At 46.1% G+C, this 58474-nt stretch overlaps 3 protein-coding genes across 5 annotated transcripts; all 3 read left to right on the forward strand.

Moving 5' to 3' along the window:
• Positions 1-3040: 3040 nt before the first annotated feature.
• LOC311494586 (helicase ARIP4-like) lies at positions 3041-35456 on the forward strand. Of its 2 annotated transcripts, none has more exons than XM_084553695.1 (22): positions 3041-3227; positions 19433-19682; positions 20123-20256; positions 20337-20528; positions 23827-24047; positions 24178-24360; positions 24957-25090; positions 25633-25829; positions 25923-26126; positions 26219-26357; positions 26434-26611; positions 26708-26926; positions 27468-27586; positions 27671-27795; positions 28645-28744; positions 28840-29045; positions 30487-30662; positions 30790-30986; positions 31085-31284; positions 31372-31461; positions 31554-31649; positions 31916-35456. In XM_084553695.1, the coding sequence occupies exons 1-22, from the start codon at positions 3224-3226 to the stop codon at positions 33004-33006; spliced, it is 4455 nt and encodes a 1484-aa protein (XP_084409821.1). In that variant the 5' UTR covers positions 3041-3223; the 3' UTR covers positions 33007-35456. The 2 variants fall into 2 exon arrangements, with proteins under 2 accessions (XP_084409821.1, XP_084409820.1); XM_084553694.1 differs by lacking the exon at positions 3041-3227 and adding an exon at positions 5273-5467.
• A 1968-nt stretch (positions 35457-37424) lies between these two features.
• tmem115 (transmembrane protein 115) lies at positions 37425-45756 on the forward strand. 2 transcript variants are annotated; one of them, XM_084552641.1, is made up of 5 exons: positions 37425-37592; positions 37664-37825; positions 39735-40346; positions 41203-41567; positions 41951-45756. In XM_084552641.1, exons 3-5 carry the CDS (start codon positions 39855-39857, stop codon positions 42282-42284), a joined length of 1191 nt encoding a protein of 396 aa, XP_084408767.1. In that variant the 5' UTR covers positions 37425-37592; positions 37664-37825; positions 39735-39854; the 3' UTR covers positions 42285-45756. The 2 variants fall into 2 exon arrangements, with proteins under 2 accessions (XP_084408767.1, XP_084408768.1); XM_084552642.1 differs by lacking the exon at positions 37664-37825 and having other exon boundaries at positions 37425-37629.
• A 1010-nt stretch (positions 45757-46766) lies between these two features.
• Positions 46767-57589, forward strand: rhoab (ras homolog gene family, member Ab). The gene is made up of 5 exons (XM_084553882.1): positions 46767-46883; positions 53317-53474; positions 56109-56229; positions 57129-57259; positions 57354-57589. Exons 2-5 carry the CDS (start codon positions 53319-53321, stop codon positions 57525-57527), a joined length of 582 nt encoding a protein of 193 aa, XP_084410008.1. The 5' UTR covers positions 46767-46883; positions 53317-53318; the 3' UTR covers positions 57528-57589.
• Positions 57590-58474: the final 885 nt, after the last annotated feature.

Below are 58474 nucleotides of genomic sequence, written 5' to 3' on the forward strand. Positions count from 1 at the left end.
TCCAGGTCTCTCTGGTCCAGGAAGTATTCTCCATGGTGACCACTGGTCCAGGTCTCTAAAACCAAACTATAGAGAGACAATGAAGCTAGGAGAGCTACTGTTAGCTAAGAAGGCCTCAAATCTAGGAGGAGCTACTGTTAGCTCTGAGGCTAAGAAGCTATGAAGCACTATTGTTAGCTGGGAGGCTATGATGCTAAGATGTGTTGCATGTTTTATCCCACTGTGGGATAAATTAAAAGATTATCTTATCTTAAATAAAACTGTTATTGTTAAGTTTGTTGAAGAAAAAGACAAAAACAAGACCTTTCATAACATGGTGGTTGTGTGACCTGATTAGAGGCTGCACAGAGCCAAGAGTAGGAGGTGATACAGTAACACCAGCTGGTCCACATACTGACACACCAGACGGCCAGAGCGCACTGAGCGCGTGCGTCGGAGGGAAACAGCCGAGGTTTTTATTTATTTATTTTTTTTAGATCAGGTGACGGGTCGGCCTGATGTCAGACGGGTCGTGAGTTAGAACAAGTCATCAGAACAAAAACACAACACCTGCCATCTGTGTTAAGCATCAACTCCGATTGGTTGTTATTTTTCAGCTTTAGTCGCAATGATCACCCATAATCAGCCATAACATTATGACCACTGACAGGTGAATTATCATGGCTCAGCTCAGGGTTCAGCTCTCTCTACGTCCGTCAGTCAGCAGCAAGTCTGTCTAAAATAAATGTATTAAGCGTCCAGGGACTCCATTGTCCCCGTATGTCTGCGCAGAATCCCATACCTGGGTCCAGGTCAGGTTAAGGGATTAATTATTGGTTTAAGATATTTAAAGTAAGAGCTGGACGTTCTGACAAAAACATGAAATTAATGTCAATAAATTCAGGACTGTAGAGAAGGTATAAAATGCTAAATGCTAACAGCAACATGCTAACAATTACTAAGACATCTTAAAATCTCAAGTTAATTTATTGTCGCCGGTTATATGTATACCGTTCAGTACAATGTAGTTAATGTGTACAAAGCTTGCCACTTCATTAGGTACACTACAGAAAACATTCTAATATAATTTAACAGTCCTGCACTAAACCTTAGGAGGCTCTTCCTAGAAATAGCTGTTATTAGCTAGGAAGCTAGGAAATGCTACTATTAGCCTGTAAAACGTTCTAATATAACAGTCCTGCACTAGATCTGGTCTTCATGAAGGTTCTGGTGTTCAGCATTAGTTTAAAATAACTGATACAGATGTGGTTTCATTTTGTAGTACTATTAAATTAACATGTGTTCCTATTATTTTGGCAACCCTTATTTCAGTCCAGTTAAACAGAACCACAAACTACATCATCCAGGTGAATCACCGCCTTTCTTCTTCTACATCAGCTGAACATTAGGTCAGAATGCGTTCACTAGTGTACCTAATGAACTGGCCAGTGAGTGACACACATGCCGGTATTTATTGCCGTAGCGTAGCTCTGTGACTTTAACTAGAGGATGCCCCTTTTCCGTCCATAAATTCCAAACAGTCCACTCATGTCTGGCTCCCATTGGTCCGTCCAGGTTATGTAAACAGTGAAATGTGAGCTTCCTGGTTGAGGGAGGGGGGGCGTGGCCACTGACCAGATCTGTGGTAGTGTGGCAAAGGTGACTGTGTTGTGTGCTCAGTCGTCAGCGCCTCCCCCCCACCTCCCCGCTCAGAGCGCTGACCCTCCCCCAGGCCTCCTGACAATGTGGGTTAGTGTGTAAAGTGATGTGTGGAGGATAATCCCACCAGCGTGGCCCCAGAACGAGGGTCCTTGAGTTCACAGCTCGTTCCTTCACATTCCTGCTGCCTTTAGTTGACGTCTGTCTCCTCCATCCTTCTGTCTTGTCGCTTCCTCTTCACCTCCCTGGGTTTACTTTTTCTTTCTTTGTTTACATCGCATTTATTTGCATTTATGACGTGTGATCGCCAGTTTTCCAGAACCACATGATTTTAATTCTTTCTTCCTTCTTCTCTTTATTACACTTTTAATACATTTATTCTCGTCTCTACTTTGTCCTGCCTCCCTGCCTCCTCTCTCTGCTCCATAGAAACGGTTTTGTAATCACAGACTCTCAATGGCCAAAACATTAGGTACACATGTGAAAAGAAAAATCCCAATACAACAGTCCTGCATTAAATAACTGATCTAATGTTGAGCTGATGTAGAAACGGACTCAGAGAACTGACTGAATTAAACCCTAAAGTATTTCTGTTATTTATTTATTATATTTTATATTTTGGTACGACACAGCACCGTTCAATAGTTCTACTAAATGAAAAGCTCTCTCAGTTATTAGACACTGATACTGAACACCAGAACTTTCACGTAGACAAGAGTTGCTGTTTTCACTAGTGTACCTAATGAAGTGGCCAGTGAGTGTAAGTTTTTGGTGATGTGGAGGGTTGTTCAAGTTTAGTTTCAGTGAGTCCTGAGTGTTTCTGCATTTTAACCTCCTAAATATGTAATTTAGTAAACTACTTTCCTTGTTATTATTATTACGAACATATTCTTTGCATTTCTTTATTAGATGCGCTCATTAGTGTACCTAATAAACTGGCAGAGGAGCTCACGGTTTAATCTCCCAGTTAGAGGCAAATAAAAATCTCTTTTTCATTATTAATAAGCAAAGACAAGCGTTCATTATTTATCAGACTGTTTTTACTAGTGTACCTAATGAAGTGGCAAGCATGTGTTAATATTGAACGCTATTCCTCGGTCCGTGTGTTTATTTATTTTTCCTTCTCTATCGTTCTTTAAAACATAAACTATAATTACTTCTCTTTCTTCTCCTCCATCACTTCCTGGTTGAACCCGTTAGCCTTGTTACCTAAGGCAGCTTCTCAGGAGTGGGCGTGGCCTGTTGACATCAGTTGAGGAGGAGGAGGAGGAGGAGGAGGTAGACAAGAAAGGCAGCACTAGAGGAGGGAGGAGGGAGGAGGAAGAGTGGGGGCGGGGGGCTCCTACATGCAACGGGCCGGGGCAGCTTTCAGCGACCTCATTGTTTTGTAATTGTCCCGGCGGCCGGCCCTCCGTCCTCTCTGGAGTTAAAGCGGTGAGACGAGGCCGAGCGTGGGGACAGACGCTCTCTCACAGGAAGTGATTTACATGGATGTGGACTGAACTGACGCCAGGTGGAGTTAAGTTTGAAATGAAAGTGTCAGGAGGAGGCATGGAGTAGAAAAACACACTTAAAGCCACATGACATGGGTGAGTACCTGAGGGGCTCATATCTCTTCTTCTGTGTTTCCGTTGCGTTTCTATAACACTGACCTATATGTGCTGCTTGGCCAAGTCTGGAGCCGGCCACTCACTCAGAGCTGCTTTCATAAGGCATGTTATGAAATAGTCACAGAGAGTTGTCCTTGTTCCCAAAGAAAACTAAAGTCTCTCCTCACTTCATGTTTTTGTTGATAAATCTTCATCAGGACAATAAACAACTTTAAAACCATTTATATCTATGAACACTTTGAATTAATCCACGTTTAAGTAACTAACAGGAAACTCTTCATCCTTAAGTGAACCCTCAAAGATTTTAAACTTTTATTCATAAAAATGGTTTCATAATCACATTATATATATATTTACATAACAGGCCTGCTCTGGTGTTCAGAGTTGGTTTAAAGATGTTGATTCAACTGGGTTTCATTTTGTCGTTCTATTAAACTGTCTTGTCTTATACCGGCACATGTTCCTATTGTTTTGGCGACTGCCTTCACTGTCAGTTTAACAGCACCACACACCACAAGCTAATGGTTGCTCTTCCTAGCTGCCTAGCTATTTGTAGCTCTTCATAACTAACAGTAGCTTTTACTAGCTCCCTAGCCTCCGAGCTAATAATAACTCTTCCTAACTTCCCAGCTAACAGTAGCTCTTCCTAGCTTATTAGCTAATAGTAGCTCTTCCTAGCTTCCCAGCTAACAGTAGCTCTTCCTAGCTTATTAGCTAATAGTAGCTCTTCCTAGTGTCCTAGCCTCCCAAATAAAAGTCACTTTCTAGCTAATTGTAGCTCTTCCTAGCTAATAGTAACTCTTACTGCCTTCCTAGCCTCCCAGCTAATAGTAGCGCTTCCTAACTTCTTAGCTAATACTACCTCTCCCTAGCCTCCCAGCTAATAGCAGTGCTTCCTAGCTTCTTAGCTAATAGTAGCTCTTCCTAGCCTCCCAGCTAATGGTAGCTCTTCCTAGCTTCTTAGCTAATAGTAGCTCTTCCTAGCCTCCCAGCTAATAGTACCTCTTCCTAATTTTTTAGCTAATACTAGCTCTTCCTAGCCTCCCAGCTAATAGTTGCGCTTCCTAACGTCTTAGCTAATAGTAGCTCTTCCTAGCCTCCCAGCTAATAGGAGCTCTTCCTAACTTCTTACCTAATAGTAGCTCTTCCTAGCCTCCCAGCTAATAGTAGCTCTTCCTAGCCTCCCAGCTAATAGGAGCTCTTCCTAACTTCTTAGCTAATAGTAGCTCTTCCTAGCCTCCCAGCTAATTGTACCTCTTCCTAATTGTTTAGCTAATACTAGCTCTTCCTAGCCTTCCAGCTAATACTAGCACTTCTTAACTTCTTATCTAATGGTAGCTCTTCCTCACATCTTAGTTAATGGTAGCTCTTCCTAGCTTCTTAGCTAATAGTAGCTCCTCCTAGCCTCCCAGTTAATTTAATTAGAACAGTCATACAGAAGGATTTAAAGCAGGTCTGTCATATTAATTATATTCACCAGTGTACCTAATGTTTTGGCCAGTGATTACAAAACCAAAATGTGGAAGCAGCTTGTACAAACTGAAAGTGTTTATGGAAATAAATGGATTTAAAGTTTATTCTTGTTTTCCTTCAGCTTTGAAGAGAGAAACAGCAAAAGATTAAAAATCTGTTTTATTTGAGTCAACGACCTTTAGACACTTTCATCAGAGGGACCTTGACACGTTCTGTGGATTCCTCTGCAGACGTCAGGGTTCAGATCTCTCTCTCTCTCTCTCTCTCTCTCTCTCTCTCCGTCTGTCGGTCGTGTTTAACTTCCGTTCATGCTCTGTTGTTCCTGAGTGTCAAATGTGGGCGGGGTTTTTTTTTTTTTTTTTGCTGTTTTTGGGTAAAACGGGGGGAGGAGTAAAGGAAGGAGGAGTGATCGGCCGTTGGAGTCCCCCCCTCTTGGTGGGGGCCCGGCTCCAGCGTGAAGGGTTATGTAAGTTTTCAGCTGCTGGCCCTCCCCCCTCCTCCCTCCTCCCTCCTGCCTCACATTCACTCTGTTATTGAGCAGGAAGCAGCGCTCGGAGCCGCTAGTGGTTCAGAGTCAGTCAGTGGATCAGAGAGTCTAGAACCAGGCTGAGAGGAGGACACATTCACCTCCTCCTCCTCCTCTTCCTCCTCACGTCTCTTGTCATTTAAACTAAACTAACTCCTGATCCTGAAAGAGGAGGCGATTTTAATCATGCTGCTCCTGGACGAGTCCGAGTCCTTCACAGGTAGGCGACACCTTCAGCCTTTTATCGTCCTGTTTTGACGAATGCATGGACCTCTGACCTCTGACCTCTGAGGGGGAACTGGGTTGAAAGTTTAGCGTCAAAAAACTAGAAATAAACGACGAGTTGCAGAAGATTCTTTGTTGTTTTTGCAGCAGCAGCAGAAGTTATTTAAGGTGGTTGTGTAACAGCAGATCCAGACGTCTCTGTCCTTCTCTCTAGTTCATCTTCACCTCATCTCTTGTTCCTTCTCTTCCTCCTTTCTCTTCTTGTTTTTTTATTTTTTATTTTCTAACCCCCTGCTTCCATCTCTCTCTCTCTCTATCAGCCGCTCTCGGTTTTTGCCGCCCTCCCATTGGCTGTTTCTAGGGTTACCTAAAACCAATGCCGCCGCGTGATTGGTGGACGCGGGTCAGGATGTGGGCCACGCTGGAAAAGTGTGGAGCGTGTGGAGGCAGAAAAATATGGTTCATCAGACCAGTGGGTTAGGGGGGTACACGGGGGTCCTGCAGATAAAACGTCTCTGAACATGTTTATTTACATGATGGTTTAAATAAACATGTTAAAAATATAAAAAGTTGAGTTTATTTAACAGATGAACTTTTACATTTTGCATGTTCTTCTGGTCATTTTAGTTTTTTGGTCTGACTTTAATCTTAATTTGTTTGCACCAAACTCAGATTTTCTGATAAGAGTCGTTCTTCATTTGAAATATCTGACATCGATTTACAGAATCCCGTGATAGTTTTTAGTTTTCTCCTGCGTCTCGCTGCACAGATTAGTCGTCATGTGATGGAGATCCTTCAGACCTGACGGCTGATTGGATTTAAAGAGTAAAACATGAAGCATCAAGTGTTTCTGTTGCATTTTTCATCATGACTGTAAAGCAAATATGTCATTTAACAAACAAGCTACAAGTTCTTCTGTTTAAGAGTCTGTTCAGCTGCTGACTTTGAGTCTTAATCTTAATTTATGATTGTTTGGAGCCTCTTTAGACAAACGCTGGCATTTGTGTCCAGGCTTAGACCAGAAAATAAACGCTGAGTCAGTCGCAAGTTGAGAAGAGCGACCCAGTTTGGTCCTAAAAGGTCACCTCGTTGGTTTATCGTCGGTACTGTGGACGTAGCGGACGTCAAAGAAAAGAAGGAGATGTTTAGTTTGGTTTATCCTCCTGATTGTTTATCGGCTCATCAAACATGTCCCATTTCCTGCATCCTCTCGTTAGAAATCTTACGGGGCGACGAGATTAGTCCAAAGAACTGTGAGAGCAGCGTCAGGACGATGGAAGAGATGGAGGAGACACCACAGACCTCTGGAACCAACGAGAACGTTTAGATTTAGTTTGTTTAGAAACTGAAATGAACTGATATCAGATTCAAGATTTCTTTATTGTCAATTTCCCAATACGTTCACAGCATATAGACAAATCGTTCCTCTCTCTTAAATAAGAATAAAGATGAAAACGGTTATAAAATAAGCATTCTGGATGTAGAAAGATATAGGAAATAACTAGAACTCCTGTGTACAACAGTACAATCAAGTTTAATCGATATGTGTCGGCATCGTTCTGTCCTTACGCCGCTAAAACTCTGGTCTGGATGCAACTTGGAGCTGAGCCACTTATGTTGGAGTTAAAGTTGATAAATGAGGATCAACGGTTGGTTTTCGTGAACCCAGAGATGACGTCTGATGGTTCACAGGAGGTCGAACTGAGAGAGGACTTTCTGTGCTTTTACGTTTGTAGGGAGGGGATGCAGTATGGAAGTCATTAAGGATCTGATCTGAAGGAAGAAGCTGTGTCACTGTTGCTCTGCTGTGAAACCACGTCTCCTTTATTCAGACATAAATCAGGTCTAAATGCTCCTAATCGTTGGGATCGTTCTGGGTGTTTGGCTCGACGCTGCAGGTCTGACGGTGATAAAGGCTGAAAGAACACGGTGTTCCCCCTCACGCCCATCGTGTATGTGGGTTCCTGTGAGTACAGTCTGTCCACCAGTGATGAGTTAGAGGAGAAAAAATAATAAAAAACCAGCCTTTCAGCTTTCAGCAGCTCCTCTGTGCTACAATAAAAACCAGAGGGAGGGAGCTGCAGCTGTGTTGAGCCTCGGCACGCCGGCCGGGAACAGCTCGTCCTGTTCAGCGCCGGCGTCCAGGCCAAACACCGGGACCACGTGGAGCTTTCGTAACACATTGGCCGCATGGCTCCAATTTCACTAATGCCGTCTTTGTTGAAACATCTTTTGATCCGTGGGCTTCCTCCCGTCGGATCGTGTTGTGGATTTCTTTCAATTAGTGTAACATTTCTCCCCCTTTATTCTCAGTAAGAGCAGCTTTCCTCTCTGGCTTGGTTGGTTTTTATTCCTCTGTCGCTCTTATAAGCTCCTGTTGTTTTTGTTTTTCTTCTTGCACACTCTTCTTTTCTCCCTCTATGCTCTGTACGATGTTAGAATCAGTTATTAATCGATTACAGTCGGCAAGAAAATCAAAGCTTCAGTATAAAACTAGACGCATGTTTCTCTGTCTGTCTCAACCTCTTATCTCTGAGCAGAAAGGTTTTATGAGTAACTTGCATAAAAAACATCTAAATGCCTCCAAGTTGACCCTTTGGTTTGGCTTCTGATTGGTCACTCCAACCATGGCGACCGTTGCTTCCAATGAGACAAACTTCCCTGGAGGGGTTTGTTATTCCTTCCCCTACAAACTGAAAGTAAACATTGACACGTCCCTTGAGATGTTTTGTGGAGGACAGTTGTTCTGGAGTCTCTCCGTTGAGAACTGATGGTGCTCCTGCAGAGATCTGAGGGCCAATCAGGAGTTGAGTTAGTTTACTGCTAAAAGTCTCTGATTGGTTGGAGGTCTGTTCAGTTGATGCAGAGCTTATTTTCTTATTTCTCTGTATCTACAATCATGTGCTGCTGGTTTCTGGTCAGATGCTCGGGTCGGAAAAAAACTCTGGTTTGGCTTCAGGGGACAGAATCACACGTCGTAAACGCCAATAAACACGTCGTTAACACGAGAACAACCAAAGGATTTCGCATTTTAAATGAAATAATAAAATAAAAAGAAAATGTCTTGGAAGAAACTTATTACGTCTCCTGTACAATCTGCCTGAAACACCCAAGAATAGAAAATAAAAAGAAACACAGATGGACTGGAACGTCCAATTCATGGACTCGAGTGCTAATATGAATGAAAACAGAATCAACTAATACTCAATACTTTCATGGAGACGATATTTACTGCAGGACTCTTATAGTATATTGTTTTTACTAGCTAATAACAGCTCTTCCTAGCCTCCCAGCTAATAGTGGTGTTCCTAGACTCCTAGCTTATAATAGCTATACCTAGCATCCTAGATGATGATAGTTATTCCTAGCCTCACAGCTAATAGTAGGCCTTTGTAGCCTCCTCGCTAATGGTAGCTTTTCCTGTCCTTGTAGCTAATAGCAGCTCTTCTTAGCCTCCAAGCTAATAATAGCTCCCCCTAGCCTTCTAGCTAATAGCAGCTCTTCCTAGCCTCCAAGCTAATAATAGCACCCCCTAGCCTTCCAGCTAATAATAGCTCTAATTAGGATCCTAGCTAAAAGTAGGTCTTTCTGGCCTCCTGGCTAATAGCTCTTTCTAAGCTCCTAGCTGATAGTAGCTATACCTAGCATCCTAGCTAATAGTAGGTCTTCCTAACCTCCAAGCTAATGGTAGCACTTCCTAGCTTCCTAGCTAACAGTAGCACTTCCTAGCCTCCTAGCTAACAGTAGCACTTCCTAGCCTCCTAGCTAATAATAGCTCTCCCTAGCCTCCTAGCTAACAGTAGCTCTTCCTAGCCTCCTAGCTAATAATAGCTCTCCCTAGCCTCCCAGCTAACAGTAGCTCTTTCTAAGCTCCTAGCTGATAGTAGCTATTCCTAGCATCCTAGCTAATAGTAGCTCTTCCTAGCCTTCCAGCTAATGCTAGCTCTTTGTGTCGCCCTCTTTTAAATGAAGACTAAAAACTGCTGCCACCTGCTGGCAGGAAGTTTTCCTGTCACATCATCAGCTGTAGTCTCTGTGGTGCGTTCAACTTTTGAGTCCAGACTCAGGTCATTGTGTTGGGGAACAGTTTGATTTCACTGATTCCTTCTTTTGTTGTGTTGTAAATCTAGATTAAATCTAAGACAGACTTAAATTACATTTCAAAATCACACTTTTTACGTTTTAATTCTACTCTCTCACCAACCTCAGGCCGGTAACTGTTATTCTGATTATTCATATTAGTCAGAAAAAGTACAGTTTGACTAATTTAAATGGTATGTTATAGTTTATTTCACTACTGACCTCAAGGAAAGACAAGTGAGTGTGTGTTATGTCATGACACACATTTGTCAGAGCGGTTTCTCAGAGGTTGTTCTGGAGCTGAAAGAACACGCTGAGTCCTGAACGCTGCCAGCGAGGCTTACGTAACCGGCTCTAGTGTGACCAGCGCTCTGATAACAGGTAGCACCATCCAGACATGTGTGTCCTCGCTCTTCATCCTCCTCCTCCTCCTCCTCCTCCTCCTCCTCCTCCTCTTCACCAGCACTGACACACTGGCCTACAAACAGTCTGTTCCTCCCTCGCCTCACCCATCTCTCTCTCTCTCTCTCTCTCTCTCTCTCTCTCTCTCTCTCTCTCTCTCTCTCTCTCTCTCTCTCTCTCTCTCTCTCTCTCTCTGTCATTCTCTCTCTACCGTATAAAACCAAACAGGTTATAAAAACAAATTAATAAAAAGATCACAATGTCCCCACAATGTCAGCATTTCATTTAAAATTGGGCCACCCCCCCACGCGCACACACTGCCAGCGGTAGGGTTTCATAACTCACCTGCCTCGCTCTAATAAAGCAGCTTTAATAACTCAGAGTGCTTACATAACAGAGGTGTGTTCATCGTTTGGAGAATTTATTTATTTTTTTCTCACGCAGCTCCCAGAAAATCTTCACTGCCTCCACATCTGAAGATTAACTTGGCATTTGTAGCTCCTCCCAACCTATCAGTTAACAGAAGCTCCTCGTAGCCTCCCAGCTAACAGTAGCTCCCCCTAGCCTCCCAGCTAGCAGTAGCTCCCCCTAGCCTCCCAGCTAACAGTAGCTCCCCCTAGCCTCCCAGCTAACAGTACCTCTTCCTAGCCTCTTGGCTAGCAGTAGCTCCTCCTATCCTCCCACCTAACAATAGCGCCGCCTAACCTCCCTGCTAGCAGTAACTCCTCCTAACCTCCCTGCTAGAAGTACCTTTTCCTAGCCTCCCAGCCAATAGTGGCTCCTTCTAACCTCCCAGCTAACAGTAGCTCCACCTAGCCTCCCAGCTAACAGTAGCTCCTCCTAACCTCCCAGCTAACAGTAGCTCCTCCCAGCCTCCCAGCTAACAGTACCTCTTTCTTGCCTCCTAGCTAGCAGTAGCTCTCCTTAGCTCTACATCTGGTCTTCCTTTCTGGCACTCAGTATTAGTTTCTTATATCTGAGAAAGCTGTTAATTCAACTGTGTTTACATTGTGGAGGCTGTTCCTATTATTTTGACCACCCAAGTTTAACAACGCCACCAAACTCCATCCTCTATAATGATAATCTAGGTGAATCACCACCTTTCTGACTCTGTCATGGAGGAGGATTAAGACTAGAATGCATTGACTTGTGTACCTAACGATGTGGCCAGAATGAAGATTTTCCAACTCTTTGTTTACTTCAAATCATTCGTAAAAGCTCCATAAAAGTGAGAGAGCATAGTAGCAGTCACTGAACAGACGTCAGATGTGATTATTTGTGCGTCGTCTAAACGTCACTGGTCGTCCGCCGGCTCCTGTGAGTGCGTTGGTTGTGACGTGGTGCGTTTGTGTGCTCAGGATGTGAGGTTCTTGTGCTGGTTGTGTAACAGCCCGAGGCAGCGGTTACATAAGCGTCCCTTCTCGTTCGACCGGCCTCGGCGGCGGTGGCCTGTCTGTTAGGAAGCAACTTTCTCCTCTGAGTGAGAGAGAGAGAGAGAGAGAGGAAGCTGGAGATGAAACAGGGTCACAGTCGTCTGGACCTCCAGGTGGAAGTAAAGTCCTGGACTCAACCTACTGACCCCGTTAACGCGTTCACACTTGACTCGTCTCTTTTGACCTCTTTACACTCAAACACCTAGTTGAAGCTGCTGGTTACTGCCAGATTAAATCAGGTTTCCTGTTTTCAAACTGGAGGCTGTGCAGGCACTCAGCATACTATACATAATCTACATGATGTTTACAAGAGAAATGAAATGATTGAATATTAACAAAAAGGGGCTGCTACAAAAAATGTATGTAACAGAAGTGTCCAGATTGATTGAGTCTAATTAGGAAAGTTATTTTTTATTATATTCCATCATTAATTAGCAAATGTAGTGACTTTTATTTCAGCCTAATGGATTAGAACCCACCCTCTGCTAAAGGTTGTTTCCACTTAAAACATGCCACTAGCGTCACAGATAGCCTCGCCATTAGCATCGTCATTAAGCTTGCCATTTGAACCAGTACTAGTAATGCAAATGGGAAAGCTAGGACGCTAGGAAGAGCATTTATTAGCTAGGAAGCTAGGAAGAGCATTTATTAGCTAGGAAGCTAGAAGAGCATTTATTAGCTAGGAAGCTGGAAGAGCATTTATTAGCTAGGAAGCTAGGAAGAGCATTTATTAGCTAGGAAGCTAGAAGAGCATTTATTAGCTAGGAAGCTAGAAGAGCATTTATTAGCTAGGAAGCTAGAAGAGCATTTATTAGCTAGGAAGCTAGAAGAGCATTTATTAGCTAGGAGGAGGCTAGGAAGAGTATTAATAAATGCTCTTAGCTAGGAAGCTAGGAAGAGCATTTATTAGCTAGGAGGCTAGGAAGAGCATTTATTAGCTACGAGGCTAGAAGAGCATTTATTAGCTTGGAGGCTATCAGGGCAACTATTAGCTAGGAGGCTAGAAAGCTAGAAAACCACAGAGTTTGTGTAAATTACTTCCCATTAGCCTGGAAGCCAGACCAACTTCTCCTGTCCACTAATTCTTTGTGTCAGACGGTTGTTCTGGAGTCTCTCTGTTGGGAACTGATTCAGCTGCAGCATAGATCTGATGGGCCAATCAGATCATTTGGGGGCGGGGCTTAATGTGGTGATGAACAGAAGAGTAGCAGTAGTCATGCATGTCATCTGAGACACGTCTAGTTGAGTACTTTCCCTCTTGAAGTGACAACAAAAAACTCCAAACCTCAAGTCAGACGGCAACCATGAGTTTGTTGCCGATGGCGTCGCATTCTTTAGAGGCGCGTGTTGTTTAGTTTACGTGAACAGTCTCAAAGCTGGAGGGAGTCGTCCAAGCCAACAAATGAATGGCTCAGAAAATGTGATGCTTTACTGAGTGGTGATGATTCAGCTAATTAAAAATAGATATAGTATAGATATAGTAGCGCATGTTCAAACGAGAACTATTAGGAGAGTTTAAACAATTACTCACTGCAGTAGTTTTTGTTTTCTTAAGAAGAATTAGGTGATAATCTGTTTTAACGAGCGCTACTTAATGAACAGCTGAATCATCACCGCTGCCCTCACACTCAAAAGTCAGACGTTACACAATTCCCATATTTAATCTGTTTTTCCAAAACACGTTAGATAATGGAAATGTTCATAGAAATATTTATTTCTTAGTAAAAGGAGGGGCGGTGGGGGGGGATTATTTGTCTCATTGGAAATGCGTCTCTTGGATTCTATGAATTAGTTAGATTTCTGGTCCAACTCCTGGAATCTCCTCCATGTGTCGGTGTTGAATAACCCGACAGTTTGTTTCTCGGCTGCTGTTCGTAGTAAACATCTGTCGTCATCTGTAATCCTCCTCCTCCTCCTCAGTTTCACGTGATCAGATTATTTCGGTCTGGGAAGAGGCAGAAGGATCTGATGTCAACTACCTAAGACTTTATATTTCCTCTGGACGTTTGTATTTGTCTGAATTCATGATTTATAGATGTAAATAAATCTGCAATCATCAAGTATGCGGCTAAAAGTTGTGTTTAGGCTTCGGCTCATTGTTTCTTCACAAATTCTGTCAAAAGTTTAAAAGAAATCTGTTTTCCGTTTCAAATCTTGATTCAAAGATCTGACATCGATTCCTAAAACTCTTTTTTAATAAATATCTTTTATTTCCTTCTTCCTCTTGTTAGAAATCAAAAGCAAACACACAAGACTGCAGAGATACCACAAATCTCTGGAACAAACAACATTAGTTCCATGAGAAACTCTTTCATAACTAAGAAAAACAGTTTCATAACTGAAACACCAACTCTAAATAAATCTAATTGGCTCAGGAAATTAGCGGTGCCACCGTGACATTGATCTCTTCTGTTTCTTTCTACGAAAAAAAGCAAACCACAGATTACAGTCTGAGCCGTCAGTCAGCTGTTCTCATCACTTTGTATCGCCGCAGTTTTACTAGAACCAAGACGATCCGGTTTGACTCGGTCCTTTGAGGGTTTAAAGAGAAACTGAATTCAAAGAACGACCGACTTGTGACGTGTCCTCATGTGTCCCGGACCAAACAGTTGAACTTGAATGCACTTCAAAGGATGATTAAGAAGCTAGGAAGAACTACTATTAGCAATTAGCAGGGTGCTAGGAAGCTAGGAGGAGCTACTATTAGCGGGGTGCTAGGAAGCTAGGAGGAGCTACTATTAGTGGGTAGCTAGGAAGCTAGGAGGAGCTTCTATTAGCGGGATGCTAGAAAAGCTAGGAGGAGCTTCTATTAGCGGGGTGCTAGGAAGCTAGGAGGAGCTACTATTAGCGGGATGCTAGGAAACTAGGAGGAGCTTCTATTAGCGGGATGCTAGGAAGCTAGGAGGAGCTTCTATTAGCGGGGTGCTAGGAAGCTAGGAGGAGCTTCTATTAGCGGGGTGCTAGGAAGCTAGGAGGAGCTACTATTAGTGGGTAGCTAGGAAGCTAGGAGGAGCTTCTATTAGCGGGATGTTAGAAAGCTAGGAGGAGCTACTATTAGTGGGTAGCTATGATGCTAGGAGGAGCTACTATTATCTGGGAGACTAGGAAGAGCTACTCCTAGCTGAAATGCTAGGACGCTAGAAAGAGCAACTATTCGCAGGGCGCTATGAAGCTAGGAGGAAAGTTCTACTATTAGCGTGGAGGCTAGGAAGCTAGAAACACAAAGATTTTGTGTAAATGACTTAGCGACACGACTTCCCCTGCCCGCTAATTTTTTCTGCAGTAAAGTTGGAGTCTCTACTTTTGAGAATTGATTCTGCTCCGGCAACGATTTGCTGGGCCAATCACATCGTTTGGGGGCGGGGCTTTGTGTGGTGATGGACAGAAGACTAACAGCAGTCATAGACGTCATCTGAGCAACATAAAGTTGAGTTAGTTACAACAAATGGCCGATGTTTGAGAAGCAGACAGTTTATAGGTCACTACCTTGTTAAAGTTGTTGTAAAAGATTCTGACAGGATTTATTTATTATTCTCTGGTCTTGTTAGATCTATTGTCTGAGTACTTTCTCTCTTGAAGTGACAACAAAAACCTCCAAACCTCGAGTCAGACGCCAACCATGAGTTTGTTGCCGATGGCGTCGCATTCTTTAGAGGCGCGTGTTGTTTAGTTTAGGTGAACAGTCTCAAAGCTGGAGGGAGTCGTCCAAGCCAACAAATGAATGGCTCAGAAAATGTGCTGCTTTACTGAGTGGTGATGATTCAGCTGTTCATCAAGAGGCTTCATCACATGTTTGTTTGTGACGATAGAGGCTTGTAGAGCTCGGTCGTATTTCACCTGAGAAGAGTCTGAGAATGAGTCAAAGAGGTTTTCCTGGATCCTCAGCGGGGCGTCGCTTATGTAACTGTGCAGGAGTGTTGTATAACCTCTCAGGTCATAATGTGGGGAAGCTCTCCCAGAGGTCAGAATCTGAATAGGCTGTGACTGTATCTGAGTGTGAGAGCCACTTCACCGTATCAGCTTCCAGACGGCTTTATGAAACACAAACTCACATCTGCTCTCAACGTTCTCACGGCTCGTCTTTAATCCTGCGAGCACCTGGAAAGACGACGCGCAGATGTAATCGTGACGGGATGAGAGGGTTTAGAAAATAGATAAAAAAAGATTCCTCAGGTTTGTCCGTGGCTGCGCTTCCTTTAAAAGTTATCTTAATACTGTGATTTGGCTGAACGCCTTCGTGAGTCGTGTCGTCGCACTGCTGTCAGTTTGCAGCCTCGGTTTAGGTTTCTAATATTTTATAGTCTTGACAAGTTGTTGTCGTCAGCAGTAACTGACCCACCGCCGTGGTTTGACTTTTATTCTGTGCTTGTCCAGACTGTGAAGGTTCTCAGTCGTCCAGGTCGTGATATATCCAAAGAACAAAGCTGAAACAAAGACAACTGTTGAGTTTCTTGACATGTTTCCTCTAAATGACTGTTGGGGGGTTGGGGGTTTTATCAGGAACATCTTTGGGTGTTGTCCAGCTGTAATGACCAGATATTCACCAAGAACTTAAACTGCTGCTGCTTAGGCCTTTTGTTGACTGGCTCTGATGGGTAGATGTTCATCTGTGAGGCCATTTCTGGACATCAGGGAGCTGGACCTTAGACCCTTTGACATTCTCACATTGGTGACGTATCTCCAATCTTATCAACTCTATTCAATAAACGTGTGGAACCAGCTTTCTATTAACTGGTAGTATCTGTGTTCCAGGTCGTAGTCGGACACATTAGCTCAGCTCAACATAAAGCAGCTTTCAGCCTTTCAGACGGATGCTGAGTGCGTCTCCTCTTCCATTTAGAGCAGATTCTCTGAAAACACCATTTAAAATGTCTGGAATTATTATTCCTCCGCTTCACTTCATTCTCATGACGTAGGCCTGATAAATAAACTTAAAATAAAAACCAACATACGGGATGTGACTCAGTTTTGGGACAAGGAACCAATCAAACTTTAAATATTTGATATATTCAGGTGGTGAATGTGATTCTAGCTACTAATAAACTATATTTCATAACTTCTCTCTCTCTCTGTGGTAAATAATTCTCAGAATCAGGAAACTTGTTTGTGTGTTTTCTATCCTGTCTTACTCTGAAGTGCGTCTCTTTCTCTTTGAATGACGACCTCGCTCTCATCTCTCATCTCTCTCCTCAGCGTCTCTTTAGTGTTATTCTGTGTGTGCTCTTGTTTTTATTACGTTTTATTATTAATTCTTTCCCAGGAACATGAAGCTACTGGGAACATTTAGTCCTTGTTAGACTTGTTCAGAGTTACAACCTGTTTGGTTTTAGGTTTATCGTTGGGTTATGGTTTGAGTTCAGGGCTGAGGGAAGTCGTCAGGTCCTCACACTGATAGAAACACATGTGTTTGTGCCTTTCAGGAACTGTTATATAACTGTTCTGAGAGGTAGAGTTGGAGGAAGAGGGACTAGTGGGGTAGACGGCTCAGATCCAGAGAAATGTCAAGAAACATGTTTTTTACTGCATCTCTCGTACGATGATATGTTTTATTACGAACACGAGGTTCAGCCGAGCAGGTCGACCGCACCAGTCAAGAGTAGATGAATACGGAAAACATGATGGAGCTATGGAGTAGACAGACAAAGAGTTGGACCAGATTATGTTTTAGATTCTTCTTCATTAGAGAGTCACCTGGAGAGGTGTGTCTTGTGAAGTTTCTTTCCTTCTTCATTGTGTCTGACGCCATCAGTTGTGTTGTCTGAAGGTAGAGTCGGTCCACAGTTCTTCATATTAAACCAATCAACTAAGGAGGAGGTCCAGCGTTCCTTTAAGACGTAAAGATCGGTCAAATGTTTCCTCAAGTGCAGTCATTAGATTAGAGCCCAAACATCTCAACATCAGCTGTTACCACTGGACGTGTAGAGTATTTGAGAAGACGTTTCACCACTCATCATCCAAATAGCTTCTTCATTTCTAGGGGACTGGTGGGACGTTTGAGGTTTTTTGGATATACCATGACCTGGATGACTGAGATCCACCGTTCAAGCAGCTTCTTCAGTTCTGAACTAAAGAAGCTGCTGAGATGAAACGTCTTCAAGAAACTCTACAAGTCCAGTTGCTCATATTTCAGCTTGTCTCTCAAATCCTTCCACTTGAAAATTTTTCCTGCTTCTGACATCAAGTCACCTGTCATAATGTTATGGCCGATCAGATCAAAGCACTGGAAAATGTCTAAAGATGGAATCTCCCCACCCAACCAACAATGTAGATAAATATTTAAACTAATAATAAACCTGAATCAAACCCGTTGAAAACCTTTAGTTTAACGATTTAATCTTTGTAAACGAGACGAGCCTCTGAGGAGGAGATCGAGTCCTTCTGCTGATTTAATTACCTTTAGTTTGTTCCCCTTTCTCAGCCGTTAACTAATTTCTCGTCTGAGTTAAATCGCTCGTCTCAGTCTCGCTGCTGGAGACGAGCTGGTGTCATTAGCAGTAAGAAGTTTAGTTATCTCCTGGACGGGCTGAAGGGGCGTTTTATGTAAGTTGTTTTTCAGCTTGGCGGTGAGCTCATCTGCAGCCTCCACGCTCCATTATGTCACGGATGGATGTGTGTTTGCGTTCCTCATGCCGGGTGTCACGCACCCATCACGCTTTCTTTTTTTTCTTTTCTTTTTTTTTTTGTCCAGTCATCCCCGTCTGATTCTTTTTAGTTTTTATGTTCTGATTAATATTCCTGCGAGAGCGAGCGTCTTCTGGAATGTGTTTATCAGTGTTTGTGTCCTGTCTCGTGTTTCATAAGCCGTCCACATTTATGATCCAGCTCTTACATAAGCCTCAGATCTGGTTCAGTGTGTTTCTGAGGGAAAGGGAAAGAAGAAGGTGAAAGTGAAACGAGGTCAAGAGGTGTCGTGTTACTGTTGTTTGCTGCAGTTTTGCAAATGTAGTTTAGTTAAATCTCAATTTGAATACATTTGAAAATGTAAATCCTCGGTGTTAACAGTTGAATGGAAGTTTATTTCACCTTGTATTATGCTTAGAATAATTTGCAAAAATGAACTCTCAAATGTCAAAGTGAAAACAGATTTCTACAAAGTCTTGTGAATTAATTAAAAATATATTATTCACCCCGTTCAAGTCGGTATTAAGTAGATTATTTGGTAAATTTCTTGTAATTCAATTTATAAAAGCAATAAAAGGTGAAAACATTTCTGAATAACGATTATGAATAAAATCATGTGTGAACGAGATGGAGAGGTGATACTGAACTGTGAACTGATGATAATTAACAAATGATTCAGGTCTGATCCAGTAACCGTGGATCTGTTGGACAGTGACAGTTTATTTCACCTGAGCCTCAATGAGACCTGGTGTCCTCGATGCTTGTTGTGTTTTTACCGTTTTGCTCCACTTTCCATGAATCATGAAATATTACAACACACTCTGTTATAAAAGCCGTTCAGACGTCATGAGTTTGTTCTTAAATAAACTGTGGCTTTATGCTCCTGACGCTGAACCGACGAGATCTGAAGAATGTTTGTAGAAGACGTCTCATCCAAGTCTTCAGCTCTAAATGACTGGTGGGAGGGGCTGAGGTTTAATTAGGACACCTGTGGGTGGTGTCCACCTGAAAATCACATGACATAGAGTCTGTTTACGACCAGATACTCTCCTGTGTTTGGAGGAGTCTGTTTTCCATCCCCAGTGAATCATTAACCCGTTATTGATTGGTGAAACATCTCAGGGCTTTGGGACGGTGTCTCCAGGTACCTTCACGTTCTTGTCCTGAAGCCGTTTGACAAAACTCTGGGACCATCTTTAGGATCTTGGTCCATTCAGAAGATTCTGACCAAGCTTTAATTTCCAGGTTTTTGTTTTGAGACGTTGCTTCAATAAAACCTGTATGATGAAACTCTCTGCTCCAAAGATCTCTGTAGTTTCACCACTTTATTAATTCCTAGTGTCTCCAGTCGCTGACCTTTGCCCTTTCATCCTTCCTGTCTCTGACCTTTGAACTAACCGCCGCCGTTGTGTTTCCCGTTCCAGACCAGACCCACAGCGCCCCCTTCAGCTCCGAGAATGAGGCTCAGGGCGGCGACCCGGCTGTGTGGCAGTGCACCCCTGCCCCGCCTACCTCACCCTCGGCGGAGACGCCGGCCCACCACCCTCCCTCCTCCCAGCCCGGGTCCAGACCCCACGCCAGGCCACCGCCAAGCCAAAGCCCCTCCCCTCCCGCCGCTCTGACAGGAAACAAGAAGAGGAACTCCAAACCTGCACACATGCGACGCAACATCAGGTACCGAACCCAACGCCTTGATGCACATCGATTATTCAGCAGGAATCATGTTAGAGAATCTATAAACATTAATCCACCAACCAGATTTCTTTAACGACTCCACTACAAGTCAGGTTTTTACTCGTCTTTTTGCCAAAATGGTCTTTGTCCATTTAGAAGACCCATTTCCAACCCACATCTTGAGATGATGCTTCAATATATTCACATACACGTAGTTTATCACACTGACATCTGTTTTCTTAAGTGCCCCAGTCCCACCTGCAGCAAAGCACCCCCACTACATGATGCTGCCACCCCCATGCTTCATGGGACGGTCTTCTTCAGTTTTCTAGCCACCTCCGTTGTCCCTTAGACATTATAGTAATCATTATGACCAAACAGAGGAGGAGTTCAATCATCTGTAAATGAACTTAAAGTCAAATACTTTTCATACTTTGTAGGAAGTTGTTGAGGGAGCATCAGTTGGAGGCCGTGACCAAAGCCGCCCAGCAGGATGAGCTGGAGAGGAGGCGACGTCTGGACCAGCAAAGAAAACAGGACTTCCCTGTACCGCTGCTGCCTGAATACTCGACCGGTGAGACTCTAACTCTTCTACCGCAGACCGACCTGCCTCTACCTTTCTCTCTGCTTCATGATTCTTGCCGTCCTCCTCAGGCGACGAGACGAAGCACGCATCGTCGGCAGTGTCAGCGGCGTCCGTGGCGGCGTCCGTGGCGTCGCAGCAAGAAGCGAAATCGGCCAGACAGGAAGTGATCTGTGTGGACTCCAGCAGCACAGGCATCAGCGAGGACGATGGGAAGGCCAGCGTCCCCACCTCCGCTACGACCGAGCACACGCACAAAACAGGTGAGACACATTTAAAAACACCTCAGTAATATATCTGGATCAGCTCAGACCGGAGAGGATGGTCTGAAATAGATATTCATCAAAAAGAACTAAAGCAGAGGAGGTCTGGGACGATATCAGTCATAAAGGTCAGGGTGTATCCAGAAAACTACACTGAGACGAGGGCAACTGGACCTTTAAACAGAAAATAAAAATAATCCAAACTATTTCCAGAGATCAAGCTGCACATCTGTGAATGATGGCAGAGGAGTTCAGTATGGGTGTGGGTCATGGAGGCTAGAACGCTCCGGGACGTCCTGAAAGCCAATAGGGACATAGAGCTGTGAAGTTTATTTATTACCTGTCATCCAGCTGTATATTCTGAGCAGTCTGCATAGCTGGGTAAAGTCTTAAATAAGCCAGAGGCTGATTCCTAAGATGCTTAAAGAGCACAGCGCGCAGCTTTGGTACATCAAGCTATGTTCATGTGTCTTGTCCAATTTCTAGGTCAGTTTATCAACTCAGGATTTATTGGAGTCAGATTCCTCTTGATTAAACATTGTGGATAGTTAGAGAACCTTTAAAACTTATAGTAGACGCCAGAACATAAATATAAATGATATAAATCAGCTTCATTCTGTCATGTATATATAGTCCTGATTAAAGGTGTTAGAGTCTTCTACAGTTCTGCATTAAAATGACTCAAAACATCCTGAAAGTAGACAAAGAGAACCCAGTGTTATACCTGTCATATGAACCAGTATTACATATCAGTGTGTAGTAAAAGACCAGGACGGCTTGTCCTCACTGATGGACCAATGAATTCTGAATTCTACCAGTGAACTCTAAAAGAAAATGTCAGGACATCTGTCCATGAGCTGAATGTGAAGAGAAACTGGGTCATGCAGCAAGACAACGAGAACCAAGAACACAAGTGGTTCTACAGAAGAACGGTTAAAGAAGAACAAGATGAATGTTTAGGAACGGCCAAGTCAAAGTCCTGACCTTAATCCAATAGAAATGTTGTGGAAGGACCTGAAGCAAGCAGTTGATGTGAGGAAACCCACCAACATCTCAGAACTGAAGTGGTTCTGTTCTGAGGAATGGGCTAAAATTCCTCCAAGCTGCTGTAGACCACTGATCAGCAGTTACCAGAAACATTTAGTTACAAGGAGGTCACAGCAGATACTGGACACAAGGAGGACATGATATGTAATATTTAATGAATGAACAAATTGGTTCTGAGTTGGTTCTGTATCAAACCCATCAACATGTTTAGGTTCCTTTCTCAAAAACTAAAACTATAAAACCTTAACCATGCCTCAGTGAAAACAATTTAAGTGAAACTTCCCTTTATGTCGAACCAAAACTTCCTGATTAGTTGATGTTCATTTACTGTAAAACAACATTTATTTTTTTTTTTAAACCACGAGGTCAAACCTCTGCTTGCTGCTCACTTCCTGTCACGGCGTTCTTGCTCGTGTGCGTCTGTTTTTCTAGATTAACCGCCATCAGAATATTTAAAGCCGGGGGTACATCATGTCCCGTTCCCTCAGACGAACACAAACACACACTCCAGCGTGAACGCACAACGGGAGCGGTGGGACGGGGGTGGGACGGGGGTGGGACGGCGGTGGGACGGGGGCGGGACAGATAATATGTCGATTTGGACGCCGAAGGAAAAAACACAAAAGGAACCGGGGTGAAAAGGAGAGAGCGTCTGTGGAGCAATAAAGACGGCTAATCCTGGTTACGAGCCAGAACACACACACATCTACACAACACACACACACACACACATCTACACAACAAACACACACCACAGTGGCACAGTGACATTTCTAGTCGGGGTTGCATAACCAGTCTCCCCCTCCGCTCTAATCCTACTTGTATAACCAGCCATTCACTGCAGTTATATAAGCCCTCTCTCTTTTTTTTTTACACACACTAACACACTGACACACACACACACATATACACATTACCACCACACACACACCACCACCGCTGCCACCGCCGCTCCCCGTGGTTTCTGCCCTTGCGGGGGCCACCAGCTTGTGTAACTTTCACCACTTGATCCCGTCTGACGTCCTTTGATTTAAATCAGACCTAGATTTCAGTCTTTCTGCTCCGCTGGCGTCCACGTTGGCGAGACCACTCAACACCCCCACCACCACCCCCACCACCACCACCACCACCACCATTACCATTGAACCCCCACCATTGAACCTCCACCACCACCGCCCTGTTTGAAGCTGTTTCTATGTTTATTCATAAAAGTCTAAAGTCCGTCTGTAGGACCTGATGAGCAGAGATGAACCGTTTCCATGGAGACTAAACAATTGTTTACAACCCAACGTCAGTCACTGTAGAACCTAAATGATGAAGAGGAGCATCACATCTACCGGAAACAGAAGAGAAGAAGGAGGAGGAAGAGGAGGAGGGTGAGACAGGAGAGTAGGAAAAAGGAAAAGAAGAAGAAGGTAGGAGCCTCATGCTACCTTCTTCTTCAGGTGAGAAGAAGGAGGAGGATAAGAAGAAGTTATAGGGGGTGGTTGAGAATGAAGAGGAGGAGAAGACCCACAACGAGAAGGAGGAGAGAGAAGGATGAGAAGAAGAAGGTAGAAGCCTCATCCTACCTCCTTCTTCTTCAGGTGAGAGGATGATAAGGAGAACAGAAGGAGGAGGAAGAGGAAGAGGAGGATGAGATAGAACAAAGAGAAGAAGGCAGAAGAACAGGAAAGGAAGAATGAATGATAAGTTATAGGGTTGAGAATGAGGAGGAGGAGAAGAATGACAACGGGAAGGAGGACATAGAAGGAAGAGAAGAAGAAGGAGCAGGAAGATGAGGAGAAGAGGAGAAGTGGGGATGGGGATGACAGAGAAGAAGAATGGAGATAAGAAGAACTAGTAGGAGATGAAGAGAAGAAGAACCTGGAGGAGAAGTACAACTATCTTCTCCTCCATCTCCTCCTCCTCCATGTCCTCCTCCATGTCCTCCTCCATGTCCTCCTCCATCTCCTCCTCCATGTCCTCCTCCATGTCCTCCTCCAGTCCTGAATGTGTAGAGTCTTAGAAGACGACCAAGATGTCTCCACATCTCTGTCCACATTGATTCCATCTTGGTTCATCTTGTTTTTCTACCTCCATGTTTCATGTCCCTCCTGGTAACTCCTCACCTGATGATGATTAGTAAAGGTTACCATGGTTACCACCACCACAACCTCTCCTCCTCCTCCATCTTTAGAGGAACAACTAGAGTCCATGGAAACTCTACATAAACAAATGTTCTTACCAGCTTGTCCATCTTCTTCTTCAGATGTCATCTACCTGAGCTCAGGTGAGGACGACGCCACCGCCCTTGTCACCGCAGACTCCACAAATGAGGAAGAGGAGAGCGAGTCGAGCGGCGTGCACGCCAACGACGCCCTCAACCAGCCGGACGCCCAGGGCAGGGTGCTGGTCAACCTCAACCATCCGGCTGCAGAGGAGGACATTTTCCTGTCCTCTCAGCTGGCGCGAGCAGTCAAACCTCACCAGGTAAACCTCACTATACACAGTTTAGTTTCCTTCCTTCGTCCGACACCATCTCGCTCACAGTTCTTCTCAAACTTTTCTCTCGTTCTTGGGTTTTTCTTCAAACTCCGTCAACCTCCTTTCGTCTCCTCAGATCGGCGGGATTCGTTTCCTGTACGACAACCTGGTGGAGTCGGTGGAGCGTTTCAGCAGCAGCAGCGGTTTCGGCTGCATCCTGGCTCACAGCATGGGCCTGGGGAAAACGCTGCAGGTCATCTCCTTCATCGACGTCCTGTTCAGACACACCCGGGCCCACACCGTGCTCGCCATCGTTCCCGTAAGCATCCACGGAGTTTCTCTTTTTTTAAGACACACCTGAACGTGAGAAAGATTGTCCACGAGGTCTTTGTCTACAGCCATTCAGGTGTCAGTCTTTTAAAAGATTCTGGCCTTGGAGCTTAGAAACTAATCTAAACTAGAATCAACTTACGAGATGATTGAATATGAAGAGGATGTCAGGGCGGAGATCAATGAGAGAGACTTTCTAGCAAACAGAGCATGTTCATGGTTCTGAAACAACAGTGGGAAGCGATAGATTGTTTTGAGAAAGCAGCTGTTTGAGTGTTTGGCTGAGAGTCTTTCCGTCTTGTTCCAACATCTGGATCATGTCTCCAAGTCAACAAGCAGCTGTTGATGGTTCTGATCCAGCGGTAGGTAGAGATCCATTAGAGACAGCAGCTGCTACAATATTCTACTGACCACATGATGGCGCTGCTGATTTACAGACACACAAACTGAGATCAGATCTCAAGTGCTGTGTGATCTCAAGTGGGGACTCATGTGGAGACACATTTATATTAAGACCAGGTGGAGACACATTTAGATTAAGACCAGGTGGAGACAGCTGATCAACTACAATTAATTTCATTCCAGGTGAACACGTTGCAGAACTGGTTGTCAGAGTTCAACATGTGGGTCCCTCCCCCGGAGGCGTTACCTCCAGATGCCGACCCGTCACTGGTCTCGCCACGCGCATTCAAGGTTCACATCCTCAACGATGAACACAAGTGAGTAAAGAAACTTTCTGTCTTATAAAACTGCCTCGATGTTTAATCCCCATCTGGCTCGCCCTGCCTTCCTCTTTCCCACCAGCTGCTTCTGCTGGAAAGATTTTCTGACTTTCCATCATGTGTGTTTGGGATTAGAGATGGAAGGAATGCTGCAGGATGCACCATATGTGAAAGTGGCACAGTAACCTCATTCAGCCTCTCAGCTCGGCTCAAATATAACTGACCAGCACAAGTGTTAGGAATTAACTGAAGCTACAAGCTCCTGCTCAGAAATCATCCAACAGGTTACAACACTGTGCTAAAGAGTGGAAGGTTTCTCATACAGGTCATGGTTTAAATGAAGGAACAAGCTGAAACAAAGACATGTCTTGAAGACATTTCATCCAGAAGCTACTTGTGACTAAACGTCTTCAAATATCCCTACAGGTCCAGTCGCTGGTCTTTCAGCTTGTTTGGGATCAAACATCTCCAGAACTTCTCGTACTATCTGTTGATTTCTTCTTCTGCGATATTAATCTTTTTTCCCCCATGCTCCTCAGAAACACGGCGACGAGGGCCAAGGTGGTGGAGGACTGGGCTCGGGACGGAGGGGTTCTGCTGATGGGCTACGAGATGTATCGCCTCCTGTCGCTGAAGAAGAGCTTCGTGGCCGGAAGGAAGAAGAAGAGCAAGAAAACAGCAGAACCGGTCGTCATCGATCTGGACGAGGAGGACAGGCAGCAGGAGCTACTTAAAGGTCAGGCAGACTGAGAGTGATGGCTGTGAGGTGGTGGTGGGGGGAGGGGGTGATATGTGACAGTTATAAATAAATATCATTATCTGATCGCAGGTATCGAGAAAGCTTTGGCCCGGCCCGGTCCAGATGTGGTGATCTGTGACGAAGGACATCGCATCAAGAACTGCCACGCCAGCACGTCCCAGGCTCTGAAGAACATCCGGACCCGCCGCCGCGTGGTTCTGACCGGATATCCGCTCCAGAACAACCTGATAGAGTACTGGTGCATGGTCGACTTTGTCCGACCCGACTTCCTAGGTACGAGCTTCATCGGTCGTTGGTGAGTTTCAGGTTTGTTTCCTTTGCTTCTCTGGGTTTTAATTAGTTTTTACTTCCTGTTTGTGTTTCAGGTACGCGGCAGGAGTTCAGTAACATGTTTGAGCGTCCAATTTTGAACGGGCAGTGCGTGGACAGCACGCCGCAGGACATCCAGCTGATGAGGTACAGGAGCCACGTCCTGCACAGTCTGCTGGAGGGCTTTGTCCAGAGGTGAGAGACGTCCGTCCAGGAAACGACACTCGACTCAGAAATCAGCTGTTTATCTTAACAAACGTCTTTACTCTAGACGAGGCCACGACGTCCTGAAGGACCAGCTGCCCTCCAAGGAGGAGCATGTGATCCTGGTTCGCCTGTCTCCCCTGCAGAGGGCGCTCTACACCGAGTTCATGAACCGCTTCAGAGAGGCAGGAAACTCCGGCTGGCTCAGCCTCAACCCGCTCAAGGCTTTTTGTGTCTGCTGTAAGGTGAGGAGTGAAGGAAATGAGTCTGGAGCTCCACCAGGACACAAACAGCAGCCTCTGTGTTTGCAGACAGAGATAACAGTTTAGTTTTTCCTCCAGATCTGGAACCACCCGGACGTGCTGTACGAGGCCTTGCAGAAGGAAAACCTGGCGAGCGACCAGGACTTAGACCTCGAAGACATGACCCCCTCCTCGGGACATCCCAGATGTCCAACCACTCAAAAGTCCAAGAACAACCTGGACAATCCTAACCCCATCGGAGGGCTGAGTCTCAACCAGCTGCAGGAGAAAGCCAACCAGGTCATCACCTACGAGTGGGTACGTTGACGTTAAAGTGTGAAGCTGAAGTACGAGGACTGCTGCCCTCAGATAAAAAGCTGGGGAGTCTAACCAAAGCAAGCTGTGACCAAAGACAACCGGACCTGTGGGGTTTCTGGAAGATGATTCATCCAAGTTCTAAAAGACCGGTGGGGGGTTGGGTTTAAACGGGGACATCTGTCGGTTGGTGTTGCTCAACAGAAACTCTCTGCAACTTTAAACTCCCAACCTCATCTTTTAAAACTGAAGACTTCAAGAAACTCTACCAGTCCAGTTGCTCTTGTTTTTCTGGATAAACCATAAACCACTGCTGGGCAACTGTTAACGGCTAACACTTAGCAAGCTAACAGTAAGCTAACAGCATTTCGCCCACGCGTGTTATAAAATTAGAGCAGAGCCCGATGTTTTGTTTTTTTCTGAAGTCTCTCTGTTGGGACCTCATTCTCTTCCTCCAATCAGATCGTTAGGGGGCGGGGCTTTAAACGAACAGAGGCGTCACATCCAATCAGATGCTTTAACGGTCGACTCTTTTCCCACGCAGGCCAAAGACATCATGTGCGACTACAAGCCCGGCATGCTGGAGAACTCGGCTAAGATGGTGCTGCTGTTCCACCTGATAGAGGAGAGCGTGAGGACGGGAGACAAGCTCCTCGTCTTCAGGTGAGACATCAGACGTTTGTCCTCACAGCTTCATCTCAGACCTCCTCTTACTCCTCTCTCTCCCTCCCTCTTCGCCTCCTCCAGTCAGAGTTTGTCCACGCTCACGGTGATTGAGGATTTCTTGGCCAAGAGGCCGGTGCCCCCGTCGCCTGGCGCTCCCAGCAGAGAGAGGTCCAACCAGAACTGGGTCCGCAACCTCAACTACTACAGTGAGTCACCGTTTAGCTTCTATTTAATCCTCGTTTATGTCGATGGAACACGCTGACGGTCGGAAAATAAAAAAATACTGGACATGCTCTTACTGTAGCACCTCACTGATATGTAATATTGGCTCACTTTAGTGAATAAACAAACACACAAGTATAATATTTCTAAACAGAGTGTGTTTGTCTGACTGCAGTGGTGTCTCTCATTGACTTACAATGAGTGCTGCCACCTGCTGGCGCTTTATGGTACGAGCCAGAGAACTTTAGATGAAACTCATCTGACTTTAGTCTCATTTAGGTTTTAGTTTTTTATATTTTAAATAGTTTTTTCTGTGTACTTTTTATTTTTTTTATCTCCTAGAGTTTAAAATTTGAAGTTCCACAGACTGTACTTTCTATTTGTCTTTATTTAGTAGAAACTAATGAGCATAAATAAGAAAATGAGAGTTAACGCTTGAAATCAGTTTTATGTCGACTACGTCCTGCTGCATGTCAGAGGTCATTTAACAGCTTTAATTTGCTTTTGTTTCTGCCTCTTTTCACTCAATAATTATAAAGGCTGTGTTATAAATCAGTGGTGTGGGGGTTAGCACTGAGGAGGTTGTAGGTTCTAATCCAGGTCGACTGGAGCCTTTCTGTAGTTTACATGTTCTCCTTGTGTCGTAAAGTCAAGATGTTGCTGCAGAACAGAACTAAATCACTGAGGATGATGATGGTGACGTGTAGCAGCAGATTCAGACGTCTTTGATTTTATTTCTTGATGCGTTCATGTGTTCGTCACATCAGTAGCGTGTCCGACGTGTTGGTGCCCAGATCTGCTTCATTAACTCGTTTCCTGTTTGTGTGACGAAGGACTGGACGGAAGCACCACGGCCTCAGAGAGAGAGAGGCTCATCAACCAGTTCAACGACCCCTCCAACTCCTCAGCCTGGCTCTTCCTGCTCTCCACCAGGTAACCTCCACACCTCCAGCATCAGTGGGTCAGCGGGAGCCGGTGCATTCTGGGTAACCTGACCGTCGTCTGATAACGTTGTGTGTTCCTGTCAGGGCGGGCTGTCTGGGAGTGAACCTGATCGGGGCGAACCGGGTGGTGGTGTTCGACGCGTCCTGGAACCCGTGCCACGACGCCCAGGCCGTGTGCCGCGTCTACCGCTACGGCCAGAAGAAGAAGTGTCACATCTACCGGCTCGTCTGCGACTTCACGCTGGAGAAGAAGATCTACGACCGGCAGATCTCCAAGCAGGGCATGTCTGGTGAGTCAGGGAGTACTACTACTACCAGTACTACTAGTACTACTACCAGTACTACTAGTACTACTAGTACTACTACCAGATCTCCAAGCAGGGCATGTCTGGTGAGTCAGGGAGTACTACTACTACCAGTACTACTAGTACTACTAGTACTACTACCAGATCTCCAAGCAGGGCATGTCTGGTGAGTCAGGGAGTACTACTACTACCAGTACTACCAGTACTACTAGTACTACTACCAGTACTCCAAGCAGGGCATGTCTGGTGAGTCACCAACGGGTACTACTACTACCAGTACTACTAGTACTACTAGTACTACTACCAGATCTCCAAGCAGGGCATGTCTGGTGAGTCAGGGAGTACTACTACTACCAGTACTACTAGTACTACTAGTACTACTACCAGATCTCCAAGCAGGGCATGTCTGGTGAGTCAGGGAGTACTACTACTACCAGTACTACCAGTACTACTAGTACTACTACCAGTACTCCAAGCAGGGCATGTCTGGTGAGTCACCAACGGGTACTACTACTACCAGTACTACTAGTACTACTAGTACTACTACCAGATCTCCAAGCAGGGCATGTCTGGTGAGTCAGGGAGTACTACTACTACCAGTACTACTAGTACTACTAGTACTACTACCAGATCTCCAAGCAGGGCATGTCTGGTGAGTCACCAACGGGTACTACTACTACCAGTACTACTAGTACTACTACCAGATCTCCAAGCAGGGCATGTCTGGTGAGTCACCGGCGGGTAACACTACTACTACCAGTACTACTAGTACTACTAGTAGTACTGGTAGTAGTACTACTAGTACTACTACCAGTACTCCAAGCAGGGCATGTCTGGTGAGACACAGACGGGTAGTACTACTACTAGTACTACTACTACTACTACCACCAGTACTATTACCAGTACCACTACTACTAGTACTACTACTACTACTACTACCAGTACTACTACTACTACTACCAGTACTACTACTACTACTACCAGTACTACCTCACCCAGAGATGTGTTCATGACAGATCAACATCTTCATCAGTCTGACAACACGTGCTACAAACTTAAAATCAAACATAAATCCTGAGCTCAGTCCAAAGACATGTCCCTCAGAGGACAGCTCTGAGCTCAGTCCAGAGACATGTCCCTCAGAGGACAGCTCTGAGCTCAGTCCAGAGACATGTCCCTCAGAGGACAGCTCTGAGCTCAGTCCAGAGACATGTCCCTCAGAGGACAGCTCTGTCAGTAATCAAACCTCCGTCTAGACGCCTCTGACTATAAATAATCCTCTCTGACTTTAACCTCTTCAGCTGAGAGGCTCTCGTCTCAAGAGCTTCACGTCTGTGATTTCTGTCCTGATGTCCAACGCTAACGTCCTCTTTTCTTTCCTCCCTCCTCTCCGTCCGTCCCTCTGTCCGTCCGTCCGTCCGTCCAGACCGAGTCGTGGACGACCTGAACCCCGTGCTGACCTTCACCCGGAGGGAGGTCGAGTCTCTGCTTCACTTCGTGGAGGAGGAACCGGACCCGTCCCAGGTCCGACTGCAGGCGCAGGACGACGTGGAGAGCGTCCTGAGGAAGGCGCTGCACCTCTACCCCAACCTGATCACTAAGGTAGATGATGCCCCCTAGAGGCTGGTAGAAGTAGTACACCTGGCTAGTAGCAGGTTGGGTCCACTGTCTTCTGTGGTTCTCTCCTTTCATGCGTGTCTTACTCGTCTTTCTCCCTCGTCCCGTCCAGCAACCATTCCCCCACGAGTCTCTGCTGATGGACCGCAGGGAGCTGAAGCTGAGCAGCGCCGAGAAGAAAGCCGCCAAGAAGGGCTACGAGGACGAGAAGAGGGCCTCGGTGCCGTACACCCGGCCGTCCTACGCCCACTACTACCCCGCCAGCGACCAGAGCCTCACCAACATCCCCGCCTTCAGCCAGAGGAACTGGTCCGTCCCCCTCGGCTGCTTCAGTCGTCTCTAAATCTAACCGTCTCCTTTCTTGTTTGTTGTTTTTAACCGAGGTGCGTTCTCTCTCTCTTCTTCAGGCGTCCTCCGACTCGCGCTGAGGAGAAGCCGGTGGCCAGCGTCCGGCCGGTCCAGTCCACTCCGGTCCCCATGACGCCCCGCCAGGCGTCCTCAGGCTCCGCCCCCGGCTCCGATGCTTCCAGGTCCGGCCTGGGAGGGTTCCCTGTCAACTGCCTGCAAAAGGCCGGCGTGTTTGTGCAGAAGATCGTCACCACCACTGGTAGGAGCATTTAGATCTGAGACGTTTGTTCTTTCTTTGAGTCATTTTTATTTTATTAAGTTATTTATTTATATATATATTTTTTAGACATCGTGATTCCAGGCACCAACAGCTCAACGGACGTCCAGGCCAGGATCACAGCTGGAGAGAGTATCCACGTCATCAGAGGCACCAAAGGTAGCAGAGCTTTGTTCCTTCGTCTCATATGAAACTATTTTTATTAACTTTAATCTGAGCGTACTGATCATTTCCTTCCTCGTCTGTTTCAGGGACGTACATCCGGACGTCTGACGGACGAATCTTTGCCATCAGAGCGGCTAACAAGGCTAAGCTAGGGGAAGAGGGCACAACAGCGCCTCCCAAAGGTAACATGATGCATTTACTGTCCTACGCTGAGTCGGTTATCAACACTAAGAACAGAAACTCTAGATTTATATATGTACCTGGTAGCTAGGACTCAGTGGTGCCCATGAAATGCATTCTGGGATACGTGGCTGTCAGGGCCAGACCACTTCCTGGTGTTTCAGAACGCGGTCGTGTGCTTTGTTCACCCACCATCCAGCCTGACCTCCTCCTGCTCTAAAATGTGGCCTTTCATTCATTCATGTCTCCGTCTCTTGTTTCTAACCAGACTCTCAAGCCACGCCCCTGGAGCTCACCACCAATGGCAGTAACGGTTGCCCGTCACCTGACAGGAAGCAGCCAGTTCCCTCCAAATCGTTGCCCCGCCCTCTTTCCCCCGACGGCCCAGAGATCATCAGTGAGTTGCAGCGCTACACGGGAGGACCTACGGGGGGCGGTGCTGGTGTCCAGCCAGAGAGGGCGCCGGAGAGCGACCCGCCCTCCGCCAAGCCGCCGCCCCAGACCAACGGCGGCGGCGGTTTGTCGAGTGGAAGCCTGAACCTCCACGACGCCGCTAACGTGATCCAGCCCAGCATGGACGCCACGGCCGCCCAGGACCTGAGGACCAGCTCCAAGCGTAAGGCGTCCACCCCGTCCCTGGATGAGCGAGCCAGTAAGCAGCCGTCCTCTGGGAAACACTCCTCAGCTCCTCTGGCGTCCCAAGGCTTCCCCTTCTCTGGGGGCTACGGCCTGCCCCCCCTGGGCCTCAACTCGACCATGCTGGCCGGGTCGCTGCGGCACCCCCTCTTCATGGGGGCGGGCTCACGCTACTTCCAGCCCCCCCACACTCAGCTCAGGGACCCCAGCTACATGTACCCGGATCTGTTCGGCCTCGGCGGAGCCAGCGGCGTCCCCACGTCTTCTTCTCCTTCTTCTTCCTCCTCCTCGCCATCGACAACAACAACCGCCGCTCCTGCTGTCTCATCTTCCTCATCATCATCTTCTTCTGCCAGCACGCTTCCAGGCGCCCTGCCGCCCTTCATGCTGAGCCCCAGCATGGCCGGGATGGCCGGGATGCTCCCGTCAGGCTTCCCTCTGTCCTACAGCCCGTCTCTGGCCGGCCTCTACGCCGGCTCCATGCTCCCCGGCGGGCTGCCCGGCCCGGCGGCGACTCCCGGTCCGGCCGGAGCCAGCTTCCTGTCGCAGTACCCTCCCACTGCCGCCTCCAGCTCCTCCTCCTCATCATCGCCTTCCTCCTTCTCCCCCTCGGCTCGGTCCGAGGGCCACCGGGGCCCCGTTGTGGTGAACGGCGGCGACGTCAGCAGCGCCAGCAGCTCGGACGACGACGACGACGATATCATCGAGGTGAGGGGGCAGTGAACTCCTTACCTGCCGGGACACGAGTTTAAAAGGCTTTGAGGGAAAAATAACGACGACCCCCCGACCCCCCGACCCCCGACCCCCGACCTGAAGAGTTTCCTGTGAAGACTCTGAATGCAGACCGGACGCCCAGCGACACATCCTGAAAATCACAAGATGAAACGTGGAGGGAATAGAAGCAGAGGACTGTGGGCTTCCAAGTTGGTTTGTGTTTGTTCTTTTTGTCCAATAGCAGCATCGACGCGTTAATCACTGGACTGAGTCCTGCTGAGTTTGGGCCTGCAGTGACCACACCTGGCCACTAGTTGTGCTGTTGACTTTCTCGCTGCAGCTTCGCTAAATGTTCAAGAGTTTCGCTTTTCAGCCGATGAAACAGACGACGGCAGCGTTGGAGCCGCTTCAAATCAAACTAAGAGGTTTGACCGTTGCGTTAGCTGGTAGTAACATTAGTTAGCGTCTGTGACTTGTTGAGTATTGCTACTGAATATTTCTTAAAGATTTTAGGAAACGTTTTGATCGAACTTAATGATTCACTGCCGGGACGGGACGGGACGGGACGGGACAGGATGACGTTGAATCAACTTTAAAACTCCAGTGAAAGAATGTACGCTTAATCAAATGCCTTCATACCAGGCCTTTTTATCTGAAGAGACTATTTAGGCATCAGACGTGGGAAGAACTTTCTTTCTTTCTTTCTTTCTTGTTTTTTCTCTGAGTGTATTTTCTATTGATGTAATCTTACTTTTGCCTAAAAGCAGCCAGGTGATAACGAGAAGAAAACTGTGCTCCAGCGAGGCGACCGTTCCTCCTCGTAGCGGAGGGAACTCAACCAACAGAAAATGCCTTTCTGCCTCCAGCCGTTCTGAATGTCAACTGTGAGAGAGTCACCCACAGTCTTACTGTAGCCTCCAGAGAAAACCATGCAAAACTAACTCACTCTAGCCTATACGTGTGTCTGTACGACCCCGGGGAAGCTGAGCTCGACACCTGTAGGAGTTTACGCTCGTCGCAGCGTCTGTATCTGCGTTGTCGTGTTTTTTGTTTTTTATTTCTTTAAAGGTTAGAAAAGGAATTAAAGAGAAGAGCAGCTCGGTCCAGAGATCAGTCACGTTCTCCTCCTTCATCTCATCTGTCGGTGAAACCAAACCTTTGTGCAGCTTTCGCCAAAATGCACAGAAACGCGTGAGGAGCCTCCATCGGTCCGTCGACTCGCTGGGATTTTTAAATAAGATAAGATGAATAAGAGTTCATTTGATTTCACTTTAAGATTCAGAGCAAATAGATTTACGTTTGTGAAAAATGAAACCAGAAGAGTCTGATGTTAACGTTTAGTTTTTCATTTTTGAGATTAAGAGAATAAAAGAAAAGTTTTGTTTCTGGTTGAAATACCAAAAATAAATTAATAAAATCCTGCTCACAAAGAAGAGCCTCGTGTCTAAAGAGACCAAACAGCTTCTCTCCAGCTCTGACTCACGTCTGCGTCCGTACGTAACGACCACGTTCCTTCAGACTGAACATCAGACCTTCCTTTAACAAAGCTCCTGTGACGTCGTCGTTGTTGAAAAGTGAAACGTCGTCGTCAGAAGAAGACGACGAAGCATTTCTTTCTCTCTCTCTCTCTTTCTCTCCGTACTGAAACTGTTAGTTTACTTATGCTTCTTTTTGGTTTTGTTTCTTTTTACAATGTTTGAATTTACCAAATTAATTTATTTATGACGGTGCATATTTATTCATTTGTATTTCTATTTTTGTACAATGTCTTTTTTTTTTTTTTTTCAGTTTCTCTGTTGTTTCTAAGTTTTTTATTCTCATATTATTTGTTGGTTTTCTGACAGTCTGACCCAACACATGTGAACCTGTGCTCAACCTCCTCACACGTTGCAGCGTGGACCAATCAGGTTTAGCTTCTTTTTTTTTAATGATAAAAGTAAATTCTGTTAACGCTGAGCTGGATTGTTTGTGGCTGATGAGCTCAGACGATTAGGATCCAAACGAGACGAGTCACGTTGTGGTGGACGCTCGGTCACAGGCCGACCTTAAAAAGTGCTTTTCCTTTGTTACCATATCACCACCAGAGCTGCGTCGCCCCCCGACCGCTCGCTCTTCAGTCAGATCACAGCCTCTACTTGAATTTACCGTATTTATTTATGACGGACGGACGGACGGACGCGGCCGGAGCAGCCGACCGCCAGGATTCAAACCTGCTGTCTCTGAGCTCCGGCTGAAGCCTGTTGTGTAGATTTATCAGTGGACGATGACGTCATGTGACCTTAGATCCTCTTTGTTTGTTTGTTTGTTTGTTTTTTTGTTTGTTGTCGTTGCTGTTTGTTTTTTTTGAAGTTTGTAAATAAAGAGAAACAAGCTCTAAATAAAACTCCTCCTCATTTACTGACTCCTCACGATAATATAGTTTAACTGCTGCTCAGATCAAAGATGCCCCTGAGACAGTCCAGCACATAGTAGCAGGGTGTAAGATGCTAGCCGGGTCAGCGTACATGGAGAGACACAACCAAGTGGCTGGAATAGTGTACAGGAACATCTGTACCCAGTATGGAATAGAAGTACCCAAATCCCAATGGGCCACACCACAGAAGGTGGCTGAGAACAACAGGGCCACGGTGCTGTGGGACTTCAGCTTCCAGACTGACAAACAGGTCCTGGCTAACCAACCGGACATAGTGGTGGTAGACAAAGAGCAGAAGAAGGTGGTGGTGATAGATGTGGCGATACCAGCAGACGCCAACATCAGAAAGAAGAAACACGAGAAAGGTTGAAAAGTACCAAGGGTTGAAAGAACAGCTGGAGCAGATGTGGAAGGTCAAGGCGAGCGTGATCCCCGTGGTAGTAGGAGCACTCGGGGCAGTGACCCCCCCAATCTGAAGATAGTGGCTCCAACAGATCCCAGGAACAACATCAGAAGCCTCAGTCCAGAAGAGCGCAGTCCTAGGAACAGCTAAGATACTGAGCAGAACCCTCAAACTCCCAGGCCTCTGGTAGAGGACCCGAGCTTGAGGATGACACAGATACCACCCCAAGAGTAATATAATATGATGTTTTGCCTTAAATAAATGATAAATGATGATAAATGATGACCTGTTGAACAGTGATAAGAGTTATATTAGAGTTATATTAGGCTGCAGTAACGTCCAACATGAGATGAAGAGCTGGACCAACAGGACTTCTCCTCAGTCCAGAGAACAATTTAAAAGTCTTCACCTCATCACTGAGTCCTTGTTACAGCCCAGATGTGTTAACTTGATGTTTTTCTAAATGTAAGACTGAACCATAAACTGTTAAACTAGTGCTTGAATAGCAGTGATCACTTTTATTATTAAACTGATTCTGATTAATGGTCAGTTATTATGATTGTATGCTTGTTCTTTCAGTTGACAGTGACAGTTTAATATAAATATAATATTTACAGTCAGCACTTAAGACCTGAGGAGTTTTCTGATTTAGTGCAGGACTGTTATAGTATTAGAGTGTTTTCACTAGTGTACCCTGGGGCGCCGAAAAGGGGGCGTAAAGGAGACGGATTCTAGGGGCCCATGATTGAGGGGGGCCCAGAGAGGCCCCTAATGATGATGAAATTATAATACAGAAAAAATAATGACACTAAGTTATTAACTAACATATAATCACAAATGTTTTATTTTCAATGTCCTGGTAACAATAACTTTATTTGTTTTGGAAACATCAACGCCTGCCAAGGTTGCAAAACTTAGATAACTTAGACTTAGATAAACTTTATTGATCCACAAGGGAAATTACTTGGTAAAACGAAGCTTGAATCAGTCGGCATCGTTATATATTTGCCATTCTTTCATATATTAAGTTCTACTTAAATGATGAGAAATCATATATGGCCATTTGATGGTGTTTTTGTTTTTGCTGAGATTTCTTTCTCTCCACTGATTATAATTGCTATTTTTTCATTTGAAGAGTTTATTTCCAATTTAAGAATCAGTGCTGCAGCAAATAAATGAATCAAAATGAATTCCATTGTATTCAGAGTGCTCAGTTCTTCCCCTACTGTACATGTCAACTTTCTTTCACAAATATGGTAATGATAGTCAAAAATACCATTAAAATGCATAATTGTATGTAAAACAGCATCAAAAATTTTCGCCGCTGTGTTGGGGGGTCCTGTAAAGATTCTTTTCATGGGGCCCAACATCCCTAGCGGCGCCCCTGAGTGTACCTAATAAAGTGGCCAGTCACTATTATTTTATTTTTATTATTTTAATATTTATTTTTCTTTCTTATTAGACTCAGACCTCATTAATCTTCACTATGACTCTATTCTAGGAGTCAGGTTCCCTGTTTGTGTGTGCGTACACGCCAGAACGGGGCTGGACTCTGTTTCCCAGAGTGCTCTGCGGCTGAGACGTTACGTGACTTGACGTTTTTTTTTTTTTTTTTCCTCCACCGTTCGCTGATGACGGTGGCAGAAGGCGCAGGTTGTGTGTTAGCCGAGCGCCGTTACAGGGAGGAGAACTACCTGCTGAGATAACACCATTTAAAAACTACACAACTCAACACAAAACACCGGAGGATGATACAAAGTGACGAGGGAAAACACGGAAGTATGAAAACCAGAGAAACATCCGGGAACTGACGCAGGTTAGGAAACGACTAACCTAACGTTTGTTTTGAGGGGCCTGTTGCTAGCTGAAGGGAGATCCTCGGGCTAGCCCCGGTACACACACCGAGAGCACCGGGGCTCCGCGGGCTAGGCTCTCCGACCCACCGGCTTTCACCGACGGCTGCTGCGCCACCTCGCACCCGGACGAAGACGTAGCCTCTCCCGCTTCTCATCGTGAGTGAGCCGCCGTTAGACTTCTGACAGCTAGCTAGCATTAGCAGTGTTTACAAGCTAGCCCAGCCCGGAGGGGGGCTTCTGGAGAAGTTACCCACGGACTGTGTGTTTGTTTCGGGGTTTGTTTGTGCTCCTGCCGCCTGGTTGTTGGCTGGTGGTGATTTGTAAGCGTCGGTCTGAAGGTCGACAGCTCGTTAGCTCGATGTTGAGATGCTATCTGAGGTTATCAGCTCAGGAGCAGCGTGGACTCAGTCAGCCTGGCTGCCTGTTTGTCACTTTACTGGACTCTGGCTGAGTTAGACATGTTGGGAAGGCCCAGACTCTATTATTTTACTTTATTTATTCATTTAGCACAGTTTTAAAGTAATCACAGAAAAGGATCAGGATCATATCGTAAAGTGCAGGAAGCGGCTCCACCTTAAAGTCAACACAAACAGCTGATACACCTGTAGTGTAGAGGTACACCTGGAATAATAAGGAAGATTAAATCAGTTTAATTCATCCTCACTGGTCCTGTCTTAATATAGTTTGACTCTCTCTCACACAAACTTCTCTATTTCACAAATGTGTGTTTTTATTTCACAGTTCAAGACTTTCTCTCAACGCTGTTAATTTACAGCAGAATCCATAAAACAACAGCGTCAACCTGTTATTTTTTAATACGTCCCTCTACCGTTAATACAAACAGTGATTTACCGTTTTCCTAAAATACAGTATTTTAACGCTAAACATTCGTCTAAAACCGTCTAAATCACGATATCATGATGAAATTTAACCTGAACTACACATGTGAAGCTGGATCTGTCCCGGCCCGGCGGCACAGTGGAGAGGTGGTTAGCAGCACTGATGCCTCACAGCGAGAAAGGTCCATCATCGGCCCGACTGGTTCCTTTCTTCCTGTGTGTAGTTTGCATGTTCTCCCTGTGTCTGCGTGGGTTCTCTCCAGGTTCTCCAGCTTCCTCCCACCGTCCAAAGACATGCTGGTTAGGTTCATTGGTGATTCTAAATTGGCCGTAGGTGTGAGTGTCTCTCTGTGTTAGCCCTGAGATAGACTGGAGACCTGTCCAGGGTGGACCCCCCCCCCCCCTCTAGACGACCAGTTCTTTCTCAAAGCTGTAGATTGTGTAGATTTTGTGACTTATAATATATTTTTAAACAAACCAGTTGACTGTAAAGTATTGTGGAAGTAATCTTAACAAACAGTAAACGCTGTATTTTTCAATAACAGCACAAACTGTACATTTTAATGGCAGTAGAAATATGTTAATGTTACAGTAACATAATGACGACCCTGCTGTCAGTTCTTTACCGTTATTTAACAGGAGCATTCTTAACAGTGAAGCTCCACTCGTACTCTACTCTCTGGTTCTTAGATTAAACTTTCAGGTGTTAATGTTCATCAAGAAAGGACGACGACAAATGATGGAATAGTTCATAATCCTCCTCCTCCTCCTCCTCCTCCTCCTCCTCCTCCATAACCAGACCCCTTCCTGTCCCACTGATCTCAAACCTCCTCACTCCACCACTCAGGACCAAGCGCCCGACCTGGGACGACAGAGCCCCCTCTGCATGCTGCCCCCCCTCCCTCTGGAACCTCTCTCCCCAAACACGACTGCACCGACTCTTCCTACCTTCAAATCTCTGACAAACAACAAACACTCACCTTTTTAAAACTGCTTTTAATGTTTTTATTGTTTCTACTTCACATTGTTTTACTGATCTGTTGTTCTTTTTATGTAAAGTGTCTTTGAGTATCTTGAAAAGCGCTTTTAAATAAAATGTATTATTATTATTATTATTATTATTATTATTTTACTTCATAAGACACAGAGACACAGAGACACAGTTCGTCTTAACGTCCTCATTGTCCCTGTGTGTTTATTTGACGTGTCCTGCGTCCTCTCCACAGACGGTGTCCCGGATGAAGGCTCACCGTGAGGCGTGGATTCTGTCGGGACGCGCCTGCTCTTGGCTTTCTTAATCTCACACCAGCGACCGCAGCCCCTCCCCCCCGGCCCCCCCTCCCGCCATGAACCGTTACCTGCCGGTGGCGCGGCAGCACTTCCTGGCCGCCCTCGCCAGCACCAGCGTGGTGGTGAAGACCATCAGCGCCGTGGTGGTCCTGCTCTACCTGCCGTCCTGGGCCGTCGACACGCCCTACGCCCTGGCGGTCACGCCGGGCTACCTCTTCCCGCCCAACTTCTGGGTGTGGACGCTGGCGACGCACGGCGTGGTGGAGCAGCACGTGTGGGGCGTGGCGGCCAGCGTGGGGACGGTGATGGCGTGCGGGCGCCTGCTGGAGCCTCTGTGGGGCGCCCTGGAGCTGCTGATCTTTTTCGCGGTGGTCAACGTGTCCGCGGGGCTCCTGGCGGGCCTCTCCTACCTCCTCACCTACGTGGCCACCTTTGACCTGGACTACCTGTTCGCGGTGCGCGTGCACGGCGTGGCCGGGTTTCTGGGAGGAGTCCTGGTGGCGCTGAAGCAAACCATGGGAGACACGACGGTGCTGAGAGTTCCACAGGTGAGGACCGGGCTGGGGGTCACCGCTCAGGTCGTCCTTCTTCTTCAGGTGTCTCGTCTCTCATGTGTCTTTACTTCCGTCCAGCTCTTCTCCGTCCTGACGGTCTCAGAGCTGCAGCTTCTGTCACGATCACACGGTTACGAACAAGAGGACGAATTTAAAACCAAAAACAATCCAAAGCTTTTATGAACTAATATCCGATCTTTCAGATCAGGAGTTTCTTCAGTAGAGTGGACGTACAGTTAATTTATTTTATTCTTCTGGTGATTTAACGTTTATTGCATCCGAGCCGCTCTCCCAGCTTTTCTTTTCATCGTGGCAGTAAATGATAATCCCGCCCACGTTGCGTTTAATTAAAGCGTGATAAGCAGCTTCAGCTCGGTCCACGGTCTTATCTGCTCATTTACATTTATTGAGTTTAGTCTCCTGCTCCTCTGCAGAGCAATAAACTCTGTGTCCTCTGTCCAGATAAGAGCTCCGTCCGTCCGGTTTAAGCTTCATTCCCTGTCCCTGAAAGGACCAGGCTCCTGGTTTGGGGGACGTCCTGATCTGAGTCCTTACTGCCCCCTCACCAAACCTTCACATTCAGCTATTTACTAACTGTCTGACATCTGCTCCTCCTCCTTCTTCTTCTACTCTCTTCTTCCTTTTCTTCTACTCTGGGTAGCTTTGACGCTAGCCAACCGCCATTAAAGCAGTAGAAGAAGAAGTAACTACTAAACATCGAGCTTGGCTGATTATTTTAAAGATATAAAACATTTTAAACTCTGTTTCTTGTCTATTTTCTGTCTCATTCCTGATCGTCATAAATTCCCGCCCAAATAAACATCACCTGTCTCCTCCCCTTCCGTCCCAGGTGAGGCTCAAAGCCGCCCCGGCTCTCGTCCTCCTCCTCCTGGCCTTGCTGCGGCTGTCCGGGCTCCTGGACAGCGCCGCCCCGCTGGCGGCCTACGGCTACGGCGCCCTGTCCGGCTGGGTCTACCTGCGCTTCTACCAGAGGCACAGCCGGGGCCGCGGGGACATGTCGGACCACTTCGCCTTCGCCAGCTTCTTCCCCGAGGCGCTGCAGCCGGCCGTGGGGCTCCTGGCGGGGCTCGTCCACGCCGCCCTGGTGAAGGTCAAGGTGTGCCGGAAGATGGTGAAGAGGTACGACGTGGGCGCCCCCTCCTCCATCACCATCAGCCTCCCCGGGACCGACCCGCAGGACGCAGAGAGGAGGAGGTGAGTCGGAGCAGAGAATAACGAGTCTTGTCTGTCCACTGTGAGACCCAGAGTCGTCTTCTTCCTTGGACCAGATTTGACCTCTTCATCCTCTTCCTCATTCCCTTCATCCTTTTCTTCTGCCTCGTCCTCTTCCTCCAACACTTCTTCTTCTTCATCCTTGGTCCATGACCCTGTCTCCGGTTCTCCTCCTTCCTTGGACCACTGGTTCTGATCACTTCAGACCAGGATCACCCAACAACAGCTTTTTCTAGTCTTAAGACCTGTCCCTGGTCTTAATGTTGTGGCTGATCGTTGTGAATACACGCTGGTGCATCTATAATGTGTAATTTAATCAGTCATAACTGAGGTTGATTTATTTTATTTTCTAATCTCTCTCGTAGACAACTGGCCCTGAAAGCTCTGAACGAGCGTCTGAAGCGCGTGGAGGACCAGTCGGCTTGGCCCAGCATGGACGACGAGGAGGACGAGGACGAGGACGAGGTCCGGACCGACACGCAGCCGCTCCTCCACGGCGGCCGGGACCCCTCTTCCCCCTCCTCCTCCTCCTCCACGCCCCGAACGGCCGGCGGAGCCGTCGGCGCCTCCCTCTCCTCCGCCTCCTCGTCCTCGCAGGGCGGCGGGGCGGCGTCCTCGCAGGGCGGCGGCGGCGGCGTTGGCGTGCAGCACCCGGAGTCCAGCATCATCAGCTTTGAAGACGCGCCGTCTAGATCATAGCGAACAGAGCCGACGTGTTCAGAAGTGCACGATCCGTTTGGTGTCACCGGCACGAGTCCGTTCTAGTCTACCAGTATACTCAGAGACACACAACACACCGCTCATACAACGCTCTCTCAACGCTCTCTCAACGCCACCGAGCCCAAAAAAAATAAAAACCCCTGTACAGATGTTTCAGTTCAGACGTGTTGGTTGTAAAACGCCGGGGCGAACTTTCTTCTCCTCCCTCCCTCCCCTCCTGTCCGGACATGACCCCCAGCCCGCTGAGCTCTGTTCACTGCTTTGTGTGTCTCTATGCTTTCTGAATAAATAACAAAATGGGTGTGCAACTACTGTCAGCCATATTTGTTCTTTTGTCGCCTGCCACGAGAAAAAGAGACTCGGATCCTCGCTCCAGTTCCTGCTTCACGACAAACGGCTTCAGCACGGACCAACTCCTGGGCCACCAGAGAAGAAGAACGAAGAAGGAGAACGAAGAAGAAGAAGAAGCTGCAGGTCTGTCCTGCTGATGAACTAACGATACCAAACAAAGAAGAAGTGCCAGGTGAAGAGACGTTTCCAGGACCAGGACCATCTGAAGACGCCGTCTCTGGATGTCCTCTCACAGAGTCGGACCACGTCTCCTTTCCTCTGAACTCCTGAAGTCGTCGTCACGCGTTGGAGAACGTTTTTTTAGTTTGTGATCACTAAACGAAATCAACAGATTCTTTGTGGAACTGACTAACGAGACGCGGCGCCAACGCGTCACTCACACGTCTCTGGACGGCCATCTTGTTTTATGATTTTGTTGTTTTTAAGCTCCTCCTCTTTTCATCCTCCCGTACACATCTGGGGCGTGGGATCATGGTAGCGGTCGCCGTGCAGCGATCTGGGAGCTGCTGTTGTTGTTGTTGCACCTTTTATCAAAGTGAGAATGAGCCTTGATGTGTATTTGAAACGGTTGGACTCTCATCAGTAATCAGTTTGCATCTTTTCACATTATTATTATTATTATTATTATTATTATTGCAGTTGGGTTTTCTAAACGTGAACCTAGAGGTGATTTAGTCTCCAGTCGGCCGTAGACGTCCTGTTGAGCGGTGGTGGTGGTGACCAATCCAATCATTGAATTCCCAGTTCCCCTCCCGTCCCTTTGTGATTAAAACTCATTTGCAGTTTCCAGTAAATTAATATTAAAATGAAATGTCACCTGAGATCTCAAACAAGCTGAGAAACTGGATCAGGCTCAGAGTACATTCAGACTGTTCCTGGTCTGACTGGATCACTAACGCCTTTATTTATTCTGCTGTTTGTTTTGTGAGGAGCGACTTGGAAAGTGGCCTTACCGACCGTCATAAGCTCCACCTTTAGTTTCAGTTACCAGCAGCTTTATCCTCCACGTGTCCGCCTGAGCGCTACTAAATGTCCTTCACCTGTAGAACGCGGTTAAAATACATATTTAATTTCTTGCGATTCCAAATCTGAAGTCTAATTTAATCCCCCCTCTCCCTTGTTTTTAGCTTTTAGCTTAGCGTCTGGAGCGGAGCTTTCCTAGAGTGGTGTCGAGGAAGAGCGTGAGTGGATTGTTGACACCAGCGCCCTCGTCTCTGGTGGAGTCGTGATAAGCCATATTAGAGTGGTGGTGTTCTTCTGTTTTCTTTTTGTTCCTTTTGACACTAAAGGTCAGATATCTGAAGAATAAATGTACGGAGCAGGTTTTGTACGAGTGCTCTGGACTTAGAGGTCAGATAGTACGAGTGGAGACGAGGCAACGGAACATCATCAGTGCAGCCAAATTCATTCTGATGCAGACGTCTGGACGTTGTGCCAAGGTGTATCCAAAGTAGAACCCAAAGGAGACTGGACTTGTTGAGGTTCTTGAAGACGTTTCATCCAAGTCTTCTGCTCTAACAGACCGTGAGGAACATCTGTGGATGATTGTCCTCCTGAAAACCCTCAACTACCCCCCGGTCACTCAGAACTGAAGAAGCTACTGGAATGAAACGTCTTCAAGAAAGTCCGGTTCTCTTTGGTTTCAGTTCACTGTTTCGGATGCACCATCACCTGGAGAACCTCAACGAGACATCGACAGTCATTCAGGTTGTGGTTTATGCAAAGACGTTCTATCCAAGAAGGTGTGTGAAGGTTCAATAAACAAGCTGAAACAAGGACACCTAGACTGGTTGGGTTTTCTTGAAGACGTTTCACCGCTCATCTAAGAACCTTCTTCAGATCAGAAGAAACATCTGGAAGAACGTGGATGAAACGTCTTCAAAAAGGTCATGGTTCATCCAAACTGGACTTTCTAGGAGTTTCTTGAAGACGTTTCAGCACTCATCCAAGAAGCTTCTTCAAGAACTAGGTCGAAACATCTTCAAGAAACTCTACAGCTTGTTTTAGGGAAACACCGTGACCTGGATGACTGAGAACCTTCATGGACAGTCTCTGATGAATATAAAACTGGATCAAAGTAGAGTCAATAAAGTCTTGTAGAGTTTCTTGAAGACGTTTCATCCAAGAAGCTTCTTGAGTTGTAGAAGCCTGGTTGGGTAGTTCAGGTCGTTTTATTAGGAACATCTGTGTCACGTAGCGTCCATTAGAAACAGGTTTCACTTCTGTTCACACAACGACCTGGAGGAAGACACGGCATCAAAGCCCCACCCCATTAGTCTTTATAACTAAAGACGTCTCAAGAAACCCAACGAGTCCACTTGTCTTTGTTTCAGTTTCAGTGACAAACCTCCACGTCCAGCCCCGTCCTCCTGTCCCTCATGTTTTTATCTCTGGGTTGACTGTAAATGTCTCTTGTTGAGAAGGATATCGTCTGTATGACAAACAGGAAGGAATAAAATACTCAACAGATTCTTAAAACCCCCCCCAGACTTTACGTTCTCCCTGGTTGGTTTCTGGTCAGTGGTTGAGAGAGAAGACGACGTGTACCTGAATGTAGAAGAGAATCACTACTCGACTTCTTCTAGAGCAACCAGGCAATAAAACCTCTGTGTCCAGGGTTTAAGATAAGCCAGTGCGCTCCCTGGCCACTTCATTAGGTACACTAGTGAATCACCCTAGACTAGATCTGGTCTTCATCTTTAGCCTCCTCTATGATCATCAAGATGAATCAGTTCCTGCGTCGCTCTCAACGTTATTAAGCTTAGAAAGCAGTCACTAGTGTACCTAATGAAGTGGCCAGTGGTGCCAGAGTCAACATTGTCTTCCTGTCCTGAGGTGAATGGACAGATTGTTGATGAGGCTGATCGGTTCATTCTGTTGTTACAGATAAATCACTATGTTTAGTTTCTTTTGTTTTTACCTGTTTCTGTTTTTGCTCCAACGAATCTCATTCACACTAACGATGATCTCTCTCTCTCTCTCTCTCTCTCTCTCTCTCTCTCTCTCTCTCTCTGTACTGTGACTGTTGCACAGAATTTTGTTATTTCTTTTTCTCTTTATGAAATAAAAGACGATTGTATGAAATTTCACTCGTTGTTTTTGTCGTGGCAGGATGAATGAGGAGGACGGAGGAGCTCTGTCTCATCTCACTGAATTATGTATGAGCAAAACCTCTGATTTACTGTCTGTCAGGAGGCTACTATTTATTATTATTATTATTATTATTATTATTACGAGGATATATAAAGAAGGCAAGAAGATTTATGACCATATAAGAAAGTTTATGGAAATATAAGACAATATAATATATTCAGGGCAACATAAGACAAATGTAAGGCAATAAAAGAAAAGGTGACAAAAAATATTAGAAAATATGAGAATATAAGAAAATAAATGTGCAATATGGTAATATGAGGAATATAAGTCTTTATAAAGCAGTATAAAAAGGCAAAATGAACGAAAAGTAGAGAAATAGTTTACTAATTATGAAATATAACACTATCCTACAGTGGGGGAATTTGTAGCTTCACAGTACACAGTAGTGCACAGGAGATTAAACCAAAAAATAAATAATAAAATCATTAAATAAGTACAAAAAATAAGAAACAAAGACATTTTAGACGTGTTCCCTGAAGCGGCCGCCAGGTGGCGCAGGCAGCACGCACTTCTCTCAAACACACTTTAACAAAAAGTTAAAACCAAAACACTTTAAAAAGCTGCAATGGACTCAGAAAAACTATAAAACTGTTTGTTCCTATATGATCTTATATTAAACTGCAGCTTTCAGTTTAAATAGCGGCTCAAATGGTGGAAAACCGCAGTGGTGGTTCAAGAAATGAGGAGATTGTCCACGTTTAAGTTATTTCTGGAGGTTTAACAAACACGCATTTAGATTACCTGTCATTATAAACTCTTAAAACGCCACTTAAACGCGTTATAATCTGGAAATAGCCGCCGTTTTGTGGCTCAAATTGACCCATTAACTGTCAAAACACTTCCGCACACAGCCGCTCGCGCTCGCGCCGCGCCGTGCCGTGCCCGCGCAGGTGTGGCTCCTAGGCTCGTGCACGCCACCCCTCCCCCTCAGCTAGCAAGCTGCGCGCGTTCCCGCGTCAAGTAATTCATTGTATCAGATTGAGACTGGAGGAAGCGGCGAGGAGCGGAGTCGGCGAAAGCAACCACAGAGACACTGAAGAAACCCCGACGGCCAGGGCACATAAACTGAAGGTAAACTACTTTACGGAATACCGGGCGACGGCGAAGGGCCTCTTCTCTTGTGTTGTCCAGTTTTAAACTCGACGGGGTCGCTTTTTTTAAACTTGCGCGGAGCTTTTGAGAGGCCGTGCTAACAGCTAGCGTGCGAGCTACTTAGCGAGCTAACGGTGGCTAAGTTAGCATTTCCCCCCGAACCGACCTCGATTTCAGCCTCTTCCGCAGTTGGCACTCAAGTTGCGCCGAAGAGAAAACTCCCGTGGGCTTATTAACCCCCCAGGTACAAACTCTTTATCCAGACTTTACCGGAGGCTGTTTGTAAACTGTTTAAACTTAAAAAATAAAGGGTTTAAAAAAAGTGAGCGGCCCAGAGGATCGGTGAGTTGTAGCCGAACAATGAGCCTCTTCTCCGGGCTTGTCTCGGCTGATCAGTCGGCGGCGGCTTCGCGTCAGTGCCTGCTTGTTAATTAGTCATTTTCTTTTAACAAATTACATTCTTTTAAACCCAGAATGTCTATTTTTTTGTTTTTATAAGATTTTTTATATAAGGTATAAGATATTATAAAGTTTTTAATGGTTTCTCCAGAGCAGTGTTCGCCTCGGAGGGAGCAGTCGTGTGTTTATGTCCCATGTCCGGTTCTGGCTTGGTGTTGGGGTTGTTTTTTTTTTGTTTTTTGTGTTAGTTTGGATCTGGTCCACCCACCAACCCACCCCATTCTTCCACTGCGGACACACTAGCCATCTGTTGCCGCTGAGGTGACGCCATCTTCCTGGTGACCCACCCAGTGGCGAGCTGCTCTAAAGAAAACACATGTTTGGGTTTGAACACACAACTTTTCCTCTCAGCCTCTGTCAGCGCTGACCAGGAGTCTAATGGACAACCTCAGTGTTGGTTGGTTGGTAGTGCTTCAGAAATAATATACATATATATATAAAAAAAATAGACTTATCGATGTGTATAGATGCAATCATTAGCAAGATGATGGAAGCATTTCTGATTTTATTTAGCTGTGATGGCAACAAATATCACAGATCTAGTCGTGTAGAACAGCACAAACATGCCAAAACATTAGGTACGCTTCTGGAAAAAAAACATTTAAATCCAAATTCTCCTTCATGACTGATTTAATGTTTAATGTTGGAGCAGAGTCAGAGAGGTGGTCAAAGTTTGGCTCGGTTCAAAGGAAAGATTGTGATTTTGGTGTTTTTCTGACCCGTCCATCCACCCCAACCTCCTGCTCACTGATATATAAATACTTATACATGCAAAACACCACAAAGGTGATGTGTGATACTACAGTCCAGCTCCAGATGCTCCTTCGTGGCCGTGCTAGTGTTCAGTTGATGTTGAAACGGCGTCAGAAAGGTGGTGATTGTTCTCCCCTGACTACAACGTCTGAATGAAGATTAACTGCTGGTGGACCTCTACTGAGCTGGACGGTAACTTTTGCATTTATAGTGGTGATAATACTCCTGTTTATCGTTCACACCAGCGTAGAAAAGAAAAGCCTCCATGACGGCGGCAGCAGAAGATGCTGTAGCTTATGTTCTAGAGACAAAGAGGGAAGTGGGTGTGAGCGAGGGTTTTACACTCGGTGTTAACCCTCCAAGCTGCTGCTGCTGCTGCTGCTGCTGCTGCTGCTGCGATGGAGGCAGGTGATGGTGGCTGAGCAGCGTTGGTTTTAAATCAACTGATTATTATTTTTCCAGGATTTCTTAGCCTTTTTTCTTTGTTTTAACTGTGTGGCGGTGTTTTGTGTTGGTGTTTTGGTGTTGATTATGAGGATTAACTGAAAGGAGCGGAGATACGCATGAAGAAATGTTCAGAGTTCATTGATCTTGGCTGGAGTTTGTCTTTTAATTCAGCTCTTTGATTATCAGAGTCCAGCTTTGCTCTGATTTATTCATTAACTATGAGCAGCGCTGTAGTAACTCGTTTTGAATCTAAAATTAAACGTCTTCCAGTCTAAACTGCAGCGACAGACGTCACATCTTCAAAGTTAAACTCTAATGTTGTGTCTTGTTTGTGTTGACAACACACCAGCCTGCTGTTTGCAGAGCTTAGCTCGTAGCTAGGTGGCTAGCTAGCTAGCTAGACGAGCTGTTGAGTCAGCTTCCGCAGCTTCATACTTCATCGCCAGAGATAACATCTCACCAAACAGCAGACACCAGAGGAGTCTTTATTTTTTTTAAAGGCGTCTTTAAGTTCATCTCGTGCTTAGACGTCGTCTCTAGGTGGTAACCTCACTAGACCTGGGTAGAGATACTTGTTTTCTGATTCGATATCGATTCATTCAGAGATATTTCAGTTTCTAAACAAACTAATGTCGCTGGAGATCTGTGGTTATTACCCACTCTCAGTGTTTTCCCACTAGTTTCTCATCTGTCATATATATATTTATATATTTATATATTTTAAACCCAGTCAGCTTCCAGCGCTCTTCTCTCCTGTCGTGGTTTAGATCTCCCTCACATGTCGACTAATCTCGTTGGTGCGATCTCGCAAGATTTCTAACGAGAGGATGCAGGAACAGGAAACGACGTATATCTGTTAAACCTCGACCCTTTTATCAGTCGGCATCAGATCTGCCACAGAAAGATGAATGTCGATATTTTAAACACGCAGCAGCACCGTAAAGAATATAACTGACGATGTGACAGCTATTAATGCTGCAGTTTACAGGGACATCACGGCCAGACGATGCTAATATACACGGCTAATCCTCATTTAGAATTTTAGCATTGTAATGACTCGACTTCATTCATTCAGCTCTAGCCGTTAGCATAGATGCTAACAGGGCTCGGCCTGAACATCTATCTTAATTTAAAAAACCACATCGATTTATTAAAGCTTATTAAATTTAAATCATTTAATGAGATTCTTCAGAGACGCGGTGCAGCTGTGAACGCACACGTCCTTCGTCTCTGCTCCGTTATTGGACAGTTTTTTTGGGGGGGGGAGACGTCTCATTTAATTATCGTAAAACGTTGGAGGTGGAGGTAGTTGTATTTTTTTTTGGCAAGCGTGATTGGAAATGTTTGTGTCGAGAGAAGATGAAACTGGTGAGTGAAATATAAGTTATGAAGGAGCTGAGTCGAGAGGAACGAACGAAACTGACGAAGGACGGATTAGTTTATCAGGTTGGTTTGAAATGTGGTCACTGGCGTGTTGTTGTAGCCTATAGTTGATAGTTTTTATTATTATTTATGATTTAATTCAACATATTCAGGTGACAGAAGAAAAAAGTTTGAACTATTCATCAGTCAGTTTAAACCTAAACACCGTGGCTTAGTTTTCCACCCTGAGTATCACACTGGGGGGGTGTGGGGGGTGTGGGGGGGTGTGGGGGGGTATTTCCTGGCTAAAAACCCCCCAAACACCAGCTTTTATATGAACTGTTGCCCCAGTGTGAGGACAGGACGATGAGTCACCACAGCAACTACTTTAATAATGCATCTGAAGCCGTGTTTAGGTTAGAGAAGGAGTCCTGCCGTCGATAATAACGACGGCGTCTTAATTAACGTGGAGCTATTAAAATGTTTAAAGACGTGTGATACGGAGGAGGAAGCCCTGCCAGCCAGACGCCGCTTCCTGTTGCTCCGTCTATCCTCCTCCTCCTCCTCCTCGTTGTTTGTTAATTTGATCCCGTTGAGGTTATCCACATCTCCTCCCTCCTCCTTATCCCGCTGGCCAACAAGACAGATGGGGCGAGGATTTGCCCATCGCAGCCCGGGCCCTTATTATTATCTCAGCCAGGATTATAATGATTGATCAGAGGAGAACGTCTGACCTGCAGCCTTCCTCTCTCGCCTTCGCTCGTCTTAATCCGGTCACGGGAAGAAAAGGCCGTCGTCCACGTGTGTGATTAGTTTTAGTGTGAATGAAGATGAAGCTCACGTCGCTGGAATATATCTGTTTCTTTTGGAAAGGAAGCTGCTTCAAACCGAAACCCCTCGTTTCCTCCATATTGTTTTATTTTTTTTTATCACCTCCTGTTGCAGTGCAGCGTTTATAGGTGAAAGGTGAGAGGTGTTGGGTTCTATCTACGCTGTAAGGGTTCTCCAATCAGAAAATATATAATCACATGACGCTACAACCACCAGGCTAATAGTTTTAGCACTAGCATTAGCCGCTGCCGCCCACGTTTTCACTCACAAACTACATGCTAATACCGTTAGCACACCTTTATGGTAGTTTGCATTCAACGTGTTAGCATAGCCGGCTAGAATCACTGCTGACAATCTATTAAGTATTCTGGAGCAGCTGTTATTATTAAATCTTAATCACATATATTATCTGACACTTTCTTCTTCATGTCCTTTGCTCTGTCTTGATTCTGTCCCCCTACAGTCGTCCTATCACGTCGTCTCTTGGTCTTTACGCTAAGTAGATTTTAGGCCGTTCAGTTGACCGCCGTTGACCAGACGCCCACCTCTGGGCTGCAGCTCGCCCCTTGTTTCTGTCTTTTTATTTCACCCCCACGTCGAGGGAGGGAACGGTCTGATCTCTTTTGACACCGCCGTCCCACCGTCCACCGTCTAAAGGACGCTTGCAGCACCTTCCAAGAGCCTGAGCTGACTCTGAGGCTGGAGGAGAAGGAAGGAGCTGTTGTTTGCAGCTCAAAGGCCGCTGTCTTATGCAATCAACGCCTCCCGACAGATAAATCAGAGTTTCACTGGCGCGGCTTGTTCCAGCAGAGCTCTGAAAACTAACCAGCGGACAATCGCACCAGGAGTTTATTACGGCTCCGCGGATGCAGATCTCTGTTGATGCGCTCGTTTTCTGCCACCTGGCTCAGCCGCGTTGGGAAATATGATTACGCCCTCCCACCGCTGCTTCTTCTTCAGACCGGGGAGGAAATAACCGTTCAGGCGTGTGATTTATTGCCCTCCCTCTGTAGTTTCTGTACCGTTGGTAAGAACACGGTCGCCGTGTCTCTGCAGCGCCGAGGCAAACGTTTGACGCGTACGTGGTGAATAAAGGGACACTGGCATGTTCCTGTTTTGTTTTCTTAGTTGTTGTTGTTGGTGAAATGTGACTTTAGCACCTTAAATCACATTTCCCCTCATTTTAATTAAACTACAGACGAACGCTTTACTAATAAACAGACCTAATATTATATTTTAGGGTTAAAGGGAAGTGGCCGGTAGCAAGAACCACAGTTTGACTTAATGTAGAGCCATAGACATCTTCTAATAGTAGAATATATTTCTATATTTACAGCTTAAAGGTCGTATAAAACCGAGGGCTAGTGTTTTTAGCAATAGAAACTAGCTTAGCAGCTTCAAGACGCAGGGTTAGCCTTTCACTCAGACTACATCCTGATACAGTTAGTGGAAGACTTTACGTTTAATAACTTAGAATAGTAGTGACGGCTTTTATCTACATCTAGAAGTCTCCTCATCTGATAACTCTCATCTGATTGGCTGCACCTTGAGGAAGTTTTAACCCGACCAGACTGGTTTAACACCAAGATGTTGGTAGAAAGATCTAAAGAAGTAAAAAGAAAAGGCCCCGTGGTTTGTTGTGGGTGCAGCGCTGCAGACTAGTTCACTCACTTCCATGTTTTCTGACGCTCTGCTAAACGTTATTTCCCAACATGGAGCGATCCAAGCCGCTCTGAAGCTGTGACTCAAGGCTGCATGTCACTCATCTGCCCCAACTTCCCCTTTCAGCTGCGTTGGGCAAGCTTCGTTTCTCACACCTACACTGCTGCGCGTCGTCTTGGGCCGTCTTGAGTTACTGGAAGCGGGGCTGAATGTTTTTTTACTTCCTGGTAGCTCGCGGCGCCATGACGACGCCTCTGTGTTGACGGCTGTTTGAAGAGGAGACCGGAACAAGATGAAATACTGGGAACGGTCTTTACGCTCGGCGTCACGGGCAGACGGTCTGTGACGGATGCTCGACATATTTGAGCGAACCTACGGGATGTTTGGTTTCACTTCCTGCTGCGCCGTGTTAGCCGCCGCTCAGCGGGCCTCCAGGTATCCAGGGTGGCGTTTCATTTACTCACCATCTCACCGCCTCCCCTCACATGTTCAGGTTTAGAAGTTTGATTTCCACCTTCGTGGTTGAACGTGTTGCACCGTTGCAGCGATGCAACACTAAAGTACCACAGGCCACAAATGTCACACTTTAGTCCCGTTTTAAAATGGACTCTGTTAAACCGGTCTTACTTGGAGACTCTAGTCCTTTGTGTTAATTGTTTAGTTTAGTCAAACATTCACCGACGTGTTTAACGACGTTAATGCATAAATAAATAAATCCAGTCCATCAGAACATGGTCGTCCTTTGATGGTTTTAAACGACAGATCATTTCTAAACCACCCGACGTGTCCAGGTAACACGAGTCCTGTCCTATCTGGTCTTTAAACGTGTCCACGTCTCTTTAAATAGTCCTCGACCCCTAACAGTTACAACGTCCTCTCTTCCTTCCTCGTCCTCCAGGGATGGCGGCCATCCGTAAGAAGCTGGTGATCGTGGGCGATGGAGCTTGCGGGAAGACGTGTCTCCTGATCGTCTTCAGCAAGGACCAGTTCCCCGAAGTCTACGTCCCCACCGTGTTCGAGAACTACGTCGCAGACATCGAGGTGGACGGCAAACAGGTGAGACGTCACCAGATGTTTATGGTTTAGTGTCAAGAACTGACAAGAGACTACTCAGGTCCTGATCTGGTCCTAAATGTCCTAGAGTTGGTCTCCTGTAGCTTCCTAAAGTCTGTCCTTGTCTTCCTTGTCTTCTCCTAGAGTTGGTCTCCTGTAGCTTCCTAAAGTCTGTCCTTGTCTTCCTTGTCTTCTCCTAGAGTTGGTCTCCTGTAGCTTCCTAAAGTCTGTCCTTGTCTTCCTTGTCTTCTCCTAGAGTTGGTCTCCTGTGTCTTCCTAAAGTCTGTCCTTGTCTTCCTTGTCTTCTCCTAGAGTTGGTCTCCTGTGTCTTCCTAAAGTCTGTCCTTGTCTTCCTTGTCTTCTCCTAGAGTTGGTCTCCTGTGTCTTCCTAAAGTCTGTCCTTGTCTTCCTTGTCTTCTCCTAGAGTTGGTCTCCTGTGTCTTCCTAAAGTCTGTCCTTGTCTTCCTTGTCTTCTCCTAGAGTTGGTCTCCTGTGTCTTCCTAAAGTCTGTCCTTGTCTTCCTTGTCTTCTCCTAGAGTTGGTCTCCTGTGTCTTCCTAAAGTCTGTCCTTGTCTTCCTTGTCTTCTCCTAGAGTTGGTCTCCTGTAGCTTCCTAAAGTCTGTCCTTGTCTTCCTTGTCTTCTCCTAGAGTTGGTCTCCTGTAGCTTCCTAAAGTCTGTCCTTGTCTTCCTTGTCTTCTCCTAGAGTTGGTCTCCTGTAGCTTCCTAAAGTCTGTCCTTGTCTTCCTTGTCTTCTCCTAGAGTTGGTCTCCTGTAGCTTCCTAAAGTCTGTCCTTGTCTTCCTTGTCTTCTCCTAGAGTTGGTCTCCTGTAGCTTCCTAAAGTCTGTCCTTGTCTTCCTTGTCTTCTCCTAGAGTTGGTCTCCTGTGTCTTCCTAAAGTCTGTCCTTGTCTTCCTTGTCTTCTCCTAGAGTTGGTCTCCTGTGTCTTCCTAAAGTCTGTCCTTGTCTTCCTTGTCTTCTCCTAGAGTTGGTCTCCTGTGTCTTCCTAAAGTCTGTCCTTGTCTTCCTTGTCTTCCCCTAGAGTTGGTCTCCTGTGTCTTCCTAAAGTCTGTCCTTGTCTTCCTTGTCTTCTCCTAGAGTTGATCTCCTGTAGCTTCCTAAAGTCTGTCCTTGTCTTCCTTGTCTTCTCCTAGAGTTGGTCTCCTGTAGCTTCCTAAAGTCTGTCCTTGTCTTCCTTGTCTTCTCCTAGAGTTGGTCTCCTGTGTCTTCCTAAAGTCTGTCCTTGTCTTCCTTGTCTTCTCCTAGAGTTGGTCTCCTGTGTCTTCCTAAAGTCTGTCCTTGTCTTCCTTGTCTTCTCCTAGAGTTGGTCTCCTGTAGCTTCCTAGAGTCTGTCCTTGTCTTCCTTGTCTTCTCCTAGAGTTGGTCTCCTGTAGCTTCCTAAAGTCTGTCCTTGTCTTCCTTGTCTTCTCCTAGAGTTGGTCTCCTGTAGGTTCCTAAAGTCTGTCCTTGTCTTCTCCTAGAGTTGGTCTCCTGTGTCTTCCTAAAGTCTGTCCTTGTCTTCCTTGTCTTCTCCTAGAGTTGGTCTCCTGTAGCTTCCTAAAGTCTGTCCTTGTCTTCCTTGTCTTCTCCTAGAGTTGGTCTCCTGTAGCTTCCTAAAGTCTGTCCTTGTCTTCTCCTAGAGTTGGTCTCCTGTAGCTTCCTAAAGTCTGTCCTTGTCTTCCTTGTCTTCTCCTAGAGTTGGTCTCCTGTAGCTTCCTAAAGTCTGTCCTTGTCTTCCTTGTCTTCTCCTAGAGTTGGTCTCCTGTGTCTTCCTAAAGTCTGTCCTTGTCTTCTCCTCCACCTCACCACACATCCACAGTACACTAGTTACTGCTGTCTGTCCATCTGTCTTCTCCTCTTTCTTCTTCTTTGCATTAAAACAGAAGAGGAAGAAGACGTTCAGACTCTACAGGGATGTGGTTTTGGTTGAATCTGCTCTGGACACTAACTCACCTCTGGTTCTTTTAGTAGAAGGTTTAGATCTGGTTGATCCTGTGCTCAGACTTTATTTTCCATACCTGTGTACAGGTAGCGTTAAAATCTAAAATAAAAGTGTGTATCTCTGCGTCCTGACCTCGTTCTGGGTTAATGGGATTCTGGGACATTGAGTTCCTTATTGGCTCTTTGATTTCTAACCCCGCTGCGCCGCTGGAGAGAACGGCCACTTCTCCAAAAGTCTTGATCCAGTTTCCCCTTTTAGCTCGGAGCGAGTCTGTTCAGAGAGGATTAGAGACGTGGCCGTCGTGTTTAGTGAGCGGCGAGCCTCAGCCGACCAGCGCCGGGCTGTAGAGGGAAGAGACGGGACACGACTGTTAAACACTAACTAAATATATAATCAGCTGAGACGAGATGTGGTCGAGACAAAGTGCTGAAGCTCAAGCTGAGTATCTGTGACCTTGACCGTGGCATCGTTGTTGGTTTTCAGTAACAGATCTGCCAGAGGTCAGAGGAGAACAGTCCCAACGTTAGCTGCTACGCTAACAGCAGTTACCACCAGTTGTTTGTTTGTTTAGCTGCATTAGCTTCAGTTTCCTGATGCTATCATGTCGTCATGGACATTCTTGAGTTCTTCTTTATCGTCCAGTTTGTTTTTCCTTCTAAAGTTGACGTTTAAACCTTTATGTCCCGTTCCTCTCCAGGTGGAGCTGGCTCTCTGGGACACGGCGGGTCAGGAGGACTACGACCGGCTCAGGCCTCTCTCCTATCCCGACACCGACGTCATCCTCATGTGCTTCTCCATAGACAGCCCCGACAGCTTGGGTTTGTACACTTCACTCGTGCACGACATGAAAACACAGCGTCTGGGTTTCCCCCTCCCGTCCCGTCCCGTCCCGCTCCCTCGTCTTTTCCGTTTCGTCAGAATTTTTGTGGGGGATAATTTTTAGTTGCAGGCGGCTTTTACGTAAAATAAAGTAATAAACGCTGCAGAAATGAAACGACCAGAGATTAAATGACTTCTAATCTGAGCATATCTGCTTGGTTTTGTCATTGTGGCTTTATTTACTTAATTATTAGCACTTCCTGTTTCTCTGCTAAGATGAATGGGTTTACTGAAGTTTACACCCAGCGCTGGAAAATATGCAAATACTGGTCTTAACACATCTGTCAGTGTTTCCTCTATTGTTTGTCTTCTGTGGCTTGAAGGTGGAAAATAATTAAATGTACTGGGGGCTGTGGAGGGGACGGTTAATGTGTTGGTGAGAGTCTAAAAGATTAAACGTGCTGTTAAACATTAAATCAGTAAAATAAAGATTTAAACCTTTAATCTAATGATGCTGTTTGACTAAAGTTCAGATTTATTCAGTTAGGATTTGTGCTGGAGCGTAATCGGTTCCTAACAGAGTGACTCCAGGCTCTGATTGGTCTGCTGACAGCCAATCAGAGCGCTGCTAGTTTCAGCAGGCGTCCATTCCTGTAGATGAACGTTGAGACGCAGCTAGCATTAGCAACCATGCTAACAGCAAACACCAGCTTTTATTTTGTTAAGAATTGATATTTTGAGTTTTAATGCTAACATGCTAAAGGTTTTCAGTGTTTGGTTGAACCTAGCAACAGTAACGCAGGAAGGCGGGACTTGAGAAGGAGTCCTCTGATTGGTCGTTTGCCACTAAATGGATAATAGGATAATAAAACGCTGATCTGCTGTTTGTCCTCCACAGAAAACATTCCAGAGAAGTGGACCCCGGAGGTCAAACACTTCTGTCCAAACGTTCCCATCATCCTGGTCGGAAACAAGAAAGACCTGCGTAACGACGACCACACGCGCCGAGAGCTCGCCAAGATGAAGCAGGTAACCCAGCGTTGTTATTTCAGCCGTCAGCCGGTCGTTCAAACTCCTCGACGCGTCTCTGAACCAGAATCTGTTTCCTTTTTTCGTCCGACAGGAGCCGGTGAAGTCGGAGGAAGGCCGGGACATGGCCGGACGCATCGCCGCCTTCGGCTACATGGAGTGCTCCGCCAAGACCAAGGACGGCGTGCGGGAGGTGTTTGAGATGGCCACCAGGGCGGCGCTGCAGGCCCGCCGTGGAAAGAAGAGCAATAAATGTGTACTGCTGTAAAAAAAAAAAAAAAAAAAACACGGCCGACACATTTGGACTGTTTGGGCTGCTACGCCCGGGGGGAGGGGACGGGGACGGGGCTCGGGAGGGGTTGGAGGAGGGGTCGCGGGTAGACGTGGGGGTGGGAGGGACGGGGTAGGAAAGAAGTGCAGTAAACGACTATTGCTGTAAAGCGGCTGTTTGTTGGACTGAATTTACCCCGAGGGTTTGACGGAGGAGGAGCGGGCCGGTACATTTAGTCTGGACAAGGAGCCGCTTACACCGATAACGATCATTAGAGAGATCTGGTCCTTTTGTTTAAATAAACCAATCTGACGTTGGGCCGTGTTCAAACAGGAAGCACAGGTAGAGCCAGGTGTGTGGGCGCCTGGAACCAATCAGGGCGAGGACGAGACGGACGGGTGAAGGGATGGGACCGGACGAGACCAACGCCTCAACGTTCATCCACCAAAACAGGCGCCGATTGTGAAGGGAAAGCCCCGCCCACATGATTTGATTGGCCCAGAGTATAATCGGTTCCCAACGGAGAGACTCCAGACGTGACGACCAATCAGAGGGCTCCTACGACTTGACTTACTGTTGCTCGGGTTGGTGGCGGTCCATTCCCGTAGACGAGACAGCTAGCGTTAGCAACAATGCTAACAGCAAACATTGGAAAAACATTGATTTTTGTAATCGGGATGAATTAACGCTAAAGGTTTTCACCTAGCAACAGTAACGAGAAGAAGGTGGGGCTTAACAGCCGAGCCGGGAAAAGGAGCCGTCTGATTGGTTGGCCTGAAACGAGAGGAAATCCAAGAAACGCTCACGATGCTAACGCTGTTTCTGTCGGTCGACTATCACTTCCTGGTTCTTTAAACCCTGAGCCGGTGTCGTTGGTGTGACTTCCCATCCCTTCCTACTTTCTGGTGCTCATCTACCGCTGTCGTTGTTAGACCAGGACCAAG

The sequence above is a fragment of the Chelon labrosus genome, assembly GCF_963514085.1.
Source record: "Chelon labrosus genome assembly, chromosome: 10".
Classification (NCBI taxonomy): Eukaryota; Metazoa; Chordata; class Actinopteri; order Mugiliformes; family Mugilidae; genus Chelon; species Chelon labrosus.

What these genes read in the sequence shown, in the direction of transcription:
- tmem115 (XM_084552642.1), top strand. Translation starts at nt 39,855, where the DNA reads ATGAACCGTTACCTGCCGGTGGCGCGGCAGCACTTCCTGGCCGCCCTC. An exon ending in CGGTGCTGAGAGTTCCACAG is followed by an intron (nt 40,347 to 41,202) that starts GTGAGGACCGGG and finishes CTTCCGTCCCAG; the next exon opens with GTGAGGCTCAAAGCCGCCCC. An exon ending in CAGGACGCAGAGAGGAGGAG is followed by an intron (nt 41,568 to 41,950) that starts GTGAGTCGGAGC and finishes TCTCTCTCGTAG; the next exon opens with ACAACTGGCCCTGAAAGCTC.
- LOC311494586 (XM_084553694.1), top strand. Translation starts at nt 5,434, where the DNA reads ATGCTGCTCCTGGACGAGTCCGAGTCCTTCACAG. An exon ending in TGTCCGACCCGACTTCCTAG is followed by an intron (nt 26,127 to 26,218) that starts GTACGAGCTTCA and finishes TTTGTGTTTCAG; the next exon opens with GTACGCGGCAGGAGTTCAGT. An exon ending in CTTTTTGTGTCTGCTGTAAG is followed by an intron (nt 26,612 to 26,707) that starts GTGAGGAGTGAA and finishes TTTTTCCTCCAG; the next exon opens with ATCTGGAACCACCCGGACGT.
- rhoab (XM_084553882.1), top strand. Translation starts at nt 53,319, where the DNA reads ATGGCGGCCATCCGTAAGAAGCTGGTGATCGTGGGCGATGGAGCTTGC. An exon ending in TCGAGGTGGACGGCAAACAG is followed by an intron (nt 53,475 to 56,108) that starts GTGAGACGTCAC and finishes GTTCCTCTCCAG; the next exon opens with GTGGAGCTGGCTCTCTGGGA. An exon ending in AGCTCGCCAAGATGAAGCAG is followed by an intron (nt 57,260 to 57,353) that starts GTAACCCAGCGT and finishes TTCGTCCGACAG; the next exon opens with GAGCCGGTGAAGTCGGAGGA.